General features: G+C 34.6%; 1 protein-coding gene across 1 annotated transcript; it reads left to right on the forward strand.

Moving 5' to 3' along the window:
• The first annotated feature begins 41,093 nt into the window (after positions 1-41,093).
• On the forward strand, positions 41,094-45,174 carry LOC139876431 (cytochrome P450 94A1-like). Its single transcript, XM_071863739.1, has 2 exons — positions 41,094-42,292; positions 42,623-45,174. Exons 1-2 carry the CDS (start codon positions 41,149-41,151, stop codon positions 42,967-42,969), a joined length of 1,491 nt encoding a protein of 496 aa, XP_071719840.1. The 5' UTR covers positions 41,094-41,148; the 3' UTR covers positions 42,970-45,174.
• The last annotated feature ends 15,774 nt before the right edge of the window (positions 45,175-60,948 follow it).

Here is a 60,948-nt window from a genome sequence, read left to right on the forward strand (position 1 = left end):
ATACATATGTAAAAATAAGACTACTAACTTAATGATTTCGAAACGAGACATATATGTAACGATTATCGTTGTAACGACATTTAACTGTATATATATCATACTAAGATATATTATATATCATAATATCATGATAATATAATAATTTAACATCTCATTTGTTATAATAAACAATGGGTTAACAACATTCAACAAGATCGTTAACCTAAAGGTTTCAAAACAACATTTACATGTAACGACTAACGATGACTTAACGACTCAGTTAAAATGTATATACATGTAGTGTTTTATTATGTATTCATACACTTTTGAAAGACTTCAAGACACTTATCAAAATACTTCTACTTAACAAAAATGCTTACAATTACATCCTCGTTCAGTTTCATCAACAATTCTACTCGTATGCACCCGTATTCGTACTCGTACAATACACAGCTTTTAGATGTATGTACTATTGGTATATACACTCCAATGATCAGCTATTAGCAGCCCATGTGAGTCACCTAACACATGTGGGAACCATCATTTGGCAACTAGCATGAAATATCTCATAAAATTACAAAAATATGAGTAATCATTCATGACTTATTTACATGAAAACAAAATTACATATCCTTTATATCTAATCCATACACCAATGACCAAAAACACCTACAAACACTTTCATTCTTCAATTTTCTTCATCTAATTGATCTCTCTCAAGTTCTATCTTCAAGTTCTAAGTGTTCTTCATAAATTCTACAAGTTCTAGTTACATAAAATCAAGAATACTTTCAAGTTTGCTAGCTCACTTCCAATCTTGTAAGGTGATCATCCAACCTCAAGAAATCTTTGTTTCTTACAGTAGGTTATCATTCTAATACAAGGTAATAATCATATTCAAACTTTGGTTCAATTTCTATAACTATAACAATCTTATTTCAAGTGATGATCTTACTTGAACTTGTTTTCGTGTCATGATTCTGCTTCAAGAACTTCGAGCCATCCAAGGATCCGTTGAAGCTAGATCCATTTTTCTATTTTCCAGTAGGTTTATCCAAGGAACTTAAAGTAGTAATGATGTTCATAACATCATTCGATTCATACATATAAAGCTATCTTATTCGAAGGTTTAAATTTGTAATCACTAGAACATAGTTTAGTTAATTCTAAACTTGTTCGCAAACAAAAGTTAATCCTTCTAACTTGACTTTCAAAATCAACTAAACACATGTTCTATATCTATATGATATGCTAACTTAATGATATAAAACCTGGAAACACGAAAAACACCGTAAAATCGGATTTACGCCGTCGTAGTAACACCGCGGGCTGTTTTGGGTTAGTTAATTAAAAAATATGATAAAATTTGATTTAAAAGTTGTTATTCTGAGAAGATGATTTTTATTATGAACATTAAACTATATCCAAAAATTATGGTTAAACTCAAAGTGGAAGTATGCTTTCTAAAATGGTCATCTAGACGTCGTTCTTTCGACTGAAATGACTACCTTTACAAAAATGACTTGTAACTTATTTTTCCGACTATAAACCTATACTTTTTCTGTTTAGATTCATAAAATAGAGTTCAATATGAAACCATAGCAATTTGATTCACTCAAAACGGATTTAAAATGAAGAAGTTATGGGTAAAACAAGATTGGATAATTTTTCTCATTTTAGCTACGTGAAAATTGGTAACAAATCTATTCCAACCATAACTTAATCAACTTGTATTGTATATTATGTAATCTTGAGATACCATAAACACGTATACAATGTTTCGACCTATCATGTCGACACATCTATATATATTTCGGAACAACCATAGACACTCTATATGTGAATGTTGGAGTTAGCTATACAGGGTTGAGGTTGGTTCCAAAATATATATAGTTTGAGTTGTGATCAATTCTGAGATACGTATACACTGGGTCGTGGATTGATTCAAGATAATATTTATCGATTTATTTCTGTACATCTAACTGTGGACAACTAGTTGTAGGTTACTAACGAGGACAGCTGACTTAATAAACTTAAAACATCAAAATATATTAAAAGTGTTGTAAATATATTTTGAACATACTTTGATATATATGTATATATTGTTATAGGTTCGTGAATCAACCAGTGGCCAAGTCTTACTTCCCGACGAAGTAAAAATCTGTGAAAGTGAGTTATAGTCCCACTTTTAAAATCTAATATTTTTGGGATGAGAATACATGCAGGTTTTATAAATGATTTACAAAATAGACACAAGTACGTGAAACTACATTCTATGGTTGAATTATCGAAATCGAATATGCCCCTTTTTATTAAGTCTGGTAATCTAAGAATTAGGGAACAGACACCCTAATTGACGCGAATCCTAAAGATAGATCTATTGGGCCTAACAAACCCCATCCAAAGTACCGGATGCTTTAGTACTTCGAAATTTATATCATATCCGAAGGGTGTCCCGGAATGATGGGGATATTCTTATATATGCATCTTGTTAATGTCGGTTACCAGGTGTTCACCATATGAATGATTTTTATCTCTATGTATGGGATGTGTATTGAAATATGAAATCTTGTGGTCTATTATTATGATTTGATATATATAGGTTAAACCTATAACTCACCAACATTTTTGTTGATGTTTTAAGCATGTTTATTCTCAGGTGATTACTAAGAGCTTCCGTTGTTGCATACTAAAATAAGGACAAGATTTGGAGTCCATGTTTGTATGATATTGTGTAAAAACTGCATTCTAGAAACTGATTTCGATGTAACATATTTGTATTGTAAACCATTATGTAATGGTCGTGTGTAAACAGGATATTTTAGATTATCATTAGTTGATAATCTACGTAAAGCTTTTTAAACCTTTATTTATGAAATAAAGGTTATGGTTCGTTTTAAAAATGAATGCAGTCTTTGAAAAACGTCTCATATAGAGGTCAAAACCTCGCAACGAAATCAATTAATATGGAACGTTTTTAATCAATAAGAACGGGACATTTCATAAAGGAGGTCACATTTCAGCTCAAGGTTTATTGAAGAATGAGAAAGTTAGTTTCGATAAAGTAAACTATTGTCAAGAGCTTGCAAACAATTTGTTGCCGGTTTCATAAATCTGTGAAAAATATTTCAAGGTAGCATTTGATGACTTATTTAGCTACATTTTGATGCCAGAGTTGGTGATTCCTCCAGAAATGATTTTGATGAAGGCTCCTAGACAAGCTGATTTGTACATGCTAGATATGAATGTTGCTACTTTAACTGCTGAATATCATCAAGCTTTTGTTTCTAAAGCGATTGAACAAGATTCTATTACATAACACAAACGCATGGGTAATTTTAGTTTTCGAAAAATGAATCACCTTGTCCACAACAATCTTGTAGAAGGTGTTGATCTTCGATCTTTTCAGATTCCAGGAACATGTGTTCCGTGTAAGAAGGGAAAGCAGAGAAAGAAAGCTCATAAGCTGGTGAAGTATAATCCAATCTCTGCTCCGCTTGAATTGTTACATATGGATCTTTTCGGTCCAATTCGTTTTGAAAGCATTGATGGAAGTAAGTATTGTCTGGTTGTAACTGATGATTATTCAAGATTTTCTTGGTTAATGTTTTTAAAATAGAAGTCCGATACATTTGAGAATTTGAAAGTGTTAATCAATCGATTAGAGACATGTTTTAATCTAAAGGTAAGAAAGATTCGTTGCGACAATGGTACAGAATTCAAGAATCAGTATCTTGCATGTTTTTGTATTGAAAAAGGTATCAATATGCAGTTCAGTTCTGCATACGCTCCTCAGATGAATGGTGTTACTGAAAGAAAGAATAGGATATTGATCGAGACAGCTAGAACAATGCTGGCAGATTCATCGTTACCTGTTCATTTTTGGAGTTAAGCTGTTGCTAATGCGTGTTACACTATGAATCGAGTTCTGACTGTTAAACGACTGGATAAAACTTGCTATGAGCTATTTCATGGGAGAAAACCATCTTTGAAGCATCTAGAACCATTTGGTGCACCGTGTACCATCTTGAAAAGAAAACCAGGAAGTAAATTTGATTCTAAAGTGGTTACTGGAGTATTTCTTGGGTATAGTTCTCCTAACAAGAGAGTTTTCAACAATGAAACAAGATGTGTTGAAGAATGGTCTGAAGTTGATGTCCAAAGGAATCATACAAAGAGTGCTCCTAAGAGTCATCCTTGGATTTATAACTATGATGAGCTGATTGATTCATTCAATCTTGCTCTAGATCAGACGGAGAATGAAGTTGAGTTACAAATGCTGTTTGATTTACAAAATGAACCACAAGCGTCTGAACATACTCTAATTCTAACTCCATTACTGACATTCAATGAGTAAGTTCAAGATTTAGATCAAGATGTTGATCCAGTGTACGATACCTGCGGATCTGATATTTCAAGTGAAAGTTTTGACAATCCTGAAGATATTGGTGATACTACGAATCTACATCATGAGATACCTGTTCCTGCACAACCAGTTCCCAGAACTACAGCTGCTCATCCTAGAGAGAATATTATTGGAGATCCAAATGCATGTGTTAGAACAAGAAGGCAAGTTCAGTTTGATGGTCAAGTTGATACTTATATGACAGCTGATGTTGCATACTACGAGTACTCATGTCATATTTCTAGAATAGAGCCAAAGACAACAAAAGAAGCCTTGAAGAATGTTGATTGGGTCATGGCTATGCAAGAAGAAATTTAGCAATTCAATCGTTTGGATATTTGGAAGCTAGTTACTAAGCCGCATGGAGCTAAAGTAATTGATCTCAAATGGGTTTGGAAGTGCAAGTTTGACGAAGATGGAAATGTTATCCGTAACAAAGCAAGATTAGTCGCTAAAGGTTATCAGCAAGATCCGGAATTCGATTATGATGAAGTTTTTGCTCATGTTGCCAGATTGGAAGCTAATCGCATTTTCTTGACTTTTACTTCATTTATGAAGTTTAAAGTGTTTCAAATGGATGTCAAGAGTGCATTTCTTTATGGCAAGCTTAATGAAAGAGTATATATCAGTCAACCACCGGGTTTTGAAGATCATCTTCATCCTGACAAAGTTTACCATTTACGGAGAGCCCTATATGGTTTACATCAAGCCCCACATGCTTGGTATGGACGTTTATCAAGTTATCTGATTGAAAAGGGTTATCAAATGGGCACGGTAGATTGTACTCTGTTCACTAAAGTTAAAGATGATGATATTATCTTAGTTCAGATTTATGTGGACGACATTATATATCGGTGCTACTAAGTAGGAAATCGTTGACGAGTTTGAGCAGGTTATGAAGGACGAATTCGAAATGAGCAAATCGAGTCTCTTACACTACTTTCTTGGTTTGCAAGTCGAACAGACTGATAATAAAATTCTTCTTCATCAAGCAAAGTATATAAATGATATACTCGAACGTTTCGGTATGACTCAAGAACATCCTGTATCGACCCCGCTAGCCGTGAATCACGGTATTTCGTTAGACTGTGTGGGGGAGCCTGTTGATCCTACATATTTTCGAGCAATCATCGAATCGCTCATGTATCTCACTGCATCTAGGCCGGATATTATGTTCGCAACATGTCTGTGTGCTCGTTATCAAGTTAATCCGAATACAGTTCATCCTACTGCTGCCAAAAGAATTCTACGTTATCTGTTACATTCTCCAAATCTCGGCATCTGATATTCGAATGAAGACAAGTTTGATCTTGTAGCATACAATGATTCAGACTATGCAGGTTGCAAAATCAACAACAAATCTACATCAGGAGGATGTCAATTTCTAGGTGAAAGGCTGGTGACCTGGCAATGCAAGAAACAAACTGCAGTTGCGGTTTCCACGTGTGAATCTGAATATATTGCTGCCGCAAGTTGCTGTTCGCAAGTTATTTGGATTCAACAACAACTTCATGATTACGGACTAAGAATCTCTTTCTCTCCTCTTTATATTGATAATACTGCTGCTATTACAATTACTAAGAATCCTGTGCAACACTCTAAGACTAAACACATAGGTGTTAAGTACCATTTTCTTAGAGATTGTCATGAGAAAAAGATAATTGAGGTTAAGAGAATAGGTACTAAGGACTAGAGGGCTGACTTTTTTACTAAGGCTTTTGATAAACCTAGGTTCTTGCTACTTTTAGAGATGAATGGCATTGTTGATCGAGACAAAGTAATTTCGGATGTTGATTGAGAGGTTTAATCAAACTTTCAGACTTTGCATGTAGAATGCATGACATATAGATTTTAGTTTTTTATTATCTATACTGCATGTTTTTGCTTTCTGTCTGCATTTTCTTGCATAATTCCTTTCATGATTGCATGCTAGTCTGTAGTTATTTTCTGTTTCTTTTGTTTAAAATGCTAAAAGACAAAAAGATTTTATGTTTTAGTATTTTAGGGGGAGTATATGTTTCAACAGAAAATACCTAAAAAGTGTAAAATGCCTCATCAGAAAACCCTAAAAAGTTGAAAATTCTGAAAATGAGCTTGTTTTGATTAATATGCTGGAGATGAAGAAATTACTGTACTGAGAATTAATATATTTGATTAGTAAGGATTGATTTGAACGTTTATGTTTATCTGTTGTGTGATGTACTGATAGATGTGACTTATGAATTCTTGGCATTAGACAATCATAATAAGAATAAAGATCATCTAAGATTCAGAAGTCATGAACGATCTGTAGCGTTTGAAGGTAGTCACCTAATTATCTCTGAAACTGTATCTAATGATAATTGTTGAGGAACTCAACAGTCGGTTGAGGGTATCCCCTATCATAATTGATAATTACTAGAAAAGGTTAGGGGTGGATTTAAGGTTGAGGATTATCTGTTTGGCTGGTGCATACCACATTGTCACGAGCCTAAGACTTAATAATCGAAACTAAACCCCAAAAATATCAGAGAAAATTAGTTTATGTCGAAGTAAGTGTCCCTTCTCGCTTAAGGTCAAAAAGTATAATTCTTTATTGCGGACCGTTCAAGCATTTAAGGGAGAACACCTTCGAGTGATCTGAGCACACAACAAAGAAACATGAGTTCATGCATAAAAAAGGAAAATCCATTCATGATGGCTTTCAAAATCAATATATCAAAAGACAGTGATATGCTGAAAAAGAAATATCAAAAGAAAATCAAAGTAAAAAATAATTGGCGTATCAAGATGGCAAAGTCCTGAAAGTATGAAGAAATCTGATTCATGATGTGCTCATAAAGAACTCAGATCATTCTTAGTGTGATGCCCTCGCGCAGCTTGAATTGTTTAATCACGACGTTCACACTGAACTATCAAGATTCTTGTCGTCTGCAATTTAGAGTTATACCTATTAAGACTGTAAGTGTAACACCGGCCATTTTTTTTAAATAGCGGAAGACTTATATATTAAAAACATAACATTTAATACATCACAAACATGATCCACATAATTAAAATTAAGTTTACACGACGGTGTTACTTATTACAAAAAAACGTGATACAAAATACACATCAGAGTTCACATGTCAAACATGTCTTCATCACAAGCACCCGTCCAAACTAGCAGTACCTAAACCTGCAAGGGTGGAAATGTAGGGGATTAGCATAATGCTAAGTGAATGGAATCTATCTAACAGATATCGCATAAGCACCACACATGCGAATGACCAACTATCATACAACTAAAAACAATACGAGGATCGGTGGCTTGTACGAGCACACAACTCCTAGTTGATCGGGCTAGAGTCTACCGATAGTCCTGGCTACTCGATTCACAGTATAGTTATCCAAACACAGGGGATGCGTCATTCAAAACTATACTCCACAATCATCAATCCTTGGACCCAACCTCCTCAGTCTCGGTTGACCTCATACGGACTCTAACCTCCTCAGGCCCGGTTAGAAGTCCCCAGCCTCCTCATGCCTGGCTGGTGTCAAACACAGTGCGCACATAATATCACATAATCACAGTGAGCATGCAATCATTATCTAAGCATGGAAGTATCACTATATCAAAGCATGGTAATAGAATAAATCACAGTAGCATGGCATGCTACTTAAACTCTATCCGAAGATAGACCCACTCACCAATTACCAGCTTCAGCTCAGTTATCTAACTCTGAGCTTCCTCCTTGTTCTTATCTCCTGAGAACAATATAAACCAAGTTAGTATAGTGCTCTAATAAAAATTATAGTCAAATCATACTATAAACTATGTCATATCATCATATTATAAGTCTACAACATAAGACCAATGAATATCGTCGCATAAGTGCGTGCAAAACAAGACATACACGCTAAAACCTATTTTCTTGCCCCAAAAATAGTTTGATCCAGCTTCTTAAAAGTTTACCATTGAAAACTACTCGTCGATACGATTCTAACGATATTTGGTTCATCAAAAATGGAGTTACGGCTTGAAAGTTACGACCAAAACAATTTTTTCAAAAATACAGGAGACCATAGGGTCAAGGTCTCTGACCATCGGGTCAAGGTCTCTGACCATCGGGTCAAGGTCTCTGACCATCAGGTCAAGGTCTCTGACCATGGGGTCAAGGTCTCTGACCATTGGGTCAAGGTCCAAGACGATCGGCCGATGGTGTTCTTCAGCAGAAACAGCTGCAAAAGTGACGGGTTTTGCCCAAAAATCACCAAATCTCATTCCTAGACTCAAACAGCGTTCAGAACAAGGTATGGTCATTATGAATTTCTTGTCATGCCGTTTGAGTTGACGAATGCGCCAGCAGTCTTCATGGATCTAATGAATAGAGTATGTCTTCCGTTCTTAGATAAGTTTGTGATTGTGTTTATAGATGATATACTAGTGTATTCAAAGACAGAGAGTGAACATGCTGAACATCTGAGACAGGTTTTCAACTTGTTGAAATGCGAGCAACTATTTGCAAAATTTTCAAAATGTGAATTTTGGTTACGTGAAGTGCAGTTTTTGGGTCATGTGATTTGTGCCGAAGGTATAAAGGTTGATCCAATAAAGATAAAAGTGGTAATGAATTGGAATTCTCCGAAGACTCCAACTGAGATTAAGAGTTTTCTGGGATTGGCTGGTTATTATCGCAGGTTTATCAAAGATTTTTCTAAAATAGCAGGTCCGTTGACTAAGTTGACTCGTAAAGATGTAGCCTTTCGATGGACTGATGAACAGGAAAAGGCTTTTTAGATTTTGAAACAGCTACTGTGTCAGGCACCAGTGTTAGCTTTACCAGAAGGTTTAGATGACTTCGTAGTATACTGTGATGCATCATTTGATGGGTTGGGTTGTGTATTAATGCAAAGAGATAAAGTAATCGCCTATGCCTCGCGACAGTTGAAAGTTCATGAGAAGAATTATCCAGTGCATGATCTTGAAATGGCTGCAGTAGTGTTTGCTTTGAAATTGTGGAGACACTATTTATATGGAACCCATTGTGTTATATGTACAGATCACAAGAGTTTGCAGTATATCTTCTCACAGAAAGAATTGAATATGCGTCAGAGACGGTGGCAAGAATTGATCAAAGATTATCATTGTAAAATTAAATACCACCCGGGTAAGGCAAATGTGGTTGCAGATACGCTAAGTCGTAAAAAGTCAAGTGAAAATGTGAAATTCCTTCATTTGAATATAACTTCGGATTTGATTAACAGCTTAAGAACCGTTCAGGCCTGTGCTTTAGAGGACGAACATATTAAATCTGAACAAATGACCAAACGAAAAGTGGACTTAATTGATGACTCACGGGGACTAAAGACCTTAAACAATCGTGTTTGGGTGCGTAAACTTGGAAACTTGAGGGATTTAATCATGACAGAAGCTCACAAATCCAGGTTGACAGCACATCCGGGTAGTAATAAGATGTATCATGATTTGAAAACAGTATATTGTTGACCGACAATGAAAACAGATATCGCTTGATATGTCAAAAAGTGTCATATTTGTACTCAAGTGAAGGTAGAACATCAAAAACCTTATGGTTCGTTACGTCAGTTACAGATTTCAGAGTGGAAATGGGAACATATAACGATGGATTTTGTGACCAAATTACCTCGAACTCAGAAAAGACATGATATGATTTGGGTAATAGTGGATCATCTAACTAAAAGTGCTCATTTTCTTGCTACTCGTGAAACAGCTTCGTTAAGTGAGTTAGCTGAATTGTATGTGAAAGAAATAGTTAGTCGACATGGTGTGCCGTTATCGATCGTTTCAGACAGAGATTCCAGATTTGTATCGAATTTTTTGGAATAGTCTTCAACAGAATCTGGGTACACGTATGAATTTAAGTACAGCTTATCATCCTCAGACAGACGGTCAGAGTGAAAGAATGATACAGACTTTGGAGGATATGTTAAGGGCTTGTGTGTTAAAATACGGTGGTTCGTGGGATACACATTTGCCGTTGGTCGAAATCGCGTATAATAATTCATATCATTCGAGTATAGGGATGTCGCCTTCTGAAATGTTATGCGGTTTTCGTTGCAGAACTCCAACTTGTTGGTTAGAAGCCGGGGAGAAACAGTTTGCAGGTCCCGAAATTGTTCAAAACAGTCGAAAAAGTTGCAATTGCGAGAGAAAAGTTGAAAGCCGCTAGAGATAGGCAGAAAATGTATGCTGATCCGCGTAGACGTCCAGTAACCTTTAATGTGGGTGAACGAGTGTATCTAAAATTTTTGGTGTGGAAAGGGGTTATCAGATTCAGTAAACGTGGTAAGTTAGCACTGAGATTTATTGGTCCGTTTCCGATCAATGAAGTGTTGAATGATCAGACTGTGGTGTTAGATCTTCTGCCAGAGTTAGCCGGTATTCATAATACATTCAACGTGTGTTTTCTTCGTAAGTGTAAAGTCGACGATGAAACACAACTTCTTCCTTTAGAAGATTTAAGGGTCGATTTGAATAAGAAATTGGTGGAAGAACCAGTCCGTGTAGTTGACCGAAAGGTGACTAAGTTGAGAAAGAAAGAGATACCGATGATGTTAATTGAGTGGAAACACAGTTTGGGTTCTAATCTTACGTGGAAAATGGAAGAGTTGATGAGAACCCGCTATCCTGGTTTGTTTGACCAAGACTAGATTCCGAGGATGCAATCTCTTTAATCGGGGTGGATTTGTAACAGACTGGAAACTGGGCTAGTTGTAAGTGGACTATTTTTGCCCTTAGGGTTTGTACTTAGTCTTAAGTGCTTTTATTTTAATTATTTTATTAGTGTTTTATTATATTTGTGTTGTGACCAGTTTGTGACAAGGGTCCCAGAACAGGTTTGTTTATTTTATTTGAACCTCGTTTAGGTTACCTAATCTTGTACAAAAGATATTAGATAACTGGTAAATACCCGTGTGTCGAGGGGTATTGTGATATAACACAATTAAGTGTTATACCAGCTGCCACTTTCTCATTTTCTCTAGAAAATTCAATTAATCACTCTCTCTCACCTAACCTCATCTTCATCATCTCAAACAACCCTAAATCATTTGATCTCGAATTGAAGCTTGATTTTGGTGTTAAATCGTTCCTTGTGTTGTTGTGATTCTAACAAGGTAAAGTTTGTTTAATTTCGTGATCAAATCAGTGTCAAAATGTGTGACGATCGCTCCAAATCCATATGGACGAACACATCATTCATTGATTTAATTGCGAGGTATTTGACCTCTATATGATACGTTTTGTAAACATTGCATTCTTTTGAAAAGGCACACCATATATGAATATTTAAATTAAAGGTTTTTGACATCTGATGATTTCTACATATAAACAGTCACTGTAAATAATAGTTTACAATAGTACTTCCGTTGACAATGCAGTCAAAATAAGATGGATGGTGATGACTTTGTGAATGCAACGTTTTCTTGAATAAATCATGTATGACTCCATGCACATGACTTGTATAACATATAAGCAAACAGCGGAAGACTTCTAGGAAACCTGAGAATAAACATGCTAATAAGTGTCAACACAAAGGTTGGTGAGTTCATACTTTTAGTGTTATGCATAATCTGTTTATAAAGGTGAATCACAAGTTTTCAGTTGTTTCATCCAGAAACGTTTATCAAAATATTCTATGAAATTGAGCACCCTGGTAACTAAACTTAACGTATATTTATTTTATACCCTTTGTATAATCATCTTAATAATACACGCAAACCAACGTGTACGCTTCTCAAATAGCATACGTCCGTTTAAAGGCTAGCGCTCTAGCTCGGACGGGGTTATCAAGCCCTATGGATCCATATACTACTACTCGCATCCACCAGTTCTTATAACCGGTAGTTACTAGTTACCAAAGCTAAGGGATTTTCGGTTCAAACTCAGTGTAGAATTTAGTATGTACTTGTATCCATTACATTTAAAATAAATTGCATGTATTCTCAGCCCAAAAATATAGATTGCAAAAGCAATTAAAAAGGGAGCAAATGAAACTCACCATACAAATATTGTAAAACAGTTAATAAAGCATTTGCATGTATTCTCAGCCCAAAAATGTATAGAGTAAAAGGGAGCAAATGAAACTCACCTTAGCAGCATATAAAGTTGTTCATCGTAATGTGACCGAAACTCGGATTATCAAATAATCGTAGATCTCAACATATCAATATTGAGATTCAATATTGTAGGAAAGTACGTAGATGTATCGGAGATGATAAACACTAGGTTTGATTCATAAATATATCCCCGAATATTACCCATAACCTCCTTGGCAATAACCCATAGTTTCCTTAGTTATAATTGGTTTGTAACCCGAATTAAAATACCCGTGTATCACTTGTTACAGTACCATACTACTAATTTAAAAATTTAAGCTAGAAAATATACAGAGTGATTTATTTATGTGAGTGTGTGAGTTTTTTTTTTTAGTTCCTAATAAGTACTTCGTTCATATATATATATATATATATATATATATATATATATATATAAAATAATAATATAATATATAATATAATAATAATAAAAAGGTAAGCCGCCATAACTTTTTATGTCGATAAATTTTTTATGTCGACAAACATTACACGTTTCGCGTAGATAGGTACGCGGTCCGCGTATGGTGTCTTCACGAAAGTTGTAGATTTTTGAGTTACGGACGTCTGGACACTAGAATCACCCTTTTTCGAGTCAGTATGATTTAGTTATGATTTTTCTCGTGCAAGTGCGCAGGTTTAGTGATTTCCATCATTTTAACTTGAAATCTTGAGATGAAATGTTGTAGTCTTTTAGTGCTCATTAGAAATCTTTATTTATCTTTATTTTCATTTTCATATCATTGAAAATCCATAAAAACATTTTAACAATCAAATTCTATTATATCGAAAAAACGTGTCCAAACTAAATCGAATAACTATAGTTCTCTAAAACTAATTACATTCATATCTTTTTATCGAAACGTTATAATAATTAAAAATCTATTATTTCGAAGAACGCTTTCATATATTTGAACTAAATCGAATAAATATAATTTAGTTTTCCAGAATTAGTTATATTCAAAATCATTCTTTAAAAGGTTTCATCTATGTCGTAAAACGTTTTCAATATTAAGAAAACTAAATAATTAACTTTATCAAGAGACACGAGAAAATCATTGTGTTGAAAGTTAATCTCTACTAACCTTTGTCCAGTAATCGTTAATTGACATATCTGTTCACTTTACCATTTATTCCGAATATCGTTAAAAAGGAAAGGTTTCCTAAATCAAAGTGGACCTCTCAATAGAGACTCACGATCATACAATGTATCTGATAAATCAATCGTTTGATATTATCTTTTAATTCCGTTGATAATTATATTAAACCTATATCGAAACAAATACGTTCGTGTAAAGTATTATACGTCTAATACTTTGTTAACGTTTTCAAGTTATAATATATACACATATACATATATAATCATGTCCGTTCATATAATGGTTCGTGAATCATTGGAATTTGGTCGAGGTTAAATGAATGTATGAACATAGTTTAAAATTTTTGAGATTCAACTTAACAAACTTTGCTTATCGTGTCGGAATAATATAAAGATTAAAGTTTAAATTTGTTCGAAAATTTTCGGGTCATTACAGTACCTACCCGTTAAAGAAATTTCGTCCTGAAATTTGAGTGAGGTCGTCATGGCTAACAATAAAAATGTTTTTATGACGAATATGAGTCGATAAATAAAGTTTTATCACCGTTAAATAATATGGATAAAACAATCCAATTACTCGAAGCGTATGAGGGAAGTTATTGTAATAAAGTGAAATAGAGAATAGAGATGCGTCTTATCTCTTGACGTAGTAACGATTGATTTCCGAAATTTAAGGAATAGAAAATCTTCATAATAAGATTTGATTCTTCGGAATTTAAGGAAATTAAGATTTCCTTTGATTAAATGCGTAATCTGCCTCGATTGCTATGTCTGATATTTCGCTATAAATTGACCTCTTCCATTTCATTTATTTTCACCACTCCTATAATCTTCTTCCTTATTCAAACATCCCAATAGATTGTGAAAATGCTTAATCCAGTTCTGATTATTGATATTTTCCTGGCTATCGTATCCTTCATTCTTCTTTTTCATCTCCCACCAGAGGAAGTTATTTTCTTCTACTATTACCTTGGAGTTATAGTATTTTTCGTTCTCCCGTGTCTTTATATTGCTATACGCATCGATATACACGGTTTGTAAATTTCGGGGTTGTTATCGGGCTTTATATTTTCCATTATATTTCAGAGCTTCATGCTTTCGATTTCTCTTCCCGACCTTAAGTCAAGCGGATAATGGTCCAGAATTCGTAGGTATGGATTTTAAAATAAACATAGTTAATGTTCTAAGAAGGGAATTGTAATGGCACGATCTTGATTTATCAAATTACCATAATATCCGGAAAAGACCGAATCATTAAGAAATATATTTTCTTGATATATTTAGAGATTATATAGAATGAAAGAGTTATGTAACATGGTTCATGATGAGGGTGGGATATGTGGACCTTTATCACGTTCTATTAGAAACTCAGCATGACTTACTGTAATATAATCACGTTGAACAAGTGTCATTATATTATACTAATTCATGCTTCAGTTCCCAACAATACTTCAAAACATTCATATTTTAAACTTGAAGGTTTCAGAATTTAGAAACTAAAATAGTTTCTTTTATGATGTAATACAGATAGCGCGAAGAGATGAATGATTTCATATAAGAATAGTTATGAAGATATCTCCAGAAATATCGAGGATATTTATAATGAAAGATACGATGATATCTTAGAATTTCTAATATCAGAGGATGATGCTGAAAATCTGTCTGTGAAGGTTTAGAATGAGGAGTAAGGTGTTTGCTAACGATTTTAGCAGACAGTGAATCATTTGGATCCTTTGAAGGTAGATTTCGTCCTTGTGATTTGTCCACAGCCTCTTTCATGGTTTGCTCAATCCGTTTTCCAGTTCCAAACCTTCTCTTTTTTTCAGCTTTACCACCATACTATTCTTTATCATTAAACTTTTGACTGTTAACGTCGTTTACAGTGTTTGCTGCTTCATCAGCATTTTTCCAAAATTCGGAGGACTAGTTTCACAGTTTGGGGTGTTTTTCAGAAACTTCACATTCGAAGTATGTAAGTCTAGGAGATAGACATTATATGTTTATATATAACTATTGGCGTAGAATTGCTGCGAAATTCGAAATACTGATTGCTAATTCCCGGTAGTTGGTATGGCAATTACCGTTAGAAGATGTAGATGAGTACATGATAGGGTTTCAATGAGTATAAGGATTTTTCGGAAGGTCAAGGATCAATGAAGTTGTTGGTAAATTTGCTGCTAATGTGGTGGAACATAAAAGGTTCCCCAGTAACAAGAACGTATATATCAAGATTACAATAAGGCTTAATCTGAAAAGTTGAAGTTGACTGGTTGGAAGTGTGGTAAGACTGGATACTTTGAAAAGGGATTGCAAGATTATTTTCGGTAATAACAATGCTAAAGGATCTTTCACATTTTTTTGAAGTCAAAGTATAGCTTTAAAAGATGTAGAGATCTAAGAATGATGTCACCCATTAAATCTTGGCTTGGATTCTGATCCGTCAATATCAGAATATGTAATTGAATTTGTATGGAAACGATTGTATATCGCTGTGAGCATAGTTAATAATTTTTGAATCAAAGTTGAAGAATGTACAGTATAACATATTAATTGTGAACTTATATATTTCCCGAGTATTACCTACCCGTTAAAGATTTCACAATTAATACTTTGTACAAAAGAATTTTTATTACCATTTTTATGAAAATATATGTATGTATATTTTCTTCAGATGTAATACAGATTTAATGAGTTAATATCATATTAAGCTCATTTGATTTTTGGCTGGAATTAGAAATGAATAATCTCTAAAATATTAAAGATTACTTAATCTTTGCGGAGTATTTCGCTAATGAAATCAATACTTCATTATTTATTCTTGTTGATATTCCTTGGTGAAGGATGTTGATGCTCGTGAAATTCTTGTGAACCTTACAAGGCACATATGATGTTTTCTGGATAGTTTCGAGTACATCGAAAATGAAAATGTAAAATCAATTATGTAATTGAATAATACACTTGGTTTATTATGAAATGAAATTCATTAGATTGAAACAGAGATTGTAGTTAACGATGGTTAAGGTGTTAAGGAAGGATGTACATCATTGCATATTAGTAATATGAACTAACCGGGTAGTACCTACCAGTTAAGATTCACACGTAATAGCTTAGTACGAAAATATTTATTTTGATTTCAAAATTCATATATATTAAATATACATAAAATTTCTTCAGAGGAAATGAGTTAATACTTCATCGGTTATTGTTGCTGGTATTTCTTGGTAACTACGGTGCGTATGACGTTGATGCTCGTGAAACAGATTGTGAAGTTGAGGTTTGCGATGCGGATGTTGTTGGTGGTGGTAATGGTACTGTTGGTGTTGTTGTCGGTGGTACTGTTGATGCCGGTGATGCTGCTGGTACTTGTAACCTTTGCACCATATTCTCCCAAGCCACTACCCGAGCGCGAAGCTCGTTGACTTCTTCTACTACACCGGGATGATTGGCGGTTCGAAAGAGCGGATGAATAAGATCCAGAATTTGAGATAGTATATTTTCGTGACGAGATACTCTGGAAATGAGAGAGAAAATAGTGTCTCGAACAGGTTCGCCGGTAAGTGCTTCAGGTTCTTCGCCAAGAGGACAATGTGGTGGATGGAAGGGATCACATTCTTCTTGTCTCCAATGATTAAGTAGACTATGAACCCATCCCCAATTCATCCAGAATAGATGATGGCTAATTGGTTGATCCATTCTGGTTACACTATCTTCAGAATTCAGGTGAATATCTATATCGGAATAGCTGTCAGAGTTTAAGGAATTTGAACTAGATACGGGATCCATCTTGTATAATTAGAGAGATGATTTTTGATATGAATTAGATTATAGAATTTAGTTTGGTATTCTTCATTACATAATTTACATATGTATATATAATACCAAATTCCATAAATCACGGAGAAATTTTCTGAAGATGTCAGGAAAAGTTTATAGTAACAGATACTCTAAGATATGAATTTTTGTCTATACACTATTTATGCAATAAATGCAGTAAGACGTGTCTAGATTAGGAATGATAAGCAGGTAATTTACGACAAGAAATGATAAGCAAAACTTTTGACATGCAAACACAGTCGAAGTCCAGACTTACGAATGCATCTTAACAACTATCAGTTAGACACATTAATGCAAGATCTGGTTCACTAGGACCACCACTCTGATATCAACTGTGACGATCGCTCCAAATCCATATGGACGAACACATCATTCATTGATTTCATTGCGAGGTATTTGACCTCTATATGATACGTTTTGTAAACATTACATTCTTTTGAAAAGGAACACCATATATGAATATTTAAATTAAAGGTTTTCAACATCTGATGATTTCTACATATAAACAATCACCGTAAATAATAGTTTACAATAGTACTTCCGTTGACAATGCAGTCAAAATAAGATGGATGGTGATGATTTTGTGAATGCAACGTTTTCTTGAATAAATCATGTATGACTCCATGCACATGGCTTGTATAACATATAAGCAAATAGCGAAAGACTTCTAGGAAACCTGAGAATAAACATGCTAACAAGTGTCAACACAAAGGTTGGTGAGTTCATAGTTTTAGTGTTATGCATAATCTGTTTATAAAGGTGAATCACAAGTTTTCAGTTGTTTCATCCAGAAACGTTTATCAAAATATTCTACGAAATTAAGCACCCTGGTAACTAAACTTAACGTATATTTATTTTATACCCTTTGTATAATCATCTTAATAATACACACAAACCAATGTGTACGCTTCTCAAATAGCATACGTCCGTTAAAAGGCTAGCGCTCTAGCTCGGACGGGGATATCAAGCCCTATGGATCCATATACTACTACTCGCGCCCACCTGTTCTTATAACCGGCAGTTACTAGTTACCAAAGCTAAGGGATTTTTGGTTCAAACTCAGTGTAGAATTTAGTATGTACTTGTATCCATTACATTTAAAATAAAGTGCATGTATTCTCAGCCCAAAAATATAGATTGCAAAAGCAATTAAAAAGGGAGCAAATGAAACTCACCATACAAATATTGTAACACAGTTAATAAAGCATTTGCATGTATTCTCAGTCCAAAAATGTATAGAGTAAAAGGGAGCAAATGAAACTCACCTTAGCAGCATATAAAGTTGTTCATCGTAATGTGACCGAAACTCGGATTATCAAATAATCGTAGATCTCAACATATCAATATTGAGATTCAATATTGTAGGAAAGTACGTAGACGTAACGGAGATGATAAACACTAGGTTTGATTCATAAATATATCCCCGAATATTACCCATAACCTCCTTGGCAATAACTCATAGTTTCCTTAGTTATAATCGGTTTGTAACCCGAATTAAAATACCCGTGTATCACTTGTTACAGTACCATACTACTAATTTAAAAATTTAAGCTAGAAAATATACAGAGTGATTTATTTATGTGAGTGTGTGAGTGTTTTTTTAGTTCCTAATAAGTACTTCGTTCATATATATATATATATATATATATATATATATATATATATATATATATATATATATATATACATATATATATATATATATATATATATATATATATATATATATATATATATATATATATATATATATATATATATGTAAAATAATAATATAATAATAATAATATAATATATAATATAATAATAATAAAAAGATAAGCCGCCATCACTTTTTATGTCGGCAAACTTTTTATGTCGACAAACATTACGCGTTTCGGGTAGATAGGTACGCGGTCCACGTATTGTGTCTTCACGAAAGTTGTAGATTTTTGAGTTACGGACGTCTGGACACCAGAATCACCCTTTTTCGAGTCAGTATGATTTAGTTATGATTTTTCTCGTGCAAGTACGCAGGTTTAGTGATTTCCATCATTTTAACTTGAAATCTTGAGATGAAATGTTGTAGTCTTTTAGTGCTCATTAGAAATCTTTATTTTATCTTTATTTTCATTTTCATATCATTGAAAATCCATAAAAACATTTTAACAATCAAATTCTATTATATCGAAAAAATGTGTCCATACTAAATCGAATAACTATAGTTCTCTAAAACTAATTACATTCATATCTTTTTATCAAAACGTTATAATAATTAAAAATCTATTATTTCGAAGAACGCTTTCATATATTTGAACTAAATCGAATAAATATAATTTATTTTTTCAGAATTAGTTATATTCAAAATCATTCTTTAAAAGGTTTCATCTATGTCGTAAAACGTTTTCAATATTAAAAAAACTAAATAATTAACTTTTTCAAGAGACACGAGAAAATCATTGTGTTGAAAGTTAATCTCTACTAACCTTTGTCCAGTAATCGTTAATTGACATATTTGTTCACTTTACCATTTATTTCGAATATCGTTAAAAAAGAAAGGTTTTCTAAATTAAAGTGGACCTCTCAATAGAGACTCACGATCATACAATGTATCTGATAAATCAATTGTTTGATATTATCTTTTAATTCCGTTGATAATTATATTAAACCTATATCGAAACAAATACGTTCGTGTAAAGTATTATACGTCTAATACTTTGTTAACGTTTTCAAGTTATAATATATACACATATACATATATAATCATGTTCGTTCATATAATGGTTCGTGAATCATTGGAATTTGGTCGAGGTTAAATGAATGTATGAACATAGTTTAAAATTTTTGAGATTCAACTTAACAAACTTTGCTTATCGTGTCGGAATAATATAAAGATTAAAGTTTAAATTTGTTCGAAAATTTTCGGGTCATCACAAAATGGGTGTTTTAGTTAAGTTTTATGAAAGTGAGTTTTGATGTCAAAATTGGTTCAATTTGTTGTTGTTTGTGCATAAAGGTCGTGGGTTTATGTTTCTAAATGTTTTGTGTACAAGATGTGTTCAGTTTTGAGGTTAAAAACGTGACCAAAGTCGAGATTTGGTGATTTTGGGTTGAAATCCGTCACTTTGCTGTTGTTGCAGCTGATAAACTACCATCTACCGATGGTCGTTGACCATCGACCGATGTTGAGGGACGATCGGCCGGTTGACAAGACCATCGACCGATAATGTATGACTTTTGACCAGCGGATGTAATTTTGACGATCGACCGATTGGGTGAGACCATCGACCGATGGTGTGTTGACGATCGGCCGATGGATGGGACCATCGACCGATGGACTTTTGGTAGTAAATATTTTACTAAGTGTTGATTTATAGCCATTATGCTGCCCGCGTGTTTTTATGATTTTCAGGATGTAAATTTTGAAAATGCATAAGTGTTAAGCATGAATTTTTAGCGAACGTTTTTTTATACTAATTTGCTGAAATGTGCTGTCAGTGTGTCTAATTTTGATGGGATTACTATTCTAACTTGGTTTTTGTTGTTCTCAGGAGATAAGAACACGGAGGAAGCTCAGAAATAATAACTGAGCAGTTGCTGGTAATTGGTGAGTGGGTCTATCTCCAGATAGAGTTTAAGTAGCATATCATGCTACTGTGATCGACTCTTTTACCATGCATAGTGTAGGGATTACCTTGTTAGAATAATATCGTATGCCTGATGTACTGTGTAAATTATGTGCACACTGTGTGAATGGCATCAGTCGGGCCTAGGGAGACTAGGGACTCGAGACCGTGCCTAGGAGAGGTTAGAGTCCGTATGAGGTCAACCGTGCCTAGGGGAGGTTGGGTCCATAGGCTACTGATTGTGGAGTATAGTGTGAATGATGCATCCCCTGCATCTGGATAACTATACTGTGAATTGAGTAGCAGGGACTATCGGTAGACTCAGGCCCGATCAGCTAAGAGTCATGTGCTCGTACAAGCCGTTTATCCTCGTATTGTCTTATTTTATGCTAGTTGGTAGTTAGCATGTGTTGTTATTAGTATATAGTTTGTGTGTGACTTAAGCTATATCTGTTAGATAGAATTCCATTCACTTAGCGTTATGCTAATCCCCCACATTTCCACCCTTGCAGGTTTAGGTACTGCTAGTTTGGACGGGTGCTTGTATTGAAGACATGTTTGACGTGTGAACTCTGATGTGGACTTTTGTAACGTGTATTTTGTAATAAGTAACACCATCGTGTAAACTTAAACTTAATTATGTGGATTTCTGCTGTGATGTATTAAATGTTGTGATTTTAATATAAAAGTCTTCCGCTGTGTTTAAAAAAAATATGTCCGGTGTTACAGCATTGCAACCAAAATCACAATATACACCACAACAATAACTCCAATAAAACGGCCAACAACAAAAATTCACAAATTAGCCAGCGCATATATCCATAGTAATTAAATCGAAAGTACTACAAACAAAAACACGCCTTCAATATCACAGCAAGTGTGGTCACATTCAACCCCGCACCCTCTTTTACCGCTAAGATGAAGTCGATAATCGCTACTGTGATTTTGCAGCCTCAAACTGAAAATAAAACCTAACAACAACAACAATTAACCACAAAAAATATGAAACATCAATTTTATGGGAATAATTTAACAAATTTCCGAAACATTAAAAAGGAGAAATCAAAAAATTAACAACGGAACGAAGGTTATGTTCAACGATGTACTCCCTGACACTATTAATTTTAGACTTATTGTTGAAATCTCCATTTGTTGTTTGTTCATTCCAGGAGAAAGATGGAGGCTATGAATTGGGTCGGCGGTTAGGTGCGTGAGTTAACAGAGTTGTGTTCACTAAGGTTGTGTTTAATTAGGGTAAAGAAAAAGATTGGAAGAGCGTGGTTGCCGTTATTCTCACTCAGAAGACACAATTTCACATGGATTTTAGTAAAAAAAATAACATAAATCTCATAAAATAATTGCCTGAAGATGCCGGTGGTGATTGGTTTTTTGTGTTCTCATCAACAATCTGAAGATGGCGTTGGTGGTTAGGGTTTTCTGATCAATATAGTGGAATTTGTTGAAGAAAGTTGTAGAAGGTAGTGGAAGTGGCTAGTAAAAAAGAAATTAGATAATTATATTAACTATAAGTGTGTAATTGGATGTTGAATGTCGTATTTCAGTAATCAAACGACCAAAATCAGGAGGGCTATTAGTATATAAGGATAATGTAATTTTAGTTTTGGGTTAGTCTTGGTGAGAAAGTGTTGATGTAGCGCTGATGTGATAGTTAGTCCAGGTGAGGAAGCTTGTCAGACCATTCCCATCGGTTGGGTACTAACCTATGCCCTCCCATCCGCCCTCGAGGGCTCCAAAGTCATTCCTACGCCCTCACTTGTGCCCTTACTGCGCCCTCAAACTTCGCCCTGCAACATTTCTTGGAGAAGCATCTTTGAGTAGAATCTCTCTCATGCTTGTGTTATATTTATTTGTGTTAAAAGCTTAAACACTTGTAATCTATTTATTTAATTAATTTTTGTAGGGTATATGGTTGGTAGTGATGTGTAATAGGCATGTGATGAGGAGAAAATGAGGGGAAGCGGAGAGAGAAATCTGATGTAGCGTAGATGTAACGGTCTGTCATGAGAGAGAGGATGTCATGGATGAAAATAGTCTTAATTTTATCCATAATTCATTTTGTAGTTTTATAATTTATAACATTATTTGTGTTTAGATTATTGTTTGTTCAACGTATAACATCCATTTTTGAAGTATGTTACCACCGAGGCATTGCCTGAGTGATATAAGTTCTGGTTGGATATGAGTCCTAGTTGGCGCAGGTTCGAATCGGGTGGGGAGGTTTTCTCGAGGATTCTGTTGTGGCGAATAAAGGTGTATGCCCCAAGCCACTCGGTTTAATCCAAAGCACACCGGGGACCCAATGCATCGATGGTGTGTGTGAAGAGTTTCCTCCTAACGCGTGTGTGAGTGACAAATGAAAGTATTCGATATCGAAATAGCCGTTTAAAAAAAACTTTGGAAGCATGTTGTGCATTTTTCTTTAACGGGGAATTTATAGTGAGTAACTTTTAAGATTGGTCTAACATGATGTATATGGATGGAAGATTCATGTGAATGAAACATAAAGTTTAATTTTTTTTATAAAGAAGTACCCTTAGCTACTCGTGGTGCTTCTCGTGATATTTACGTATGAACTAGGTTTCCTTTTTTATATTTTGATTATTTATTTATTTATTATTACTTCCTCTGTCTGATATTAATTATTCACAAATAAAAAAATACACTGTTTACATTTTCTTTGTACTTTTTACCTATCTATTTTTCGGCTATGTTGTGTGAGTATATGTATATGTTTAGATATAGATGGATGAAGAAGACACAGTTTGGTGGCTGTGTGAGTATACGCACAAATATAATATGATAAGTATAAAAAGTTCGTGCTGCGCTGCAGAGTGATTTTGTCAGTTAACATAAGATTAATTTATCGTTTAAAATAAAAGGATTATACATTTAACAAAAACTGTTAACGGTCGATTAATTAAATGTTTAAAAAATGAAGGAATGCGAAAAAAATAGAAAAAAAGAAGTAAACTAGTAATAAAAAAAGTTTTTTTTTCAGAAAAAAAGAAAAACAGGTCGGTTCAACCGGGATGGATTGACCCAACCGGGTTGGATCTACAAGGTACTCTTCACAATCTTATCAGGATTAGTGTTATTAATAATAAATATGCCTAAATCATGATGGTTAGTCCCATTTTTTTAAGTAATAATAATTATAAAAATACAAATATAATAATAATAATAATAATAATAATAATAATAATAATAATAATAATAATAATAATAATAATAATAATAATAATAATAATAATACAACAACAACAAAACTCAATCTCACAAAAGTGGGTATGGCAGGATGTAAAATGTAAACAATCATTCCCCTGTCCTAAAATAAAGAGAAGTCATTTCTCCACTCAGAGTGAAAAACACCTCAAAAGTAGAGGAAGTCCTCCTTCTCAATGTTCTATGAATAGAGAGATTGTTTCTGAATGGACTTGCGGCTAATAGGTAGGTTAAAAAAAGCAAACAAAAAAAGTTCGAGACGCCATGAAAATGGTAGAATTAAATTTTCATGGGTTTTAAATCTTCCCGAAGTTTAATTTATGCTCTAAGTGGCAATTAAGTCGCCAATAATAATAATAATAATAATAATAATAATAATAATAATAATAATAATAATAATAATAATAATAATAATAATAATAATAATAATAATTTATAAATAATATGTGATTGTGAGGAAATGTTTGATGGTTTAAATTGGTTATGTGATGGTGAAAAAGTGTTATTTAATGCTAATGTGTCAGCACCATTCTAGAAAGAAATTGTGTGATTATTATTATTATTATTATTATTATTATTATTACAAATAATATGTGATTGTGAGGAAATGTTTGATGGTTTAAATTATTTATGTGATGGTGAAAAAGTTTTAATTTAATGTTAATGTGTGAGCACCATTCTAGAAAGGGTGATGATATATCCATCATGATTTTTACTTCATCCACATAAGTTATGCATTAATAGGTTGTACTGTATAATCTGTTAAAGCACAGTTATAGTGGATTAAGTAAAAATTATGGTAGATATATCATCACCCAGTTATTGTGCAATTGCAAATAATGCACAGTTATTTGCACAGTTAATGCACGGTTATTGTGTGATGTTTGAGAATAGTGTAAGTTAAGAAAAAGAAAACAAAGTAATGAAATTGAAAAGTTCAGTTGTGCAAATAATGCGAAGTAATACGAATCCACAAACTAGCCACATTAATGACGTACACATGTTTAATGACGTACACATGTTTACGTGTAGCTCATGGTAGTTAGGATTGGGATGACAATTGACAGGATATGAATTGAGTGATGCCGTATTCATATTCATATCTATTTAATTTTTGTTCGTCTATATTCATATCCGTATCCATTTAATTTTAGTTCATCTATCCATATCCATATTCACTGAATTAAGCGGGTTAATGGATATCCATTGGATGTTAAAAATTGTTATAATATTTCCTAATTGTGACGAAAAGAAAAACGTAGTATAGTAAAAATAAATATGACATGATATTGCTAAAATTTATCCACAATTTGTAGAATGTAGAACACAATTTGTTAAATTTGCTATTAAACGTAGATTATGAAAAACTATATATGTAATTTGATTGTTAATTTTGTTAGATATACATTTTTATTGTAATATATATATATATATATATATATATATATATATATATATATATATATATATATATATATATATATATATATATATACATATATATATATATATATACATATATATATACATATATATATATATATACATATATATATATATATACATATATATATATATATACATATATATATATATATATATATATATATATATATATATATATATATATCATAGTTATTTAATTATAAAGTTGAAAGCAAAATATAAATTTAACGACAAATGCATTTTTAATAAAAAATATGTAAGTATATATATATATATATATATATATATATATATATATATATATATATATATATATACATTTAAGTATTTCTATATTTATTTCGGAGTTTAATGGATATATGCATGTCCATATCCATATCCGGCCATTTAGATTCATCCATATCCGTATCCATATCCATTTAGGTTCATCCATATCTATCAAGAAGTAGATGAATCGGATGGCTATCTATTGAATCGAGTGACCATTGTCATCTCTAGTTAAGACCTCTCTAACATTCAACCCACCGAAACAGTCGACAAAGACAAAAGGGAATGAATGTTTATACCAAGTCAAATGCAAATAAGCATCTAATTGAAATTAGTCGCATCACATTCAAAGAGTATAGGATCATTAGACTCAAATCGGCAAATTATATATTCAATCTTCTAATCTCTCAACAATAAGGCGAGCCTGAAAAGATATTTAGAAGGCGTTAAATGAAAATATTAAATTATATCAGATGAAAACTTTTACCAAACTATACATCGATTTAATGAAGGAAATATGTGATCATCAATGTACAATCTCGTAGAGTGGACAGTAAAGATACCATTATCCGAAATTGTAAGACCCTAAACCCAAGTGTACATGTGTACATAAACGTTGTATAATCAAACTGAATCAAACAGAAACTGAAAGCCTGAGTTGGAGCTGGTGCGCGCCGCGCACATGCAGGGGTGCGCTCCCCGCACTGTTCCTGCGACAGAATTCTGCTTTTTCTAATTAAGTTAAATGAAGGGCATATTGGTCTTTTCACTTGGGGGCGGTTTTAGGCCACAAAAGGCAGATTGGTGGACTCAATCAAGTCCACAATCTTATCCCCATTCTTTCATCTTCAACCTCAAACCCTAGAGTGAGAAAAAGAGTTAGAGAGCGAGAGAGAGCTTCATTTGGAGAAGAAGAAGCTTGAACCGATCGAAGTCGCAAGTGTTAAAGTTGTTCATCTCGTTCACGGCTACATTGTGGTAGTATTGGTAAGTTCTAACTCCGAGTTTTCATAGTATGATTCGTGTTCATAATTGGGGTTTTGATTTGGGTGTTCTTGAGTAAACCCACTAGTTGATAGTTGGGTGATTGAGCTAGTAAATGGTGTAAATGACCATTGTTGGTTGATTTGGGTTGGTTAGTGAAATTGATTGGTTGATAATCATGTTTGATTGTTGAAATCACTAGTTAATTAAGGTTATAAGTGATTAAAGGTATGAGCTTGCAAATGGATGTTTTGACTTGAGATTGGTCAAAATGGGTTTTGTGTCAAATGATGCAAGTAATGTGTTTTGATGATGAAACCTTGAATAAAATGAGTTGTTGGAACATAATCATTAGTTAATTGTGATTATGGTTGTTTTGGGCGAGATTTGACTTAGTCAAAGTGGAAGTAAGTGCAAAAGGGTCGAAATTTGCACTTATGGTGTTTTGGGCATAAGCTAGAGTGTTTAGCTTACTTGTTTGCGAATTATCTAGGTGATTCACATTTGGACGATTAAAAGCTCAAGCGAGAGTTGCCTTTCTCGTAATCGAGGTGAGTGAAATATTTATACATGTATGTATGTAGTTTTTTTACTCGTACGCGATGTGGGCCTTAGGTGCCACATCGTGAGTGTTGGGCTTTATGTCACAAGAGGGTGACTTATTGAGGTTATGGGTGAAGAGAACTACGGGTCGGTAGTGTTTCGTTAGGTGCCTCACATGTCGGTGACACCTCATGGTGGTTCACGAGGCGGTGACTCCTTAGTAGTTGGTTGGTGATTCACAAGTCGGTGATACCATAAGTCGGGGAAGTGATTCACAAGTCGGTGACACTTCATAGCGTTCACGAGTCGGTGACGCTAGATGGTAATTCACAAGTCGGTGATACCATAAGTCGGGAAAGTGATTCACAAGTCGGTGACACTTCATAGTGTTCACAAGTCGGTGACACTAGGTGGTGCTTCACGAGTCGGTGATGCCACATGGCGTTCACAAGTCGGTGACCCATACGTATTAGTGGGTGATTCGCAAGTCGGTGACACCCTTTGGTGATTCACAAGTCGGTGACACCTGATGATAAGTCACAAGTCGGTGACATCATACGAGTGAGACTCGACGTTATTGGTCGACTACAAGCCGGTAGTACCAAAGCGAGCGAAGGGTTAGCATGTTTATGTCTTGTTATGATTTAGTATATTATTGTGGCGGTTTATATACTAATGTTGTTGTTAGTTGTATTTTGGTGATGCTAGCTCGTTTATACGTATGTTTGCTTGGTATTTGTAAGTGGATGCGCGTAGGTAAACTTTATATGTATATGTATAAGTATGGCATTCACTAAGCGTTAGCTTACCCTCTCGTTGTTTACATTTTTAGGTACGGAAGCGGATTTGGCAAGGGTATTCTCGGAATTTAGATGATTTCCCCTTTTGATGCTTGCATGGATTACTTTTAGTTTCGACTTAGGATTGGGTAGTTTATCCCCAAACATCATGCTCGTAGTTGTGTTTGGAACTTAAACTCATGTAGTCGAAAACTTGTATTTTGTACGAAAGTCGTAAAACGGCCGATGTGGACCCGGTTTCGTAAAACTTGTTTTATTATTGAAACGTGTTAGTTTTACCTATTATAAAATGTTGTGAAAAGCGTTTAGCCTAAAAGTGTCGGGAAGTGTGTGATCTTTTAACGAAAATTGGATATTTTGGACAGCGCGCTACCAGACCCTGTGCGCGCCGCGTACAGAAGGGGCTGCGCGCCGCGCACCCTACCTGTAATAAAAAAAAATTTTATTTCGCGTATTTCGGTTGAATAACGGGTTGGGTTGTTACAGAAATACTCCAACTTTACGAATCTGGTCAACTATATATATTTTTTGAACGACTAATTTGACATCGAATCTGGTCAACTATATAACACGACTTGATCTAGCTCCGAAGTTAAAGTTTCGAAAGTAGAAAAATTTCAGCCATCCGAGAAATCAAGAGAATATCTGAGAAAAGTTTCTGATGGGTGAAATTTTTATAATTAGGTTATCTAGAAAGTGAGTACTTTTACTAATATTTACGCGGGGTAACTAAATTATTCCTAATCTTTTCTACCTTTTCTTTCTCACTATAAAATATTATTAATGAGTGTTTAAATATGAAAACGTCAACTTTTAACCATCTTGTATACTCCGTAATATATTATATAAACAAATTATTTTAATTTTTTAGTACTCACCTATAATAAAACCTGTTATTTTAATTGATATAATTAGAATCCTGTCATATAACTTGACTAATCATAATACTTCTTATTCTTATGTATAAATACATATAGTAATTATATAAATAAGTATAATATATAGTAGCCTCTATTTTTTCTACTCACAATATATTATACTCGATATAGTGTTGGTTCATGTCATTTTAAATAGAATGTCATTTTACATTTTAAAATGGAAATTATATACCTATATCTAAAAGGCAAAGGCCAAATGAATAGTACTATTCTGTTTTTCGCTTTCCGCAAACTTAACCCCCCAACTTTCATTAAAATACAAATCGCAACCCCACTTTACACTCTTATTAAAATACACATCGCACCCTCACTTTATACGTATGTTTTTTGTCAACTTTTATTAAAATACAAATCGCACTCCCACTTTATACTCTTATTAAAATACAAATCGCACCTCCACTTTATACGTATATTTTTTCCCAAATTTCACAAACTTAACCCCCTAACTTTTATTAAAATACAAATCGAACCCCCACTTTACTAAGTTTTTTTTTTTTTTACTAATATTCAATTTTCACAAACTTAACCCCCTAACTTTTATTAAAATAGAAATCGAACTCCCACTTTATACGTATATTTTTTCCAAATTTCACAAACTTAACCCCCTAACTTTTATTAAAATACAAATCGAACCCCCACTTTACTAACTTTTTTTTTTAAATAAAACCCGAACGCTAAAAGAAGCAACTTTCACAAAAGGAACAACCCTTCAATGTTAGATGTCGAAAAAAATTCTAGGCCAAATGAATAGTACTATTCCTTTTTTCACATTTCGCAAACTTAACCCCCCAACTTTTATTAAAATACAAATCGCACCCCCACTTTATACTCTTATTAAAATACAAATCGCACCCCCACTTTATACGTATATTTTTTCCCAACTTTTATTAAAATACAAATCGCACCCCCACTTTATACTCTTATTAAAATACAAATCGCACCCCCACTTTATACGTATATTTTTTTCCAAATTTCACAAACTTAACCCCATAACTTTTATTAAAATAAAAATCGAACCCCCACTTTACTAATTTTTTTTTTTACTAATATTCAATTTTCACAAACTTAACCCCTAACTTTTATTAAAATAGAAATCGAACTCCCACTTTATACGTATATTTTTTTCAAATTTCACAAACTTAACCCTCTAACTTTTATTAAAATACAAATCGAACCCCCACTTTACTAACTTTTTTTTTTTAAATAAAACCCGAACACTAAAAGAAGCAACTTTCACAAAAGGAACAACCCTTCAATGTTAGATGTCGAAAAAAATTCTTTTTTACAAAATAGATCAAGACTTTTTTTTAACTCGCATTCAAAACGGAGCCCCCGGCGCAAAGCGAGGCTCCACAACTAGTTAATACTATAATAGTATTGTATTTATGTTTATCTTTAATCTTTAAATATTATAAACCGTTTGGCTTATATGTCACGTGTCACCTCGAAAATGCTCCTAAACCATTATTTCCACGTGTAATTTTGAGATTAACAGGTAATTAAGAGCCTAAATTCTGACAAAATGACAAATGTTCCTTTGCTATTGGCCTCACACCTAATAATTACACTCATAACCATCAGATTAGGGTTTCCTTATTCCCATCTGTAGAATCGTGTTATTCCTGCCAAATATTCGCCATTGTTCATAATGAACCAGTAATCGCTACCCGTCGCTTAATTTCAATCGTCTTTCTCCTTCCAACAATCTTCTACCAGTTGTTGCTACCGATTATTGCTACCGAATACTTCTACCCAATTCGTCATCAGTTATTTCTATCGAACCCTTGATCACTTAATCTAACGCTATATGATCCACATCCGATTTTGTATTTGAAATTGCCATCTACGTCGTTATATCCACCATCATCGTCGCTCTCAAATCTTTCTTCATCCACGCCGATTCTGTCACGGATTATGGACCGTCGTTCATTCATGCTCCGTCGTTCAAACCCTTTGTTGCTACCGCTTGTACCATCATATTTTTTTATGTATGCCGTTTTACCGTAAGTCTTCTTAATTTTTGGTAATTAATTAATTAAGTATCGTATTTATTTGTTTGATTTGTTATTTAGTACTCCATATGATTTCTTATTAATACAAAAAAAATGAGGATGGTCTTCAATTCATGATATTTGTTCATTGGTTTGATCTCTCTCTTTTTTTTTTTTTCTTTACCTTTTACTTAATCTTTCAGTGACACTATTGTGTGTTAATCAGATTTGTGTTTCAATTTCTGTTGATTGTTTTTTAAGTAATTTGATTACCAATTTTTTCGAATAACTGAATTGTCTTATAATTGTATATGTTTTTTCGTATTTGTAGCAAGTCTTCATCTGTATTTGTTTTATTGCATTAATCCAAAATGTAGGTTGTTTTGGTTGTCTGTGTTTTCAACTAATTGATTTTGAATTCATTACAATTAGTTCAAAAGGTTATTATCATTTATAGTAGCAGATTTCAATGTACCTTTGTAGTTGATGATTAATTTTGATTTATAGAGCTTCAGGGAGACTTATGAGGTAGTTATCATCATTGAAACACCACCCAAAATGATTGTTGGTGTTGTCCCTTATGTCATGACATCATGTGGTCTTCGATTATATATCACTACTTGGGAGCAACATCAGAGCGAAGACATTGAGAGAAGGTTCCACAAGAACTGCTATGTAACAAATATCAAAGTATTGGCTCACACATAGGTTGTTCATGCTACGCTTAGACGTTAGCATAACACCGGGCTCCACGCGATTTATCATCTCATTTATTAAACCATTCAACCTAATTTTGTGTAATATATGATGTTGATTGATATTACTTCTCTTTTTCACTTAACCATGTTCTCCACTTACAGATGTTTTTAACACCTTACAAACCGAAGACGTTTTTTTTCCTAACTGTTGCAGATTTCATTTATTATTGTTGTTTGGAGTTAAATGATAGATAGTTATAATAAGATAAGAAGATTGGTTATATGTTTTATAATATTAGATGTTGGACGTAGTTATGATGAAGACATTGATTGATAGTTACACAACAAAACCTAAATGTGCTGTAGCTACTCAAAGTGCACTTGCATTTGTCATTTTTCTACATTAATGCTCGTGCGTTAAAATAGTAGCTTTGTTAATGTCTGGTTTTACTATTTGAGGCTTCAATGATTTACCTATTTCGAAACGAGTCTATATTCGTAAAACATTTGTTCACTTGGATTTAGTTTCATACTATGAATCACAAATCCAATGCATATTACGCCTTCATATATTCCTAATTTTTTGATTTGCATGACTTTTTGTTTGCTAGGTTATATTATATATGTTTATTTATCATGAGTTGATATATGAGGATGCAACTTGAATTGTTTATGAGATCTCTAATTATGATTAATTCGAAGTTAGTTGTTGATTTACTTTTTGATAGTTGTTACTTATTTACTGTTTGGTTAATTAGATAACTTTGATGACTTAGTATTTATCTACGATTCAAACCAGAGTTTCATTTATTTGGTTTGAGGAAATACCTAACTGTTTGTTTCTAGGATCTGTTCCAGGATCTATTTTGATGTTAGTTTTTACTATGCATTTAAATTAGATTAATGTGAATGTTGTAAGGTTTTACTTTTAACTTAATGAGTGTGTTTATTATTTGACCAGCATTCCAAGCATTACGACAGAGGTGGTTAAGGGTTTAACAAAAGTGGATTCATGGTTGGTGAATTTGAAAAATATTTGTTGATTCAATGATGCGTTAACCACTCGAATAAGGTTTGTTTCTCCGAAACTTATTGGAACTTTGATGGTATCTGCATGCGAAAACACAACTTATCTTGTTATTGATAAATTCAATAAGTAATATCTTAATGTTAATATATAAATAGTCCAACTGATGAATTTTAAAAAATTACCTAAACATGTTGATATATTCTATATTTCTATGACTGTTGATATTAAGTTTTTGATGCGATACATTAACATGAATTGTATTGACATGTTACAAGAAATTACCAAATTTTGACATGTTATCGATCCACCCATTTTGCCACCTTAGGAATTATTGTTTTTAATTCTTGGTTTTTTCAACTCTATAGTAGCAAATGTTTACTCACTTCCTTTCTTTTAGATCTTATTTGTGTTTTATATTGATTGAATAATTAGATTAAAGTAATTTTGTGATGACATGTTGAAAGTTTAATCAATTCAATCGTTTTATTCGTTGTCAACTTTCTACATAGTCATCATCAATTAAGTTATTCTAATAGTCAACCAATTTATGTTTCTTCTGTCACATTTATAGCCGGTTACATGTCAATAGTGTAAACAACTGTACATGTGAGAGGTGAAGTAGTTTTGGGTAGGTGGCTTTTAGGAAACAACTGTGTATATATAAAACGTACCTGAGATAGTTGATTTTTCTGATATTATCACAAAATTTATGATACAATAATAATATTATTAGTTTCTGAAATTTTTTTTTTTTAAATAGTATAAGGTTTTTACAGAAATGATTTTTCAAACTCAAAGTTTATAAAAATAGGAAACCGACCTTTGAATTGCCGGTTTGTCACTTTTCGATCCAAACCGGTGTTTCAAATGCCGGTTTGGTGCAAAAAAAATTTAAAAAATGCCACGTAGGCAAACCGGCGTTTCAAATGCCGGTTTGTCTACGTGGCATTTTTTAATTTTTAATTTTTTTTTTAGAAATTAAAATTGGAAAAAATATATGAGAATATCAGTGCATGAATCGTATTAACAAGAAACAACACATGAAACATGAAACCGTTTGTTTTCCCATGTAAGTAATTTGACATTCGTGTAGTTTTTATTTTCTCGTTTTTTAATGGCTAACTCGTGTTAATTGGGTGTTTGATTTGTTCATTTAATTTAGTGGCTAGAGTTTGCCTACTCATATTCCATGACTATGCATGTCACGGGTGTACCATTGTGGTTACCAAAATATATATATTAATTTCTATTAAATGTAATCAACAATAAATGGAAAATGGTAATTGAATGCATGCATTCATTTTTTATGGCTATATATATAATGAAGTTGTATATATTCATTTGAGTATTTTTTATGAAAATTGAAAATGCAAGATTTCAAAAATAAAAAAAATAAAAAAATGCCACGTAGGCAAATCGGCATTTGAAACGCTGGTTTGCCTACGTGACCTTTTTTAAATTTTATTGCACCAAACCGGCATTTGAAACACCGGTTTGGATCGAAAACTGACAAACCGGCAATTCAAAGGTCGGTTTTCCTATTTTTATAAACTTTGAGTTTAAAAAACCATTTTTGTAAATGCCCTATAAATATTACTATTTAAAAAAAAAAATTCTTAGTTTCTAAGTAAAATGAATTTAGTGGTTTTATGCACTAAAAGTATTAATTGGGTGTTTTTAGCGTATTTTACCTATTCTTTCTACTACTATCTTTCTGTATGGGAGGTGATTCTCACACCACTTTTTGATCAATTTACACTTTTGTCTCATAAGTTTACAGTTACACCCCTTGTGAGTTGAACTTATATTATTATTATTATAAGTATAATTAAGGGTAAAATCGGTAATTAGGTGTAGATGGATCAAAAAGTGGTGTGTGAGAATCACCTCCCTTTCTATATATGTTGAACCACACTAATTTTTTGATTCTATTATAATTTTAGGTATCACATGAAAGTATCACTCCTCTATTACAAGGAATGGAACCGAGAAGAGCTGAGAAAGCTTGGAGCAACGGAAGAATGTAGTGAAACAAAAGCTAAACATGGGTGAAACAAAAGCTAAACATGGGTCAGGTGAACAAGAATTAACAAATTTGGTAGCAATCAATGACCTTAACTGACCACTTAGAAAATAGGTTAATGGATGCTATTATTAGAAAATTGGGTGGATGTGGTCTATGTAAGTCCATCTTGATCATGCTTGTATTTGCGGACCTTTCACAATTTGTGAAAAGTCAATATCAATTTATATTCTGAAAAAAATGGATGCAATTATTAATAGATACAGACCTTTTATGCAAGTGGATGAGGTAATGAGTCCCAGGTCAATGAGTGGTGGTGCAAGTTTGCAAACTTTCAAAAGAAAAATACTTTTAGGTGTTGATGCTCTCGAGGAAGCATCGAAAACCATTGTATCATTTTATGTTCCCGTGTAAATCTAAATTTTGGATTTGAATGGAACAATGTGCAATAAATTGTCTTACTTATTTGAGATGATCATTACTAACGTTTTCAAATAATTTTGTATACAGCTGCTGCCGTGCAATGCACAGGCTCATTAATACGATATTTGCGAGAACAACTTACATACCCGATTGATATTTAGTTGAACATGAATTATAATGATACGCATAATGATCCGTCTCAAAATAGGCAAGCATTTCGCAAAACTATACCCGGCACTACGCGTCCCGGATTGCCAACTCCTTTTTCTCGTTATCCGTCTGACGTCTACCCGGATGTCTGTAAGATCACCAAAACCCAATGCGGTAGCAAACTCCATCGCTGTTACATAAACACCAAAGATAAACAAGATTAGCATACGATCAATTAACCTAATGACATAACAGTTGGTTGGGATCAGTCTTCACCTGCCCCATTAAAACGAAGAACAGGCTTAGTACTCGGGTCCGGCCATTGATGGCTAACTCCCCCCAACACAAGCATAGCCTCCGGGTATGGCCGCTGTGGAAACCTAAACCCCCGTATAGCTTCTATGCACGCCCTCTCAGCAGCGTTTAAAATCGGGAGTTTATTGGCCCTCTTCTTAAGATCGGTTGCCCATTCGCAGAGCATAACAAATCGTGGTGGTAGCCCTATTCTATCAACAAAAAAGAAAGACTCCCGCCACTCCTTCAACGACGTGTCCATATCTCCAGTAAAATAAATTCCCGCTCTCCGTTTGATGGTAAACCATCCAACCTCGGACTTCGAGACGAAAAAAAAAATTGGAACATACGGACAGTAGGAAGAATGTGGTAGTGATTAAGGTACATCTCCCACATCACCAATTTTTGGTACGCATGGGGATGCACCTGCGCAGGCGCTATGCCATAGTGATCAAAAAACTGATACATAAATTCAGAATATGGCAGTCGAAAGTTGCCCACACTAATGGCATGGCCATAAAAGGTAACTATGCCTGGAGGAGGCTTATGGACTCTATGGATGGCGTCAGACACTCTCAACGAATAACGGGACAAAAACGGGTACTTTTGTACCATCTCGTCAAGATACCCATCGCACACTTGACTCATAATTTCATTAACGTTTACAGAAGGTATACCAGAAGTTTCGAGAACACCTACGCTAGTAGAAGTGGAAGACTGATCCGCCATATGAACGAAAACAAAAAATAATAAGTAAAGAAGAAAGAAGTAGATAAGGTACCTTTTTTCGTAAGAAAACTGCTGGTTTTTTGAAGAAGAAGCGTTTAGGGCACAAAAGCTGTAAAAAGTAAAAATATTGGAAAAGGGAAGCTATTTATAGGTTTTAAGAAAACTGATCCAACGGTTTAGATCAAAAGATGGATCGACAAAAGTAATGATTAAAAGAGCAAAAGGAAATCTCTCGAACGCCGTTCCAAAAGTTGAAAAACGGAAAGAACACGAAAAGGGAGGCGCATTTGCAGAAACTGTCTTTTCACGCTGACGAGCATTAAATGCACATCCAATCAGGAAGCGTGGCCTTGTCTCGGAAGTTTAACAACGGTAACCGTTCCGGTTACCCTCATCAAACTGGGGGGACTTAATGATACACATAATGATCCGTCTCAAAATAAGCAAGCATTTCGGCAAAAACTATACCCGGCACTACGCGTCCCGGATTGCCAACTCCTTTTCTCGTCATCCGTCTGACGTCTTCCCGGATATTCCATCATGACGGACAAATGGCAAAGCTAAGAACCTGGATGACATACACGCAACCTGTATCACACAACCGGTCGAGATAATCATAACCAGGCACCGCAAAACCAGTCATCATAATCATGACCGTGAATAAACACTTGGCAAGTGTTTAGGCGAGACTCACCCGACTAGACTGAGAGCACCGTGATGCCTTAACCAGAATTAACTCACCGACACCACCGTCTCGGTCTACCAAACCGACATGAAGGCACTCCTGGGACAAGCACGTTGTCCCGGAACAGAACACATTGTCACGAGGTAGGCACCCTGTCCCGGAATGACCACTTGGTCACGGAGCAAACAAGCATGCAAGTCGCATGCCACGTCAGCCCGCAAATCTAGGGAAGTTCGTTAGGATCTGTTATTCTCCATGAAAGGGACAGGTGCCACGTCACCCCTCGGGATTGGAAAAGTTCGTTACAACCATGAAAGGGACATGTGACACGTCATCATTCCCTCCATAACATCTATAAATACACAAGTAAAATCATTCATTTAGGGAACACTGGATGCATAAACGTTACTCTGCCAAAATCAATGGCGACAACGTCACTCAAGTTGTTAACTTAATTCCGATCGGTGCTCCGATCACCATCCGAGTTAATCCACAATAAGATATTAACTTATTCGATTCCGGCCGAATAAGGTTAATTCACTTTATTGTTTTACGCCCTTAGAATCCAGATTCCAAATCGGGGTTCGCACAATTATTGGAGTTAAAACAATCAACATACTCTTTTTTCCAAATTAAGCACTCAAACCCGAAATCTAATTACACTTAACGATTTTGGTTTGATCAAATTACAACTATTAAAATTAATCATTTGTTTTCGGTATTTGCAATATAATAATCGGGTATGTAAGTTGTTCTCGCAAATATCGTATTAATACTCCGACTGGGTATATATTGGTTGTAAGAGATGGTTTATAAAGCCTAACGCTAAAGATAAAATGGAGAATTTGGTAATGGATATCGATACCCTCCTAGCCCGATCTTTCTGAGTTGTATTAAGGTGATGTTTTTATCTACTGATGTTTGTATTGAAATAACATAGAACCGTTTTAAATTAAGCCTAATGTTTACCATTTATGCATTACAACCCATTTGACATATTTGTTGGTTAAACAGCACGAAGGTGTTTATACAAAAATAATTAAGCTGCTTATTTTATTTCATCCACAACAATACTTGTGATAGTCTTTTTTTAATACAGTTAATTGATATAACATATATATTTTTAGTTTATTTGATTAAGAGTCGCCGTGCAACGCATGAACTCTTAAAGCCTAGTATAAAGAGTATATCATTAATAATTAAAAGAGTATCTTAGATCAAGTGGTAAAGGAGGTAAAGGAGATGGTTATATAGGGGAGGGTGCGGTTCAAATCTCAGTTTTTTCTGCTCTAACTTTTTATTTTTTATCTCATTATCGCTCTTTCAATTTTTATAATTTAATCAATTTTTATAACTTTTTTTTTTTCGAAAAGCCAAGATATTATTAAGCTCAATGGGCTAAAGGGAGCCCAAACCCGAAAACACATACATAACAAACAGACTCGCGAAGAATTACACTAGACAGGAGATACAAAGCCGGGTATAGAAGCTAAAACAACAGCAGTATCATCAGTTGCTGGGATAGCAACTAGCAAGACTGGACAAGGATCATGACACAACAGTAAGCTAAATAACATAGGATCTTGGATTGTGTAGCCATTCTAACCACTCGATCTTCATCTTGTTGACTCAGGAGGATATCCATTCGAATGATAGATGTTGAATTTCCATCAATGCCGAAGGCCCATTCCAACTTTTGTTTGTAAAAACTTTTTGGTTACGATTCTTCCATAATAAATATGCACAAATCCATTCTGTGGCTTGCCAAATCTTCGAACCCAACCAAGACATTGTTTGATTGCTTTTACCTCGGAAGGCTTCATTCACACTAAGATTAGACACCGGACCCAATTTCCACCACTTATAAACTCTTTCCCAAACATCCAAAGAATGTCGGCAAAGAATAAGGGAGTGGTCGATTGTTTCCACGTCGTCGTCTCAAATGGGACATCTGACAGAATCAAGGTCTACTCCTCTCTTGTCCAAATCCACGCGTGTTGCCAACCGTTTCCTCAATACTCTCCACATAAACACTTCCACTTTTTTCGGAACCAAGTTGTTTTTTAAAGTTTCTTGTCTCGATCTACCATCTAAAAGAGTAGTGTCATCAATCAGTCTAGCTAGTTTTTTTGTTGTAAAAATACCGTTTGTTGCTAGCCTCCAAACCCACGCATCACAGCCCCTGTCCTGTTTATCATACGAGTCTATCAAGGAAATTAAAGCTTGAACATCATCATATGCCCTTCCAAACAGCTCGCGGCTCCAGCCCCATGAAAAAGACCTCTCTTGATTTATCCATGTAACTCGGTCACTAACAGCAGCTGACTTGTTTGATTCCAAGTGATAGAGTCTCTTGAATTTGGACTTTAGTGGGGCTTTAATTAGCCACTATTCCTCCCAGAAGCTTGTAGATTTTCCATCACCAATTTGCTTAATGAATGACTTGTCGAAGTTCAGCCCGATTTCGTTGATATCGACACCTGCACGCACAATATTCAACCAAACACTACCCTTCCCTTTCGGCCCGTTAAGGCTTGGGGGTAAGAGTAGCCCATTAGCTCCGTGAATACTTTTGAGAATTTTTACCCAAAGTGAATTTAGTTCGTTTTTAACCCGCCAAAACCATTTTCCCAAAAACGCAAGGTTTTTTGCTTTTAATGAACCAATGTTTAGACCTCCTTCGCTATAAGGCAAAAGAGAGTCCTCCCATTTGATCCATGTAATTTTTGAATTTTCACCCGACCCCCCCCCCCCCCCCCAAAAGAAGTTTCGCCTAATACTCTCTAAGGATTTGGTAACACTCGTAGGGGCACGAAAGAGGGAAAAGTAATATAGCGGCAAACTATTTAAGACCGACTTTACAAGCGTTAACCTTCCACCAAAAGAGATCGTTTTAGCTTTCCAATCCGCGAGACGTGAGTTAAATTTATCCAACACCGGTTTCCAACTTTCAATTCTATTCATATTTTTCCCGATAGGTAGTCCTAGATATGTGAATGGGAATTCGCCAACTTTACAACCAACTCGAAGGGCCATTCGATCAACTTATTCTCTTAACACCCCTAAGCCGAAAATTAAACTCTTATGGAAGTTAATTTTTAGACCCGACACCTTTTCAAAGCACCCAAGTAGCTTCATAAGGTTACAAAAGTTTTGCCTATTCCATTCTCCGAGAAAAATAGTGTCATCCGCGTATTGTAGATGAGATAGTAACACCTTGTCCGATCCGATCTCTACACCTTTGAGAAGGCCCACGTGTATAGCTTGTTTGGTAAGGATGTTCAAACCTTCCGTTGCGATGATAAAAAGGAAAGGGGACAAAGGATCACCCTGTCTCACGCCTCTCTCTAGCTTAAACTCATTTGTGGGGGAACCATTCACTAGAACGGAGACGAACGCTGATTTAAAGCAAGCAAGCATCCACATCCTCCACCTTTCCCCGAACCCCATTCTCTTCATTATTTCTAGCAGGAAATCCCAACTTAAGCTATCGAAAGCCTTTTCGAAGTCGACTTTGAATATAAGGCTTTTCTTTTTATTTTTGTTGAGAAAATCAATAGCCTCATTTGCGATAAGAACACCGTCTAGAATATATCTCCCTTTTATGAACGCACTTTGCTCGTCTCCGATGAGATTGAGGATTATCTTTCTAATTCTAAAGGAGAGGACTTTTGCGAGGATTTTATAACTTTTTATTTTTGATTTCTCTATCAACATTAATTTTCACTATATATCAATCTTTCTTTCGTTAATAAAATTCATAATAACATAAATGCATGGCTGGCCGACATGCACCTCAACTCGTTATTACTATTATATATACTGATGTCCATATGTTAACAATCAATCATTCAAACATCAAACTTGTGTGGCCAAAACTGAACAAAAATGCTAGTAGAATTATCTCTCCTTTTATCCATTTTTCTTTACTTCTTTTTCATCTTCTTCAAAACCAAATCCAACACAGATTCATCACCAAAATCATACCCTTTGATTGGAAGCTCTCTCGCATTATACACCAATCGCCACCGTCTAGCTCAATGGACGACTGATTACCTTCTCAATTCGCCGACGTTAACTTTCAAACTCCGGGGAACATTCGGCCAAAGTCGTGTCATCACCGGCAACCCAGAAGTTGTCAAACACATACTCAAGACCCAATTTTCATTGTACGAAAAAGGCGATAATTTTCGTACCCCCTTATCTGATTTACTAGGAAATGGGATCTTTAACGTTGATGGTGATGAATGGAAGTTTCAAAGACAAGTTTCTAGTCATGAATTTAATACAAAGACACTTAGACATTTCGTCGAACACGTTGTTGATGCTGAATTAAACGAAAGATTAATTCCTATATTGAAAGCCGCAGCTGAAAATGATACAATTCTTGATTTACAAGATATACTTCAGCGATTCGCGTTTGATAATATTTGTCGAATCGCATTTGGGTATGATCCAAAATACTTAACTCCATCTTTGCCAAAAGCTAAATTTGCTATTGCATTTGAAGACGCTGTTCGTATCAGTAGCAACAGGGTTCGTATGGTTTCGAGACTTATATGGAAATTTAACCGGTTTTTAAATATCGGGTCCGAAAAACGACTCAAAGAAGCCGTGTCAGAAATTCGCCAATTCGCTACAAAGATATTGAACGAAAAGAAACAAGACCTATCAAGTAATTCGTCATCAATCCAATCCGTTGATTTGTTGTCACGGTTTTTATGTTCGGGTCATTCAGATGAAAAATTTGTAACGGATATTGTGATTAGTTTTATACTCGCGGGTAGAGACACGACTTCTGCTGCTATGACATGGTTTTTCTGGTTAATTTATAAGAATCCGGATGTTGAAAGTAAAATTGTGGATGAAATTAAAGCGAAATCGGATTCGCCGATTTATGATGAAGTGAAGGATATGGTTTATACTCATGCTTCTCTTTGTGAAAGTATGAGACTTTATCCACCGGTTCCCATGGACACGAAGATGGCGAACGCTGACGATGTTTTGCCGGACGGAACGGTGGTGAAGAAAGGTATGTTGCTTGCTTTTAATTGCTATGCCAAGAATTATTTTAATTTTGTTCTAATGTGATAATCAAGTCGAGTTGAAAAAGCTCGAGTACTGACTACTAATAAAGGCTCAAATCAGGTTTCAAGATATTATATTTTTAAATCGAGTTCGAGTGTCATACTTTGTCAACTAGATTTGACTTGGGTACATTTTCTATAAACTAGCATAAATAATGCATTAAAGATGAAGTTGAAAAAGGAGATATGTTTGTCATTTCTATTTTTTATAGTTAAGGTATCTATCTATTGCATTATTAAATTGTTATAGAATAGATATATAATAAATTTTGTAGGTATGGTTGTGACTTACCATCCTTATGCAATGGGGAGGGTGGAGAAGTTTTGGGGCAAAGATTGGAAGGATTTTAGGCCGGAACGGTGGTTGGAGAAGGATGAGACGACGGAGAAGGTAAAGTTTATGGCGAGGGATCCATATACATATCCGGTGTTTCAAGCGGGCCCGAGGATTTGTTTAGGAAAAGATATGGCGTTTTTACAAATGAAGAGGGTGGTAGCAGGTATTTTACGACAGTTTAAGGTAGTTGCGGCGGTAGATGATGGTAGTGAACCAATACTTACGGCCGATTTAACGTCGAAAATGAAAGGTGGGTTTCCGGTAAAGATCAAGGAACGAAAATGATATGGTAAGTTATTAGACTAAGATGTATGATATATGCTTTGTAACCAATAATGATTTTGCTTATATTTTCTTACTTAATTAACTTAAGGGGAGGCGAATTGGGTATGATTTTTATAATTATGTATTTTAAGTGTATTTTGTGATATGTATTTTAAATATATAATAAAGAACTAGTTGTGTGTGTAAATTGTATTGTAGTTATATGTAGATATTACCAAAGAGCCAATGGCTTGGCGGTATCGAGGCCATCCTTACAACCTTGAGGTTGAGGGTTCGAGTCCTGCTTAGGACAATTCGTGGTGTATATATTCGAGTTAGATTTAGATGGGTGTGTGAGTTTGCCTTTCAAAAAAAAAGTTATATGTGGATATTTTTTTTATTTATTTAAAGTATATTAATAACTAATTAGTTGAGTAGTTGAGGGCAAATTCTTCCTCGCAATCAAAGGAAAATATAAAGGAAGAGATAAAGATACTATTGTTATAAATGTCTATGTACCACATATTGATAGTGGGAAAAAAGAACCGTAAGACTGTTTAGAAAAATAAATGTTGCATAATGATGCGGAATGGGTAATTTGTGGGGATTTTAATGAAGTTAGAGACCAATCCGAGCGGTTAAACTATGTTTTTTAGAGTCCAGAACTACAATTTTCAATGCTTTTATTGAATGAATGCAATTAATCGAAATACCGCTTCTTAGGAAAAAGTTTACAAGAATTAGTGACAATGGAATGAAGCTAAGTAAACTTGATCGGTTTCTAGTCTAGGAAAACTTTTATTCAAACGTGGGGTGACTTGTCGATTATAGCACTCGATCGCAACACCTCAGACCATTGCCCGATTGCTCTTCGTAATAATAACGTTGACTTTGGCCCAAAACCTTTTAAAATATTCGACTTGTGGTTCGAAAATTTAGAAGCGGAAAAAATAATTATAGATGCGTAGAACAAGCAGGTAAAAGTTTCAAAACATGATTGTGTTTTTAGAATCAAGATGAATAACGTAAAAGAAACCTTACGTGTTTAGAGTAAAGACCAATTTGGTAATTTCGATATTGAATTAGAAGAGGCAAAGAAAAAAGCGTGCGGTTTAGAAAATAAAGCAGAATCAAGGCTTTTGACAGATTCTGAAAAGGATGAATGGATACAAGCAAGAGGCATTTGGCTCAAAAAAGAAAAAGAGAAAGCTCAAATATTGAAGCGGAAATCCAGAGTTAAATGTGTAACACCGTCCATTTTTTTAAAACACGGCGAAAACTTTATACATATAATAATTATATATCCATAGTGAAGCTCAAATTTCTACATGCGTTTGTGATGTGGATTATTAACCCCAATGGCGAAGGGTTGGTATTGAGTTGTGATTTGGATAACCCCAATGATGTGGATTTTTATAAATCCCGGGACCGTGGGTTTTGATTGGAGAAGTGAATCACGTGTGGATGCGGATTCACGATGACGCGTGTAGTTTCGGTCATCTTATTGAGGTAGTGGTCTCGTGTGGTGCGGATTCACTAAGGCTCGTGTAGTTCGGCCAACCTCGATGCGTTGTTGGTAATGGAGATAGTAGTCACGTGTTGATGCGGATTTACTAAGGCTCGTGTAGTGCGGCCAATCTTCATTTTGGTAATTGACTTATGGTATTGGGTTAAGGGGTTAACCTTGGGCGGTTTACGCTTTGTTATATATATGTATATATTGTCGTATTGTTGTGGTGTAGCTAACCCTCCGGATAAAGCTTGATGGCATTGTACATATCGTTGTTGGTGTACTTATTGTTAACCTTGGATTGTTGTATAGCGATCGCACGATATGCTTAGTTTAGCTTGCCTTATACTTGGATGCTCCGGTATGTGCTATTTGATTATTTGTGTGGCGTGTCCATTTTATGCATAGGTATGGATGTAGTATACTTTCACTCACTAGGCGTTAGCTTACTCTCTCGTTGTTGATATTTTTATAGGTTCGCATGATGGCGGCTCGGGTAAGCGTGGGGATTAGAAATCTTGGCTAGGTTGCTTTAGAAGATCTTGCTTTTGGACTCGATTTAGGATTGGGTAGCGTAGTCCCAATCACCATGCTCGGTTTTGTATAAAAATAACTAGTCGGGTCATAATGAGTATAACCCGGTTTATGATTTAATTATGTAATGTACGTTTTATTAAAATCGTTAGACGTAATATGATAACAAATACGTTTTGAAATTTGTGTAATGGGACCTAAAGTGTTATTTAATGTATATTAAAAAGGGAAAAAAATTTATGGGCCGGTAATCGACGGGTTGGGTCGTTACATTTTTAGTTATAAAATCAAATAAGTTATTTAACTTATAAATTATAAATACTTTTTCAAATAAAATCAAATTTTCATTAAAAATTAAAAACATTATAATAAGTAAAATTTAAAATATTACGACAATAATTAAAATGCGACGTATTTTAAAATAAAATTACTAGAAACTAAACAATCAATTAATGACATTTGCAAATAGAGAAAAACCGGAAGTTTGTTGCGTATATTCGATTAATTGTTGCATCATATCTCGTTCGACTGCATTTCTATCTTGAACATGTGATCTTTGTTTGGATTTTCCTTTGCTTGAATTTTTTTGGAACTCATTTTTTGTAAAAAGAAATTGAATATGAGATTGAAGAAATGGATATAAAATGGATGTTGAGATGTGGATATGTATATAGAGAGTAATAAATAAATTAGAAAAAAAAATAGCCGTTATCTAGTCCTTGGTGTTTTTTTATTAACGGTCATATTTTGGTTGAATTTGTCCGTTCAGAAACATTTCACAGAAGCACAAACAAACGGGCGAGAAGGAGGGCGATGGCCTGGGCGGCTCCCTGGGCCCGGGGCACAGCGCTGCCAACAGCTCCCTTCTGGGCGGCTGGCTGGATGAGGTGGTAGACACCACCGTTGGGACTACCCTAAGCCCCAACAATTTTCGACCTTTATGTGGGTTAGTTTAGGGATGCTATTTCTACATTCATTTTAAAGTTTTAAAACATAATTTGTGTTTAGATTGTTGTTTGTTCATGTAACATCGATTTTTGAAGTATGTTATGCATCTTTCTTCATCAGGGAAATTTGTAGGGAGTCGCTTTCACCATTCATAATTGGTCTAACATGATGTATGGATGAGATTCATTTGAGTGAAACTTCAAGATTTTTGTATAGAAGTATTCTCTTAGCTACCCGTGGTGCTTCTCGTGATATTTACACGTATGAACTAGCTAGGACGAGAGTACTTCTGTTTCTCGTGACATTTACGTATGAACTAGGACGTGATTACTTTTGTCTCTCGTGATATTCAATTGCATACGAAATCGCTCTAGAACACACAACGTAGCCACGTACATTAATGACGTACACATGGTATAACTTATAGCAAGTCAAATGCAAATACGCCTCTAGATGGAATTAGTCTTAGTCACATTCAAACCAGAATATGATCACTTGAATTAAATCTACGTTTAACGTAAAAGGCAAATTATATACTTAATCTCCAAATCTCTAGATGATAAGGCGAGCCTGGTAGGATATTTAGGTGTTAAATGAAAATATTAAATTTTACGAGGAAGAAGCTTAATTTGACCAAATTATACTCCCGCTTAACGAAGAAAGAATACGATCATCACAATCTCGTAGAGTATGCTAGAGTGGAAAGTAAAGATACCATCTTTCGAAATATTCCAACTCTAGGAATTGAATGTGGTCGACTATATAAGGGGACTTCATAGGAATAACCTTCATGAACACTCACAAGTTCCCTGGATTTAATAAGATTTTTTTAGACAAAATTGCTGAAATCGTCTCTGTGGTTTGTATCAAGATGCTGGTTTAGTCTCTGTGGGTTTTTTTTGATGTATTGGCATGTCAATGTTGCTGATTTAGTCCCTATTTCTGACGGACATTAAAAAATTTCGTTAACTCCAATCACATGCCACGCACATGAGAGTAAAAACGTCCTTTTATCTTTTCCTTTAAACAAAATTGCTAATATGATCCTTGTGATTTTGTCTTTCCTTAGAAACTTCTATCACCAATCTTCATCTTCCCAAACATGATGAACCCTAATAATGTGTATCAATTAAATCACATCACATTCAAAAAGGAATTACAGGATCCTCAAATTAAATCGCAGCACCTTTTATCTATCATTAAAGTTCATATTACACAAATCCACAAATCAATCTTCCATCTGTTTATATCATCTAATTAAAACTACACAATAAAAACTAAATGCTTTCACATATTCACAAACGCACCTGCAGTACCCGCGAATGAATTTGGTGGATTGCGGTGAGAAGCTTTGGATCCGGTAACTAATTATGTTCGTTTGAGTTATTTTCGGTCAGAGACAGTGGCCTTCCGGCCAGTTTATCATCGATGTTGATGAAAGAGTTGCGGAGGTACCAGATCTGATGGATCTGGTGGAGATTTCAGGTATTCAATTGTAAAGTAACTTTGATAAAATCACTCATGAGTAAGTAAAGTAACAACTTGGTCAACTCCCATAGTCAACTAATTTGCAATTTATCACATACATTCACCTGATGTTTGAAAAGTACTCCGTAAAAACTTGGTCTAACTCCCATAGACAAAGGTTTATATACATTCACCTGATGTTTGTATTTTAGTTAATAATTGGTAATCCACCTTTTTATTAGTTATAGAATTACGATTGAAACTTTTTAACAAATCTGAAGGTGTTGTTCAGCGAAGAACAAAAGGTGTAACAAACTTTTTTTATTATGCATATTCTTTTTAATTTCTATTGGTTTTGATTTGGGAAGATGGATTAGGATTTGGGTTTAGACCTAAATTTGGATTTCAGTTTTGATTTAAATTTGGGAATGGAAATGAGCTTAGATTTAAAGTTTACTTGGTGTTGATTTGGGTATTTGTTTTAGAGCTTAAATGGTATTTTTGATTTGGGGAAGAAGAAGATTGGTATGAAGTTTCCCGAAGGAAAGACAAATCACAAGTATCATATCAGCAATTTTGTTCAAAGAAAAAGATAAAAGGACGTTTTTACCCTCATGTGCGTGGCATGTGATTGGAGTTAACGGAATTTTTTAACGTCCGTCAGAAATAGGGACTGAATTAGCAACATTGACATACCACGAGGACGAAATACGTCAAAAAACCACAGGGACTAAACTAGCATTTTGACACAAACCACATGGACCATTTCAGCAATTTTGTCTTTTTTATAAATAGTAATTTTTGTGGTATTAGTTGCAAAAATAGAAATAAAGCAAAATTTGTTACAAAAATTGTATAACCGAAGTTTCAAACTTCGGATTTGGTAAAACCGAAGTGTAAAGACTCGATTCCCGGGTCTTATAAAATTAAATAAATAGTCATAGATCCACATCGAAAGTCAAATAATATATCTATTTCATGGAAGATTCTACTAGGTACATAGCTATAGCAAAACTATTTCTCTTTCGACAGCGTCGAACGTCATTTCACTGGTCCCACTTTACATTATTTATTTCGATCAGAGTCACTCCCTTGGATCGATCTCCCTTGGATGACCTGAGGGTCGTGTATTTTTCGTGTAAAAAATCACACAGACACGTAGGTTCAGATAGCTATGAAAATAATAATATTTGAGCTCTATGTAATAACGCATTCCGAGCCTCTATCCACATTCCCAATAATTTTCATTGCACCGGATAACCGAATTCAAACCCCATGTGTCTTACAATAATTATTCCACCATATTCCGATCCATGGCTCGAAACACAATAACACATATATAATATATTTAAAATTGTATGCAATGCAAGTCTCTTAAATAAATGCACATAGCTCGTATCTAATCAAGTAGCAATTAAACACAATAATAGCACATATCTCAGCTTTATAAAATAACACGAGATCACTCACTTTGCGATCTTGTCTAAAGATCGTGATGTACTTATAAAGCTTGTAGCCCTAGCTTTCCTTCCTCGTACTATAATAACCTCATCCTTGTTTTACTAGTTTTACAACTAATAATGTATGTTTATACAGGAATTGAGAATGGGATGATTTTGAATGAAAGCAAGCCTCTACATATTCATACTAACTTCGAGCAGGTGAATAAGCATTCTATAGGTTTTTTTCTTTTCTTTTTTGGCGAAATTGTTAATATATATATATATATATATATATATATATATATATATATATATATATATATATATATATATATATATATATATATATATATATAAAGATCGTAAAGATCCGGTGGAACATACAAATGACAATGATTGAAATTGAAAGAGCTCGCTCTTATCGTCCTATACACAGGACGAGTACAATGATTGAAAAAGAACGAGCATATTGAAAATGAAAAGACAACACAACGAAAACCACCAAACCTAAATCAAAATATATCATAAAACCGAGCCCGTATTCAACCCCGCAAACACTACTACTCAACAGCCGCACACAAATATGAACGTCGGGCACTCCAGCAGCACCAAATCCGAGGCCTATTTTCCGAGGTCAACTAAATCAACACACGCCGGCAATAACACCGAGTCCACCAGAACATACTCGGCTACATGGAAAGTATGAACACACTAATGTAACGACAGCCAAACAGTACCAAACGCGCAGTCAAACCAATAGAAGCTAAGCCATTTACACCGAGTTTTCTAAGGACATAAAACCAAGCAGAACCAAACAACCAACAATCGACGGGTAGAGACCGCTAACGACAACCGATGAACACGAGGTGTTATCAGCAGTCCATGACTGCCACCACCACACTACATGCTACCGGCGACCACCAACAGCCGCCAACAGCCACCGGCCACCGGTAGCCGTCAACAACCGCCTGTAGCCGCTGAAAAGCCATCATAGCGAGAGCTGCAACCCCACCCGTTAATTGTAGCCACCCGCAGCCATCAAGAACAATCGCCAGCCGCTAACAACCCCTCAAGGCGGCTAGCTGCCGTAAACTGTCCTCAATACCTGCAGGTGACACTCTGGCCACCGGAACCACTGGAAAACACACAATGCGGCAACACTCGCCGGAAAACCACAACAACCAAGCCGCAAACGAAACAGAGACCTTACCTTAACGATTGTAGAATTCAGTCTTGAATTCGTCGCCTACAACCGGAAAAAGAAAGATACTGTCACTGAGAAGCGGAGTGGAAGACCGGCGAGACCAACTTCGACGAACAGCCGATAATCTCAAACAAACCCAGATCCCGAGCACAAAGACCCGAAATCGCCGCCTGGAGGAAGAAGGAAGACCGGAGATCCCGAACGGAGATAAATAACGCCGAAAAAGTGACCGAAGGCCGCCATTATTACACAAAAATCGATAAAGTCGACACTACCGGCGAGATGCCGATGGCTGGACGTCCGGATTGCCCAAGAGCTTAGTAGTTATTCAGCAAATCAGATAGAAGTAGAACATGACTAGGATAGGATGATCTTTATCATTTTATTACTATAATTTTATTACTATTATCATATTATTATTTGTTATAACGATTCTGTAATTAAGCATGCATATTACGTATGCATTTTACTTTCATTTAGAAGTGGCTAAAGTAATTATTAATATTATTCATTACTTGCATTTAGTTTATGATGTAAATCTTTAAATTAACTTCAATAAATATCATAATTTGTTTTATATGTAATAACACCATATTTATTTGTTATTATTATATGGATGTTACACGAAGTTTGGAACTTCGGTTTTGGTCTTTTATGCAGATACACAGTGACTAGGATGACATGTGTACAAGAATTGCCACTCGTGCCCTAAACCGAAGTTTCAAACTTCGGTTTTGCAGACTTTTCAGCAAAACCGAAGTTTGAAACTTCGGTTTTGCCCCCTGCCATTTTTTTTAAAGTTTTACCTCGAATCTTGTTTTTGACGGTCGTAATCGATGGTTTTCTATGAAATGTCCCGTTCTTATTGATTAAAAACGTTCCATATTAATTGATTTCGTTGCGAGGTTTTGACCTCTATATGAGACGTTTTTCAAAGACTGCATTCATTTTTTAAAACAAACCATAACCTTTATTTCATAAATAAAGGTTTAAAAAGCTTTACGTAGATTATCAAATAATGATAATCTAAAATATCCTGTTTACACACGACCATTACATAATGGTTTACAATACAAATATGTTACATCGAAATCAGTTTCTTGAATGCAGTTTTTACACAATATCATACAAACATGGACTCCAAATCTTGTCCTTATTTTAGTATGCAACAGCGGAAGCTCTTAATATTCACCTGAGAATAAACATGCTTTAAACGTCAACAAAAATGTTGGTGAGTTATAGGTTTAACCTATATATATCAAATCGTAACAATAGACCACAAGATTTCATATTTCAATACACATCCCATACATAGAGATAAAAATCATTCATATGGTGAACACCTGGTAACCGACATTAACAAGATGCATATATAAGAATATCCCCATCATTCCGGGACACCCTTCGGATATGATATAAATTTCGAAGTACTAAAGCATCCGGTACTTTGGATGGGGCTTGTTGGGCCCGATAGATCTATCTTTAGGATTCGCGTCAATTAGGGTGTCTGTTCCCTAATTCTTAGATTACCAGACTTAATCTAAAGGGGCATATTCGATTTCGATAATTCAACCATAGAATGTAGTTTCACGTACTTGTGTCTATTTTGTAAATCATTTATAAAACCTGCATGTATTCTCATCCCAAAAATATTAGATTTTAAAAGTGGGACTATAACTCACTTTCACAGATTTTTACTTCGTCGGGAAGTAAGACTTGGCCACTGGTTGATTCACGAACCTATAACAATATATATATATATATATATATATATATATATATATATATATATATATATATATATATATATATATATATATATATATATATATATCAAAGTATGTTCAAAATATATTTACAACACTTTTAATTTATTTTGATGTTTTAAGTTTATTAAGTCAGCTGTCCTCGTTAGTAACCTACAACTAGTTGTCCACAATTAGATGTACAGAAATAAATCGATAAATATTATCTTGAATCAATCCACGACCCAGTGTATACATATCTCAGTATTGATCACAACTCAAACTATATATATTTTGGAATCAACCTCAACCCTGTATAGCTAACTCCAACATTCACATATAGAGTGTCTATGGTTGTTCCGAAATATATATAGATGTGTCGACATGATAGGTCGAAACATTGTATACGTGTCTATGGTATCTCAAGATTACATAATATACAATACAAGTTGATTAAGTTATGGTTGGAATAGATTTGTTACCAATTTTCACGTAGCTAAAATGAGAAAAATTATCCAATCTTGTTTTACCCATAACTTCTTCATTTTAAATCCGTTTTGAGTGAATCCAATTGCTATGGTTTCATATTGAACTCTATTTTATGAATCTAAACAGAAAAAGTATAGGTTTATAGTCGGAAAAATAAGTTACAAGTCATTTTTGTAAAGGTAGTCATTTCAGTCGAAAGAACGACGTCTAGATGACCATTTTAGAAAACATACTTCCACTTTGAGTTTAACCATAATTTTTGGATATAGTTTCATGTTCATAATAAAAATCATCTTCTCAGAATAACAACTTTTAAATCAAAGTTTATCATAGTTTTTAATTAACAAACCCAAAACAGCCCGCGGTGTTACTACGACGGCGTAAATCCGGTTTTACGGTATTTTTCGTGTTTCCAGGTTTTAAATCATTAAGTTATCATATCATATAGATATAGAACATGTGTTTAGTTGATTTTAAAAGTCAAGTTAGAAGGATTAACTTTTGTTTGCGAACAAGTTTAGAATTAACTAAACTATGTTCTAGTGATTACAAGTTTAAACCTTCGAATAAGATAGCTTTATATGTATGAATCGAATGATGTTATGAACATCATTACTACCTTAAGTTCCTTGGATAAACCTACTGGAAAAGAGAAAAATGGATCTAGCTTCAACGGATCCTTGGATGGCTCGAAGTTCTTGAAGCAGAATCATGACACGAAAACAAGTTCAAGTAAGATCATCACTTGAAATAAGATTGTTATAGTTATAGAAATTGAACCAAAGTCTGAATATGATTATTACCTTGTATTAGAATGATAACCTACTGATGTTATGCGAGGTGTATATAAAATAGTTTATATTTTACTAGGAAAAACTATTTAATACGATACAATTTTACACAAGATATTTATTTATTTATAGAATGGATATACTTAAACCTTGCTACAACACTTATAGGCAGTGTACCTAATCGTTCAGTAGTGTAGTTTTTAGTAAGTCCGGTTCGTTCCACAGGGAAATCTTTAAACAAAGCTCAACGCTATATTAGTTTACTTTTATAAAAATACAAATATATATATAGGTAATATTATTATTATAAAGGGGGGTTTTTACCGTTTAATGACCGGTTTGTCGATTTTAAAACTTTAGTCGCAGTTAAAACCTAATGTAAAATATAAAATAAATACAAGACTTTAAATTAAAGCGTAAAGTAAATAACGATAATGAAATTGCGAATAATAAAAATGCGATAAAATAAAATTGCGATAATTAAAAAGTACGATAATTAAAAATGCGATTAAATAAAATAACAATAAATAAAAGTGCGATAATTAGAAGTGCAATTAAATATAAAATAAAGGAAATTAAATATGAAATAAAAGAATTATGCTTATTTAAACTTCCGTAATCATGATGTTTGACGTGTTGATTTTAGTTTTATGCCCATGGGTTAATTGTCCTTTGTCCTGGATTATTTAATATGTCCGTCTGGTTTTTGTCCATAACAGTCCATCAGTCATAAATATAAATTGCAAGTGTCCTTGTCAAATTATTATTATACCCGAAGTTAAATATTCCAACTAATTGGGGATTCGAATTGTAACAAGGTTTTAATACTTTGTTTAATGAATACACCAGGTTATCGACTGCGTGTAAACCAAGGTTTTACCACTTTGTTAACAATTACACCAATTACCCTTGAATGTAATTTCACCCCTGTTTTAATTATTCTAGTGGCTATTAATCCATTCCCGTGTCCGGTTAAATGAACGATTATTCGTACATATAAATACCCCGCCCATCGTGTCCGATCGAGTGTATATGGTAATTTATAGGGACGCCCAATTGTAAATCTTTATATTAACATTAACAAACTTTCATTTAGTTAAACAAATATAAAGCCCATTAATAGCCCATAGTCTAGTTTCCACAAGTGTCGTTCTTTTGTCCAAACCCCAATTATGGTACAAAGCCTAATTACCCAATTTTAGTAATTAGCCCAACATCATGATTACTTCGTTTTAAATAAGCATAATAATAACTTAGCTACGAGACATTAATATAAAAAGGTTGAACATAACTTACAATGATTAAAAATAGCGTAGCGTTACACGGACAGAATTTCGACTTACACCCTTACAACATTCGCTAACATACCCTTATTATTAGGATTTAAAATTAAAATTAAAATTAAAATATAAATTATATATATATATATCGTATATATTGAGAGAGATAGAGAAATAAGATGTTAAATTTGATCAGAATTCGGTTTGCTTTATAGCCAGAAGTGAAATTTGGGGCTCCGCGACTCGCGGCAAAATGCCCTTAAAACTCCGCGAGTCGCGGAGATGAATTTACAGCTCACACCCTTGGAGTTTCTTGCTGCCGACGGTTTTTAATATATATATATAATATATATATAATTAATATAATTAATTATATATTATATTATATTTATATACATAGTTAACTTGTAATTTTTAGTCCGTTGCGTCGAGCGTTAAGAGTTGACTCTAGTCCTGGTTCCGGATTTTCGAACGTCCTTGCGTACAATTTTATATTTTGTACTTTGCGTTTTGAATCTTGTACTCTTGTGATTTCGAGACGTTTCTTATCAATAATTGGAACCTTTTTGATTGTCTTTTGTACTTTTGAGCTTTTTGGTCGTTTGCGTCTTTAAATCGTCGAATCTGTCTTCTGTCTTCACCTTTTATTATTTAAACGAATATCACTTGTAAATAGAACAATTACAACTAAAAGCTTGTCTTTCTTGAGGAATAATGCTATGAAATATATGTTCGTTTTTAGCATTATCACCTACTGTAAGAAACAAAGATTTCTTGAGGTTGGATGATCACCTTACAAGATTGGAAGTGAGCTAGCAAACTTGAAAGTATTCTTGATTTTATGTAACTAGAACTTGTAAAATATATGAAGAACACTTAGAACTTGAAGATAGAACTTTAGAGAGATCAATTAGATGAAGAAAATTGAAGAATGAAAGTGTTTGTAGGTGTTTTTGGTCGTTGGTGTATGGATTAGATATAAAGGATATGTAATTTTGTTTTCATGTAAATAAGTCATGAATGATTACTCATATTTTTGTAATTTTATGAGATATTTCATGCTAGTTGCCAAATGATGGTTCCCACATGTGTTAGGTGACTCACATGGGCTGCTAAGAGCTGATCATTGGAGTGTATATACCAATAGTACATACATCTAAAAGCTGTGTATTGTACGAGTACGAATACGGGTGCATACGAGTAGAATTGTTGATGAAACTGAACGAGGATGTAATTGTAAGCATTTTTGTTAAGTAGAAGTATTTTGATAAGTGTCTTGAAGTCTTTCAAAAGTGTATGAATACATATTAAAACACTAAATGTATATACATTTTAACTGAGTCGTTAAGTCATCGTTAGTCGTTACATGTAAATGTTGTTTTGAAACCTTTAGGTTAACGATCTTGTTGAATGTTGTTAACCCATTGTTTATTATAACAAATGAGATGTTAAATTATTATATTATCATGATATTATGATATATAATATATCTTAGTATGATGTATATACAGTTAAATGTCGTTACAACGATAATCGTTACATATATGTCTCGTTTCGAAATCATTAAGTTAGTAGTCTTATTTTTACATATGCATTTCATTGTTAATACAATTAATAATATATTTACTTATCATTTAACATAATTAACCAAGTGTATCAATATCTTAATATGATTCATATGTACCTAGTAAGACGTTGTTATAACGATAATCGTTATATATATCGTTTTCGAGTTTCTTAAATTAATAGTCTCATTTTTATGTATATAACTCATTGTTAAAATACCTAATGAGATACATACTTATAATAAAAACATGTTAACTATATATATAACCATATATATGTCATTGTATAGTTTTTACAAGTTTTAACGTTCGTGAATCACCGGTCAACTTGGGTGGTCAATTGTCTATATGAAACATATTTCAATTCATCGAGTCTTAACAAGTTTGATTGCTTAACATGTTGGAAACATTTAATCATGTAAATATTAATCTCAATTAATATATATAAACATGGAAAAGTTCGGGTCACTACAGTACCTACCCGTTAAATAAATTTCGTCCCGAAATTTTAAGCTGTTGAAGGTGTTGACGAATATTCTGGAAATAGATGCGGGTATTTCTTCTTCATCTGATCTTCACGCTCCCAGGTGAACTCGGGTCCTCTACGAGCATTCCATCGAACCTTAACAATTGGTATCTTGTTTTGCTTAAGTCTTTTAACCTCACGATCCATTATTTCGACGGGTTCTTCGATGAATTGAAGTTTTTCGTTGATTTGGATTTCATCTAACGGAATAGTGAGATCTTCTTTAGCAAAACATTTCTTCAAATTCGAGACGTGGAAAGTGTTATGTACAGCCGCGAGTTGTTGAGGTAACTCAAGTCGGTAAGCTACTGGTCCGATACGATCAATAATCTTGAATGGTCCAATATACCTTGGATTTAATTTCCCTCGTTTACCAAATCGAACAACGCCTTTCCAAGGTGCAACTTTAAGCATGACCATCTCTCCAATTTCAAATTCTATATCTTTTCTTTTAATGTCAGCGTAGCTCTTTTGTCGACTTTGGGCGGTTTTCAACCGTTGTTGAATTTGGATGATCTTCTCGGTAGTTTCTTGTATAATCTCCGGACCCGTAATCTGTCTATCCCCCACTTCACTCCAACAAATCGGAGACCTGCACTTTCTACCATAAAGTGCTTCAAACGGCACCATCTCAATGCTTGAATGGTAGCTGTTGTTGTAGGAAAATTCTGCTAACGGTAGATGTCGATCCCAACTGTTTCCGAAATCAATAACACATGCTCGTAGCATGTCTTCAAGCGTTTGTATCGTCCTTTCGCTCTGCCCATCAGTTTGTGGATGATAGGCAGTACTCATGTCTAGACGAGTTCCTAATGCTTGCTGTAATGTCTGCCAGAATCTTGAAATAAATCTGCCATCACTATCAGAGATAATAGAGATTGGTATTCCATGTCTGGAGACGACTTCCTTCAAATACAGTCGTGCTAACTTCTCCATCTTATCATCTTCTCTTATTGGCAGGAAGTGTGCTGATTTGGTGAGACGATCAACTATTACCCAAATAGTATCAAAACCACTTGCAGTCCTTGGCAATTTAGTGATGAAATCCATGGTAATGTTTTCCCATTTCCATTCCGGGATTTCAGGTTGTTGAAGTAGACCTGATGGTTTCTGATGCTCAGCTTTGACCTTAGAACACGTCAAACATTCTCCTACGTATTTAGCAACATCGGCTTTCATACCCGGCCACCAAAAATGTTTCTTGAGATCCTTGTACATCTTCCCCGTTCCAGGATGTATTGAGTATCTGGTTTTATGAGCTTCTCTAAGTACCATTTCTCTCATATCTCCAAATTTTGGTACCCAAATCCTTTCAGCCCTATACCAGGTTCCGTCTTCCTGAATATTAAGATGCTTCTCCGATCCTTTGGGTATTTCATCCTTTAAATTTCCCTCTTTTAAAACTCCTTGTTGCGCCTCCTTTATTTGAGTAGTAAGGTTATTATGAATCATTATATTCATAGATTTTACTCGAATGGGTTCTCTGTCCTTCCTGCTCAAGGCATCGGCTACCACTTTTGCCTTCCCCGGGTGGTAACGAATCTCAAAGTCGTAATCATTCAACAATTCAATCCACCTACACTGCCTCATATTCAGTTGTTTCTGATTAAATATGTGTTGAAGACTTTTGTGGTCGGTATATATAATACTTTTAACCCCATATAAGTAGTGCCTCCAAGTCTTTAATGCAAAAACAACCGCTCCTAATTCCAAATCATGCGTCGTATAATTTTGTTCGTGAATCTTTAATTATCTAGACGCATAAGCAATCACCTTCGTTCGTTGCATTAATACACAACCGAGACCTTGCTTTGATGCGTCACAATAAATTACAAAATCATCATTCCCTTCAGGCAATGACAATATAGGTGCCGTAGTTAGCTTTTTCTTCAATAACTGAAACGCTTTCTCTTGTTCATCATTCCATTCAAATTTCTTCCCTTTATGCGTTAATGCAGTCAAGGGTTTTGCTATTCTGGAAAAATCTTGGATGAACCTTCTGTAGTAACCAGCTAGTCCTAAAAACTGGCGTATGTGTTTTGGAGTTTTCGGGGTTTCCCACTTTTCAACAGTTTATATCTTTGCCGGATCCACCTTAATACCTTCTTTGTTCACTATGTGACCGAGGAATTGAACTTCTTCCAACCAAAATGCACACTTTGAAAACTTAGCGTACAATTCTTCCTTCCTCAATACTTCTAACACCTTTCTCAAATGTTCACTGTGTTCTTGGTCATTCTTTGAGTAAATAAGTATGTCATCAATGAAAACAATGACAAACTTGTCAAGGTATGGTCCACACACTCGGTTCATAAGGTCCATGAACACAGCTGGTGCATTAGTTAAACCAAACGGCATGACCATAAACTCGTAATGACCGTAACGTGTTCTGAAAGCAGTCTTTGGAATATCATCTTCTTTCACCCGCATTTGATGATACCCGGAACGTAAGTCAATCTTTGAATAAACAGACGAGCCTTGTAGTTGATCAAATAAGTCGTCGATTCTCGGTAGTGGGTAGCGGTTCTTGATGGTAAGTTTGTTCAACTCTCGATAGTCGATACACAACCTGAATGTACCATCTTTCTTCTTGACAAACAAAACAGGAGCTCCCCACGGTGATGTGCTTGGTCGAATGAAATCACGCTCTAAAAGTTCTTGTAATTGGCTTTGCAGTTCTTTCATCTCGCTGGGTGTGAGTCTGTAAGGAGCACGAGCTATTGGTGCAGCTCCTGGTACAAGATCTATTTGAAATTCAACAGATCGATGTGGGGGTAATCCCGGTAATTCTTTCGGAAATACATCGGGAAATTCTTTTGCAATGGGAACATCATTGATGCTCTTTTCTTCAGTTTGTACTTTCTCGACGTGTGCTAGAACAGCATAGCAACCTTTTCTTATTAGTTTTTGTGCCTTCAAATTACTAATAAGATGTAGCTTCGTGTTGCCCTTTTCTCCGTACACCATTAAGGGTTTTCCTTTTTCTCGTATAATGCGAATTGCATTTTTGTAACAGACGATCTCTGCTTTCACTTCTTTCAACCAGTCCATACCGATTATCACATCAAAACTCCCTAACTCTACTGGTATCAAATCAATCTTAAATGTTTCGCTAACCAGTTTAATTTCTCGATTCCGACATATATTATCTGCTGAAATTAATTTACCATTTGCTAATTCGAGTAAAAATTTACTATCCAAAGGCGTCAATGGACAACTTAATTTAGCACAAAAATCTCTACTCATATAGCTTCTATCCGCACCCGAATCAAATAAAACGTAAGCAGATTTATTGTCAATAAGAAACGTACCCGTAACAAGCTCCGGGTCTTCCTGTGCCTCTGCCGCATTAATATTGAAAACTCTTCCGCGGCCTTGTCCATTCGTGTTCTCCTGGTTCGGGCAATTTCTAATAATGTGGCCCGGTTTTCCACATTTATAACAAACTACATTGGCATAACTTGCTCCGACACTACTTGCTCCGCCATTACTCGTTCCGACACCATTTGTTCCTTTCGTTCTATTAACCCCTGGCCCGTAGACCTCACACTTCGCCGCGCTATGACCATTTCTTTTACACTTGTTGCAAAATTTAGTGCAGAACCCCGAGTGATACTTTTCACACCTTTGGCATAGCTGCTTCTGATTGTTGTTGTTGTTGCTGTTATTATTGTTGTTGGGATGATTGTTGTAGTTGCTGTTGTTGTTGTTGTTGTTGTTGTTGTTGTTGTTGTTGTTGTTGTTGTTGGGCCGTTTGTTGTAGTTGCGATTGATGTTGCGATTGTTGGGATAATTGTTGCGATTATTGTTGTAATTGCTGTTGTTGTTGTATTGGTGATTCTTATCACCGTTTTCCTCCCACTTTCTTTTGACTTGCTTCACATTGGCCTCTTCAGCAGTCTGTTCTTTAATTCTTTCTTCAATCTGGTTCACTAGTTTGTGAGCCATTCTACATGCCTGTTGTATAGAGGCGGGCTCGTGTGAACTTATATCTTCTTGGATTCTTTCCGGTAATCCTTTCACAAACGCGTCGATCTTCTCTTCCTCATCTTCGAATGCTCCCGGACACAATAGGCACAATTCTGTGAATCGTCTTTCGTACGTGATAATATCAAATCCTTGGGTTCGTAACCCTCTAAGTTCTGTCTTGAGCTTATTGACCTCGGTTCTGGGACGGTACTTCTCGTTCATCAAGTGTTTGAATGCTGACCACGGTAGTGCGTACGCATCGTCTTGTCCCACTTGCTCTAGATAGGTATTCCACCATGTTAACGCAGAACCTGTGAAGGTATGCGTAGCGTACTTCACTTTGTCCTCTTCAGTACACTTACTTATGGCAAACACCGATTCGACCTTCTCGTTCCACCGTTTCAATCCGATCGGTCCTTCAGTTCCATCAAATTCCAAAGGTTTGCAGGCATTGAATTCTTTGTAGGTGCATCCTACACGATTTCCTGTACTGCTAGATCCAAGGTTATTGTTGGTATGTAGCGCAGCCT

The sequence above is a fragment of the Rutidosis leptorrhynchoides genome, chromosome 11 (genome assembly GCF_046630445.1).
Source record: "Rutidosis leptorrhynchoides isolate AG116_Rl617_1_P2 chromosome 11, CSIRO_AGI_Rlap_v1, whole genome shotgun sequence".
NCBI lineage: Eukaryota > Viridiplantae > Streptophyta > Magnoliopsida > Asterales > Asteraceae > Rutidosis > Rutidosis leptorrhynchoides.

Excerpts from the sequence above, each read along its gene's own strand:
- LOC139876431 (XM_071863739.1), top strand. The coding sequence starts at position 41,149 with ATGCTAGTAGAATTATCTCTCCTTTTATCCATTTTTCTTTACTTCTTT. Across the intron at positions 42,293-42,622 it reads CGGAACGGTGGTGAAGAAAG|GTATGGTTGTGACTTACCAT; the intron begins GTATGTTGCTTG and ends TAAATTTTGTAG.